General features: G+C 48.4%; 1 long non-coding RNA gene across 1 annotated transcript; it reads right to left on the bottom strand.

The window, feature by feature from the left end:
* Positions 1 to 35,426: 35,426 nt before the first annotated feature.
* LOC121031046 (uncharacterized) lies at positions 35,427 to 39,553 on the bottom strand. Its single transcript, XR_005790531.1, has 2 exons — positions 38,827 to 39,553; positions 35,427 to 36,612 (listed from the first exon to the last, which is right to left on the bottom strand). It is a non-coding gene; the product is annotated as an uncharacterized LOC121031046 (long non-coding RNA).
* Positions 39,554 to 71,833: the final 32,280 nt, after the last annotated feature.

Raw genomic sequence — 71,833 nt, 5'->3', positions numbered from 1 at the left:
GAATGAGCCTTCCTATTTCTCCACACCCCCACCAGCATTTGGTGTTGTCAGTGTTCTGGATTTGGGCCATTCTCGTAGGTGTGGAGTGCTGTCCTATTGTTGTTTTAGTTTGCATTTCCCTGATAACATATGATGTGGAACATCTTTTCATATATTTATTTGCAATCTGTATCTCTTTTTTGGTGAGGTATACCTCTATTAAAGTTGTGGGCCCATTTTTTAATCAAGTTGTTTGTTTTCCTCTTGTTGAGCTGGAAGTGTTCTTTGCATATTTTGGGTGATGATCTTTTATCAGATGTGCCCTTTGCAAATATTTTCTCCCAGTCTATGGCTTGTCTTCGTTGTCTTTTATAGAGCAGAAGTTTTTAATTTTAATACAATCAGATTATAATCCAGATTATTGTTATAATTATTAATAATTATTATTTTCTCATGGGCCATGCCTTTGGTGTCGTGTCTAAAAAGTCATCTGCTTTTTAGTCATACCCAAGATCATGTAAGTTTTTTCTTATGCTATCTTATAGGAGTTTCATCGTTTTTTTTTTAATTTTTTAAATATTTATTCAGTTTTGAGAAACAGAGACAGAGCATGAACAGAGGAGGGACAGAGAGAGAAGGAGACGCAGAATCCGAAGCAGGCTCCAGGCTCTGATCTGTCAGCACAGCGCCCCACGTGGGGCTCGAACTCAGGAACCGTAAGATCATGACCTGAACTGAAGTTGGATGCTTAACCAGTTGAGCCACTCAGGAGGCCCAGGAGTTTAATAGTTTTGAGTTTGACATTTAGATCTATGATCGTTTTGATTTATTTTTTATGAAAGGTGTAAAGTCTGTGTCTAGATTCACATTTTTGCATGTGGATATCCCATTTTTCCAGCACCATTTGTTGAAAAAAAACTATCTTTGCTCTCTGGTACTGCCTTTGCTCCTTTGTCAAAGAGCAGTTATCTATATCTGCGCGGGTCTATTTCTGGGCTCTCTTTTTTGTCCCATTGATCTATTTTTCTATGCTTTCACCAATGCAACTGTTTTAATTGCTGTGGTTTTATACCAAGTCTTGAAGTCAGGTATTGTTAATGCAAGGCACTCTAGACTCCAGGGAACCAATGGAATACACCACACTTGACACTTCATAGAGTACCAAATGACCCAAAAGAATATGTAGACAGACACAGCTGGGCTCTCAGGTTTACTTGTCAGTGTCCACAGGTGCATACAAACGCACGGCTTGAAGGTAGAGACCTTGTCTATTTCCTTCCATTTTGCTCTTTTCCACTCATCCTTCTCACGCCCATGCGGCGTCTTACGCACACAAGGCATATCCAAGTTTGATGAATGAATGCAGGAAAGAAAAAAATGTATTAATTGGTTACTTAGTGAGTTCCCAGGCCATGGGTTGGAGCCAAGAGAAACAGGTTGCTCTTGGATACACCAGGAAATCCTTTTGCTAATCTACTCTTCCAAATAGGTGCAAAACACTAGCCTGAGAATCGTAAATCTGTGGGAAAGTCAGAATTTGAACCAAATTGAATTACCTGTGCTGAGAACTGGTTCAGACCCGTCCAAGTTCTTGCCCACAACCCTCCGACACGCTTGTTTCCAGTGCACTTGGGTATGTAAGGACTAAGTGATTCTGTGAGGGTATTTAAACACCTTCATTTGATGAGCTGTTAGGACAGCCTCATCAGTGACTAGACACAGAGCCTGGAGCCAGCCTTTCTGGACTCGGATCCCAGGTGCACCACTCACCACTGGTAGAACTTTAGGTTAAGTGTTTTGACATCGTTCTGCCTTGGTTCCCTCGTCTGTGAAATGGAGGCAATAACAGAACTACTTCATAGGGTTCTTGAGAGGTTTACACCAGACACTATTTTAAAACTGCCTAAAACAGTGGCCGGCCTAGAGGAAGCACTACATAAATATTCACCGCTAATTATGCCTCCTTTTTACATACCTGCTTGATGGGCAAACCCAGAACCCACAGAGCTGGACTCTTGGCCACATAGCACTTTGGCCTCAGATGGACATGAGGACCTGCAGACAGGGACTCAAGCCAGGAAGCCACACCCATTTTCTTGCCCCACTGACAAGAGTTTCTGGCTCGTCCACTGCCTATTGGCCTGGCCCTTCTTTCATCCACAGTAACCTGCCAACAAAGTTTGAGGAACTAAAGGTACGGACTGAGGATAGATGAGAGAGCAGTAGAGGCAGGGGGAGTGCCGTCCAGCCTCCGATATGGACAGGACTATTGCCAGAAACCCTGGAAGCTTTATATCAGACGCCTTCTATGCTTAGCACAGCCCTCAACTCTTTTCCTCTCCTTCTTTTTTGAGCAGAGAACACTGTCATTTTGTGAAAAGAATAACACAGATGCATATATGCCTATAAATGGAAGATGAAGTGGTGACCGAGGGCTTCCTCTTGCCAAGGAAAACAAGTGCAAGGGCAGCTGGAAGAGAGGAGCCAGGGGGCCTGCAGAATCAGAAGCTCTCTATCTCCTTGGGAGCTGGCACTGGCGGGTGCAGGCCGGGCTGTCTGGGAAACCCAGTTCCAGGGTCCTGCGGGAAAGGCCTGCCAGGAAGCTTGGGGCCATGGACCAGGGGTTGCCGGGAGCTGAATGCTGAAATTTGCCATGGGAAAGGGAGAGACAATTGGCGGCTGGTGTCCCAGAGAAACCACTGTTTCATTCAACAGGCATCAACTGAATGACTGCTGTGCTGGAGACAGGGGGTGGTGGGGCAGAAGTAGCAAGGGAGTCATGTTTTCTGCCTACAGAGGCCTACGGTCAGTGGGGAAGGGCTCACGAAAGTGAGGGCCAGACACATATAGTTGTAACTACACCTTCTAATCAGCAAGAACTAGGAAGTTTCCAGGAACGAGGGGTCCCACTCAGTTTGAGGAGGTGATATTGGAGGTTACTTTTAAAGGGAGGGTAGGATTTTGACATTTAGAGATAAGGTCATGAGAGGGTATCATGAGCAAAGTGACTGATATGACCAGGCACGGAGGCAGGGAGACAAAAGTCACCTCTCAGGGGAAACAAGGGATCAGGCTGAGCAAAAATGTGAAAAACATGTGTGACTGCACAACTTGGAGAAGGACCCTGAAAGCCAGGTTGGAAAACCAGTGCCTGTTTCAGGAGGTACTGGGGACTCCTTGAAGGTTTGGGATCCACAGGAGCATATGACCGGTACTGGGCTTTAGGACAACCTAATGGCAGACAGTGGGGGGGGATTAGAAGGAGGAAGAAAAGATACCCCTTATGATCAGCATCCCTTGAAAAGCAGGATACTGAGGCTATCATGACACTTTTTTAAAAATCTAAATTCTTCACCTTAGCTTAGCTATGAGGATCCTGCTCTGCCTTTCACTCTTGCCTCCTCTTGAGTCACCCCTCACTACACTCTCGCAGTACTGGCTGTCTTTCTGGTCCACTAACACATCAAGCCTTTTTTATCTCACAGCCTGAGTTTGTCTCCAAAATGGGCACCATCAATCCCTTCCCTCCTTGAATAAGCCAGCCATTCCGGTTTGTTCTAATCCTCCACATCCTAGAATCTAGGCTGATCTGTGACTGATCAACAGGTTCCTCCAGAAATGACACTAGATCAGACCCCAGTCTAGTCTTTAACAAATGGGCAGTTTCCTCCTTCCTGCTCACTGGAGAAAGCCAGCCTCCACATAAGAAGTCCAACTATCCCAAGCCCTCCATGCCATGAGGAAGCCCATGCCAGCCATATTGGAGAAGTCACATGAAGAGATTGATAATCGACCTCCAGCTGTTCCAGCCAACCCAGCCCAGCCCACGTACCAGACATACAGGTGAAGAAACTGTCTTGAGTATCCAGCCCATTCGAGCCTTCAGATGACTCCAGTCCCAACTGCCATCTGACTACAACTGCAAAGGGGGTCCCCAGGGAGAACTGACCAAAGCAAAGCCCAGTCACCACACAGAGCTGTGACAGATAATAACATATTGTCATTCTGAAGCCACTAGGTTTGGGGGTAATTTTTCACGTAGCAGTAGATACCTGAAAGACCCGTGGTCTTTTCTCTGGACCCCCTTCCTTCTCTGCCACCCTACCCCATGTTCCTCACAGTTGATCATTGTCAAATTTCAGGCCCCACCCTCATGGCAGGGCTTTCCTTGCCCACCCCACCTAAATATGCTGGGTCCCACAGTACTCCAGATGTTATTACATTGTCTCACTCATCTTTGCTCCCGCCCCAGCTTTTCTCATAATTGAGTTATTCTGCTCTTAGGTGTGAGAGGTCTCCTTTCACTAAACATAGGCTCTCTGAAGTCACAGGCCATGAATACTTTTACCATTATTTCATCCCCATATCTAGCAAATAGTATATGCTCAATAAATATTTATCAAATGGATGGATAAGTCATAAACTGCCCATACAATACAGAGCCACTGGGAGGGTGATGATAAGTGGGGAACATATTTCCAGAGCCTCCATAGTCTACCAAGCAAACAAGTGAATAGTTACATATAATGTTGGCATCAGTCTTGATCCCAGAGGCTCACACACTAGCTGAAAAGTCTTGGAAGTATGTTTTTTTTCCCTTATCCCCCAAATCAGCTGATCAAAGAATGGCTGCAGAGAAGTTGTCATTACGTTTTCACTGATTAGTTGATAGAAAATTGAATTTAAAAACTGATGATTTTTTTTTAATTTGTTAACGTTTATTTATTTTTGAGAGACAGACAAAGTGCGAGTGGGGGAGGGCAGAGAGAGAGGGAGAGAGAATCCAAAGAAGGCTTCAGGTTCTGAGCTGTCAGTACAGAGCCCAGCATGGGGTTCGAACTCATAAACCATGAGATCATGACCTGAGCCAAAGTCGGACACTTAACCAACTGAACCACCCAGCTGTCCCCTAAAAACTGATAATTTAATGGATGGATTACTAGTAGAGTCAGTTCTAGAAATGACTCCTGCATTAGAATCCCCAAAAGCCTGGGAGAAGTCAATGAAGAAAGCCTCAGATTTTATCCTTCTCTCTTGCCAACTCTCCTTGATGTAAAGAACTTCATCAGCACAAACAAAATTCCAGGAGCATGTCTGTCACATGCCTGCAGTTCCCAGATCCCATTGGGAGAGGGGTTGGTGGGAAAGAATATGATCAGAAGTCAAAGGTGAAGTTAGGTAGTTCAGCACTTTGGGTCACTGGACCCTTGGAAACCAAATCACAGGCAGGGTTTATAACACCCATGATTATCAGCGGTCCAAGCCACATTGTGTGTGCTCTCTCCTCCCTTACCACAGCACTTGCGTTGATTCATACAAACTATTCCCATTTTTATGTCAGAGATGTCACAATTATTGGTAACATCCATTCTCCCTGATCTGATTCTCCCCATATTATGCCTCTTTCTTCTCCAGTCTCACCAGTACCCTTCACCTCTCTCAGTGAAGGAGAGAGAGAAAGAGAGAAAGACCTCTCGGTCTTTCCTAAATTTTCTTTGCCCCTCCCTTGATGGTCTCTGAGTTACTTCCTCTTCCCTGCATTCTTATAGCACTGGCCATACTGCTGAGATGGCTCAGGCTTTCTTCTCAGTCCTCCTTGACCAGGGGTGGCCAGAGAGCCACAGAGGAGAGAGGGGCGTGAGTGGCTGGTACAGGTGGAAATTTTTGTGTCATGAGTGACTGAGAGTCATAAGACCCAAGTTCTTCCCCTGGCCCTGCCACCTCTAGCCATATTGCCTTTATTCAAATACTTAACCTCCTGAGCCTCAATCTATCCATCTGAAGAAATGAATAACCATGTGTAGGTTATTTATAATGGTATAAATAAAAAATATTATGCCTGCCCCCTCCTGCAGAGAGATGGAGATCAGACATGCTCTGTAAATTTCCAATGCGGAGCAAATGTATAGAAATAGAGTTTCTGCTGTCTGGTTGTAAGAAGACCTGGTCTCACTCAGGTTAAGAGTTTCTGTGTTCTTATCCTGGCTCTGCTCTCGACTCGTTGTGTCACCTTAGATAAGTGATGGTCCCACTTTAAGCCTCAAAATCCTCCACAATAAAAATGAGGGATTCGGAGTAGATTATCTTCTAGAGGAGAAGGTGCATCTGGGACCAGTATTCTGGGTCTACTTCACCCAATCGTCTATGCCCGACACTGTGTATAGTGTGCAGCAGGCACTTAACAAATAATTTCTGAATGAATAAATGCGTGATGTGTAATACATATGGTCAAGCCATGAAGATAACCAACCATCCACATTTAGAATTGCTAAAAAAAAAAAAAAAAATCTGGGGCACAGGGTGGGCAGAACAGTAGATAGAGGAAGATCCTAATGAAAACTCAGCAGGTTAGGGGCCACGTCCCTCCTCTCTCTCCTCATTTCCACATCCTCTGCCCTGATTTCCTGGGAACCTGGTCTGGGATGGCACTCACCAATGAGCATTGGGCAAAGACAGAACACTCATAGGCCAGATCATAGTAGAAGAGGCGGGGGGGGGGGGGGGCGAGGGGGTAGAAGATAGATGGGATGGATGAACGGAAGTTGGACATCCCTGGAGAAGAAGGCAGGAGTTTTCAAACTTTAGACTCTGACAACATGAAAACCCTTTCTGCAATCATGGAATCACGTAATGAAGTTGCTCACTGGCTACTGGAGGAAACTGAGAGACATCAAGGTCACAGGCTTGTTGATGACTAGGCCAGTTTGAGTTTCAGGAGAGAACAAAGGCAGTGCTGTCTGAGATTTTCTGCCTCATGTAAATTCCCCCCTAGCCAGACCATACAGACCTTGGAAGCAGGGACCATAGCACACCCCCTATCTTTTCTGCTGTCTTCTCTTCTCCAGGCTCCCTCCCCCACCCTGTCTTCAAAGCACACAACAAGGGGGCCTGGATGTGGAGCAGGTGACCTGTAAATCATGAGGGCCCACGGGCTAGGAGCCATTTTCTACTCACTGTATAGCTCCTCCCTGTCTTAATGCAGCCATATTGTTTTCCCGCGTCATGGAGAGGATGCCTGGTCTCAGAGAAGGAATTCACAGAGTTTCTCAATCACCTGCCTGGAGATGGATGGCAGCCAGAGGACAAGGGCCATTGCCAGAGCCCATGTGAGCACTGGCCTCGCAGCCCTGGCAGCAGAGGTAGCTGCTGTTGTGATGAGCCTTTGCCATGACCCGGTCCTGGGGGAACATCTGCAGCACAGTGGTTGTCTTGGAATAGGCCATGGGAAAGTCCAAGAGAAGCCACGGCTCTTGAAAACCATCCCAGAATCCCACTGGAATGCTCTGCCAGAGTATGCTGAGCCTGAAAGGTCTTGGGTTTTAAGCTATTTTATTCAATTTTATTTTGGGGCTGGACATTTTAGTTGGAAATTCAGAACACTAAAGCTCTCCCAGGGCATTAGTTCCAAGCTGATCACTGGACCTATGCTCAGTACTACAAATGTGCCTTGTCCCCAAGACTGTGACTAAGAGATCCAAGACTGCGATGCAAGGACTGAGTCCAAAACTCAAATCCTTGCCTCCAGGCTCTAACTTTTCTCCCTATGCCTAGGGAATTGTAAGCTACCTAGAGCAGGCACTTTGCCTCGCTCACTTCTGAAACCCCAGTACCCAGAATAGCCCCGAGCACATAGTAGGTCCTCAATAAGTATTTGACCAAATAAATAGACAAATTGCCAGACTATACAAGGAGACTCTCCAAGCAAAGTGACTTCATCCAGTCTTGGTGCCTCTCGTCTTAGGCTGCGGTAGAAGTGATAGGCTAGCCAACCCCAGCCTGCGGGCCAAATTCGATTTGTGTACAGCCCGTGAGCTGAGTGTCTCTTTTACTTTTTCAAAAGGCTGGAAAAATGCAGAGAAATCTATTTTGTTACTCATGAAACATATGTGAAATCCACATTTCAGTTGTCCGTAGAGAAGGTTTTGTTGGAACACAGTCACATCCCATTCATTTACTGGTATTCTCCATGGCTGCTTTCTCAGAGCAATAGCAAAGCTGAGTAGTTCATCGTAGACCACATGACCCACAAAGCTGAAAATATGTGCTATCTGGATCTTTACGGAAGAAGTTTGCCAACCTCTGAGCCAAAGAATCTATCCAATTAGGTGAATGTTGTGTTGTCTGTATTCTCAACATCCACTGTTTGGATTAAGCATGTCTTTCCCTCTCTTTCTCTCTGACCTTTTTTTAAATAGAAATCATTCTAGAAGTGCTTTAAGTTACCTTTAGTGGTATAATTTATGTGTCTAACAGTTTTTCTCTCTGGAAAAAAGGTCAGGGGTGGGGGGATGTTCAGAGACAAAGGGTCCCAGGGAAGGAATTTCTCAAAGACCTAGAAGGTTCAAAACAGGGGACCACCAAGAAAAAAGTGGCCCCTTTCATGTATTGCCAGGGCCTAGCACTGCCACCAGGGGTCTGAGGAAGTTTACAAAAGGGAAACTTCGTCGCGCTCACACGAGGGCCCGTTGGCTTACCCTGAAACAGCCATGCCCTCTATCCCATCTTGCTTTCCCCGTCTTGCCTCCCTGGACTCCTCATCCATTTTGGGGCAGCATGAATGGCACTATTTTTGGAGGTCTTCCCTGAGCCAGGCCACAGTGCACACAAGGCTCCCTTGAGCAGCAAGATCGTGGCATGGTGTATCCTGAACCAGACACAGCAAATGGCACCCGTCCCTCCCTCCCCACAGACACACACAGCCATGGCAGGCACAGCCAATCACAACAATCTAGTCAGCAAACAAAAGTATAATTCCTTGGCGTCTCTGCTCACATGAGCCTCGAGACAACCAACTCTTTGCATGTATCAAGTCTGTCTTACCGACTTCATTTCCCCGCAGCTAGCACACCCCCGATGTTGAGGTAGGTGTTCAACTGACAAAAATCCTCCCCCCCTTTCCTTCCGTTGCCCTATCATGCCAGGAGAAGGCGCAGAATGGAAGCCACTGTGGCCTTGCTCTCCACCTCCCCAGAACCCCGGTAAGGGAGCTGACTCCTCCCCAGGTGAGAACATCCATCTAGAACTTCAGCCCAGGAGTTCAGATCGGCCTGATGTCAACACCCATCCAGGGTCTCACCACAGCTAGCGTGGCTTTTGTCACCTTAGATAATGCCACCTGTGCTTCAGTTTGCCAAAGAAAGAGCCTTTGTGTGTGTGTGTGTGTGTGTGATGAGCTAGGAAGGCCCCCCATTCTATCTGAGTCCTCTTTATTCACCTTGGGCAAGAGAAAGCAACAGTCCCCACTACACACGCAGTTCAAACCCCAGACTCTTCCCAAGCCAGAGGAACGTTAACATCCAACCTCTTCTTCACTAAGAAAAGAAACGCTCATCTTTCAACAGGTTATTTCAGCTGCCAGCCAGGGGGTTTCAGGAAATTTAAATACAATGGCCTGTCTCCTGCCATCTTCAGTTACCCTGGCAACCTCTAACCCTTACAGACTGCCTTAGATACCGAGGGCCTCAGGGCCTCGGTGACAGACTTTTTAAGCACTCAGATTCCTCAGAACGGACTCCTCCAGGGACTTAGACTACTCTTGGAGAGCAGAACCTTCCTAAACTTCTATTGAAAGAGAAAACTTGAAATCCTCATTTGTAAAAAAAAAAAAAACCAAAAAGCCCACTAGGTGCTTTTACGATGCCAACCCACAATGCCATAGACAGGGATAATTTAGAATGTAAGTGTCACAGTTAAAAAATCATGACCAAGTGAGAAAATGAGAACGGAAGCTGGAAATCAAGTGGACCAGCAAATGGAAGGAACATGTTTGGGGCAGCAGTTCACAAACCCAGACTGGAATGGACTCACCTGGGGAATGCGCTCCAGTCCCTGGCCTCAGTGAGAGATTCTGATTCTGTTGGTCTGGAATGAAACCTGGACGATATTTAAGAGCCCTCCCGGTGATTCTGATAAACATTCAAATATGGGAGCCAAGAATCTGGAGAATATTCTTCCCCCCTCCCTATCATTTTCCAAGGGTCTCCCTGACCCCAGTTCCCTCAGTTGCTGCCGGCCCAAATTCCTAGAGGGATGGGAATTCATTTTTTTAAATGAATTTGAAGAATTTCGTTCTCTAAAATGAAAGGGAGAAGCAGCAGACACTGGGTGCTGTGTTCAGCCCCATGCCAGGGGAACCTGGGAGCGTGAACCTGCATCTGGCCCTGGGCTGTTGCAAGGCTGTGTGGCTTCTTTGGGGCTTGCTGCCTGGTTTATTTTAGGTGCTGGGTCTGCAGACCAGTAAGCTGACCTTCCTTGGCTGTTCCCCAGGGAGCAGGCTAGCAGGCTTCTGCTGTCCCAGCAGCTACAAGGTACCATTTCCACGGCATCCCGGGAACAGGAGCTGTTGAGCAGCAGTGGCTGGGACCAGTTTTAAACCTGGAGAGGCAGCCTGCTGGGGAGAAAAGGCTCCCGTGTTAAGGCTTTACAGACGGTGTTAGCGCTGCTAGTCACAAGCTGTGTGATTTGGTGCCAGTCGCTTCCCTTCTCTGGACCTCACTTCTCCCAGCTGTGAAACAAGGGATTGAACTAGGTACAGGCAGAATGGAGTTGTGGAAGGAATGTGGGCTTTGTGGCCAGGCTTCCTCACTGAATCGTTTTGTGACTTTCGACAAGTGACTGAACCTCACTGTGCACCAATTTCTTCACCTACAGACTGTGTTCCTTCAATAGTACTTCCTTCCAAAGGTTGATGCGCCAATTTAAGGAGTTGGTATGCGCCAAGTGCTCGACTTGAACTTCGCTTGAGATCCCAGACATGCACACACCTGCTCACAACCATCTAACAAAATGGGGTGCAGTATTCCAGTAGAGATGGCAGGTTCGAAGAGAGTAGGAGAGAGACAGATCTCTACACATATGGTGGGTGGGGAGGAAGGGACATATGACCTTCTGAAGAAAGCAGGGTTTCAGTTGGGATTTTGACAAATGCTCAGAATTTGAATAAGCAACAGAAGGAAGAAACCCTGAAGTATAGAAGGAATATCAGTGAGTTGGGATTTTAACATCAGCCCTCCCACTACCCAGGCTTGTGGTCTTGCTGATTCTCTGCTTCTGTATCTATAAAACAGGGTGGTGGTGAGAGTAGATAAGAGAAGATGACATAGGAGAAAACACCTTGTATGGTGCGTGGAACACGGTAGGTATCAGATGGATGGATGGATATTGGGAAGGAAGGAAGGAAGGAAGGAAGGAAGGAAGGAAGGAAGGAAGGGACAGAAGAATGCCCGAGCACTTTTACAGGTCAACGAGTATATTAGTAGAGCTCAGCAATTTCCAGAGTATTCATGAACACTAGAATCCCGAGATACTCCTGGGGGAGAGGGGTTGTTCCCTGGTCCATTACATTTAAGAATGGCAGCATGATCTACCCCACTCTTAAAGACTTACAATCAATGTCAACACATTAATGCTTCTTCAAAGTCTTTCCTAACTCGGGGCGCCTGGGTGGCGCAGTCGGTTAAGCATCCGACTTCAGCCAGGTCACGATCTCGCGGCCCGTGAGTTCGAGCCCCGCGTCGGGCTCTGGGCTGATGGCTCAGAGCCTGGAGCCTGTTTCCGAATCTGTGTCTCCCTCTCTCTCTGCCCCTCCCCCGTTCATGCTCTGTCTCTCTCTGTCCCAAAAATAAATAAACGTTGAAAAAAAAATTAAAAAAAAAAAAAGTCTTTCCTAACTTTACTTATGCCCAGTAGTTCCCAAATTTAGTTTGCTTCTAGGCCAATTTTCCACTTAAGCCTGTTAGCCTCCCACTGAACTTGACAGGGGTCTTTCTAGCATGAACTAACTAGATGGTGGCAGAGAAAATCAGAAAAATCACTTTTCCTTTTCCTCTGATTTCCTTTGTGTTCCCACTGTGTGCAGCTCTAGGGATGATCTGTGCCGGGGTGTGGAAGAGCACAGCCCTGAGGAACAAGCACACATGTGTGGAACCAGAAGAGGCTGTGCCTAGATGCATCCCTCCATGTATGAGCCATGTTGCCTTGTTCCTTAGCCTCTCTTTACTTTGCCTATAAAGTTGTAGCACTCAGCTCCCAAGATCATTGTCAGGCTCAAATGAACTAACGTGCCTGAAGAGGTTAGCATCGTGCTCGGTACAGAACAAGTGCTCAGGATGCAGAAAATGGTGTCATTAACGTGCCACCATCTGAACATTCTCGACCAGTCTGTTTGCAACAACCAGCATGACTTGGACGGTGAGCCCGGGGAGTGGGAATCACATGAATCTCTGTCTTCCTCTCTTGTGTAGGAGTCAAGCTATAGCCCCACCCAGAGGAGATAAGCGGGGCCATTTTAAAGAAGACGGTGACGGTGGTGTCCATTTTGTCCTTTTTCTGAATGCAAGCAAAGGAAGGGGGCTCTTCCAGAAGGAAGACGTGTCCACTCAAACCAGTCTGAGCTGCCAGCGTCAACTCACAGGCTGGCAGCTGGCCACTGGGAGACGGAGAATCTGCTTAGTCACTTCTCAACATCAAGAGCAAGTGGCTTAAAGAAGAAGCCAAACATGCCCCTTGGGAGGCCAGCCAAGTGCCTCCTAAAAAGAGAAAAGGAGGGGCAGTACAGAGCTCCCAGCACCAGGATCTGATCAGGGCCACGAGGCAGAGACCTGCGCCCTGCTCAAGTGCCACCACCCTGGGCTGGGGAAGTCTGGCCCGGGTTCACCCCGACCATTAAACCCGAATCCCCACCTCTACTTGCTTTGCTGAAGAATGTTGGCCACTGGCAGCAGTGATCTCTGCAGAGGTCCTATGGACAGTTTCTCCTCATTCACCCATTCACTCAATTAACACTGAATGCTTACTATATAAGCCAAAGGGGGCATAGTTGTACAAAAGATAGAAGAAGTCCCTGCATTTATGGGGTTAGCATTCTAGTGGAAAGAGACAGAAAATACACAAGCAAGTAAGAAAAGAATTTCAGGGAGCATTAAGTACTTTAACGGGAATTGATAAGGATGAGGGGAAATTGATGGATTGGAAGCTGAAGAGGATGGAGGAGGTGGGTGATCAATCCCCCTCAAAGAAGAGACATTTGAGCTAGGACCTCCATGGAGCCAGGGAAAGAGCCAGAGATTTGGAAGGAGGGTGCCCCAAGCAGTAGGGACGGCAAGCGCCCTGGCCTTGGGACAGAAATGAGCCCAGTGTTTTGAAGAAAGGCTAAAATGGTGGCAGCCAAGTTGGGAAGGGGACAGGAAGGAGGAGAGTGGTAGAGATGGAGTCCGGAATCTCAGCAGGCGAGGCAAGGAGTTCAGCTTTTCATTCCCCAAGGTGAGGAGAAATCACTGGAAGATTTTCAATGGAGGGAATAACAGTTCTCCTGACTATTGTGTGAAAAACAGATGGAAGAAGGTAAGGTCAGGAGCAGGGACAGCGGTTGGCCCAGTACACAGGAGAAGCAGCGGTGGCTCCCTAAGGTGTTTGCGGGTCAAGATGAGATTTGGAGTAGATTTTGAAGGCAGAGTGATAGTCCCCACTGGTCAGTGAGAGGCAGGTTGTGACTAAAGATGAGGAGTCAACGACATTTCCAGAACAGCTGCCATTTTACTAAAACGTGGAAGGCCACAGGAAGAAAAGTTGGAAGAGGGAAGATAACCATAATGCCGAGGATGGACACGGAAGGCTCAAGGCATCTATTGGACTTCCATGTTCAAATGTTCACCTGACAACCAGGTGTGGTTCGCACCCACCTGTCAGCACCGCGGTCATCAGCATGGCTGCTTTAGGCCTTTCTGATTCCTGCACTCCAAGATTAACACAGAAGAATAGATTTGGGAATGAGAGTTGAGTAAAGTTGTTTCAATCCCTTTGTTTTACAAGAGGGACACTGAAGCCCAGATGGAGGAAGTAACTCACTCATTCAAAATCAAACAGCAGTTTCCATGTAGAGCCATGACTCACATCCACGTCTCCTCCCTTCCCCCTACAAGCCATTCCCCAAGTCTGAGTTCTTCTGCTGGTTCCAAAATTGTTTCATCAAGTTATTTACACGTTCCCTAAAACCTTCCCTTGTTCCACCATGGGGGAAGTAGTATCTCATCTAACTTAATTTTCTCTACCTGCAATTAAAGCTCATTCCTTGTTTGTTTGTTTTTTGAAGTTTGTTATTACATACATAAAGTTTATTGTCAAATCGGTTTCCATACAATACCCAGTGCTCATCCCAACAGGTGCCTTCCTCAATGCCTATCACCCACTTTCCCCTCTCCCCCACCCCCCATCAACCCTCAGTTTGTTCTCTGTATTTAAGACTCTCTCATAGTTTGCCTCCTTCCCTCTCTGTAACTTCCCCCCTCCTTCCCTCCCACCCTGGTCTTCTGTTAAGTTTCTCAGGATCCACATATGAGTGAAAACATACGGTATCTGTCTTTCTCTGCCTGACTTATTGCACTTAGCATAACACTCTCCAGTTCCACCCATGTTGCTACAAATGGCCAGATTTCATTCTTTCTCATTGCCAAGTAGTATTCCATTGTACATATAAACCACATCTTTATCCATTCTTCAGTTGAAGGATATTTAGTTTCTTTCCATAATTTGGCTATAGTTGAAAGTGCTGCTATAAATATTGGGGCACAAGTGCCCCTATGCATCAGCACTCCTGTATCCCTTGGGTCAATTCCTAGCAGTGCTATTGCTGGGTCATAGGGTAGGTCTATTTTTAATTTTTTGAGGAACCTCCACACTAGAACTTGGGGCCAACATGGTGGAGAAGTAGGGGGATCCATACTTCCCGCATCTCTCAAACAAAGAAGTGCAGAAGCCAAAGGACTTTGAGCACCAGGGTCTGAGAGGAAAAGAGACTGAATCTACTAGGAAGAAAATGGGAAAGCTGGAATAAAGCTCATTCCTTGTTGTAATCCTTCTTGTATTTTTTCTCACAATGTGCATGATGTTGCTACACATGACTCCTAAGACCATCGTGTCAAATAATTAGGTTAAGTGTTTCGGTTGCCATTTACATATGAATAAACTGAGGTATAATAGTCAACTAAATTCTATTCGGGTCAAGATATAGCCAAAACTATGGGCGCTTGGGTGGTTCAGTTGGTTAAGCACCCAGCTTTGGCTCAGGTCATGATCTCGCAGTTCGTGGGTTCAAGACCCACATCAGGCTCTGTGCTGACAGTTCAGAGCCTGGAGTCTGCTTTAGATTCAATGTCTCCCTTTCTCTCTCTCTCTCTCTCTCTGCCCCTCCCCTGCTTGTGCTCTGTCTCTCTTTCTCACAAAAATAAATAAAAACATTAAAATTAAATATATATATATAGCCAAACTAGAACCTATGTTGAGTTTTACTCAGGGCTCTTCTCTATGGGCCAGGAAATCTTTTTAAGTCCAGGCTCTGCCATTCTTCATCAGATTGTTCCAAGTCCTTTATAAACAGGAAGATAATTGACATCTCTTCCAACTCACTCTCTTCCACTCCACACAACCCTTTCTCTTTTTAAGCTTTCCTCTCTGTGGCACAGACTGGTTCCTACTGAAAACCCACTCCCTCTTTTTCCTAGGCACACAGTTAAACTGTTTCCCAGTCTTCCTTATAGTTTAGCATTTCCATGTGATGTCTAGTCAATAGAATTTGAGCAGAATTAATGCATACCTTCTCAATCTGGCCCATAAAAATATCCCAAGTTCAGTTGTCTATACTCTTCCCCCTTCTATCTGCTTGGTATAGATGAGCATGGCCAACTTGGAACCACATATTCAACATGGTAGAACTTCAAGGTGGAAAGATCTGGATCCCTGATCACTACTTGGGGGAGAGTGGACTGCCAATCAGGAAAACACATTTTACACTTTTTATGAACAACAAACTTCTGCCACGTATGAACCATGGTATGTTTTCGGATTTGTTGGCTACAGCAGCTAGTATATTGACCTGGGTTAGAAACAACTTGCTCTGACCCAGGAGAAAACATTTTCTGACTTAGACTCCTAGCATGAGACTAAAGGTTGAAGAAGGAAGAAGTTCAAGAGACCATGAACCACGCCCTTCCTCTTTGTCCAAGAGATGAAATGAGATCCAGACAAGGACAAATCTGGCATTGTCTAAGGTCATGGAGACCAAAATGTCTCTGCAGGACTGGAGCACTCATTTCCTGGCTCCTTTTCAGGACACGATGTTGCCACTATACTGACAGATGTCAAGTACAGTGTCCAAGGCAGGCTTTAGAACAGGACTCAGACAAAGCTCACTGTCAGAAATGTCTTCTGTACTTGTAACTTGAATCTCCCTATTAGCAGTTTACATCTCCCTGTTTGTGTTCTGTCCTCAGGGAAGTTGACGAGTGTCTGATCACCTGTCTGTCTATAATAACCTTCCTGGCACTGAAGGGTGAGCATCAAATTACCCCTCAGTCTCTGCTTCTCCAATACAGCTATAGTCCCCCAAACATGTCTCCTTTTCTGAGTAAAAACAGTCATGACCACAACAGCCCCCTATCTCTGGCTGGGATGGCTAAAACGCTGGTCTAGTCTGAATTGGCCCCATCGTGCAGTTGTTTCTTCCATCACTCAGTGGTGCCCACAGTTGTCATTCACAAGATGGTGCTCTCACAGAAGGAACAGAGGAGGGTTCGAGCTGAGTCAATCCCCGAAGCCCTCAGAGCAGTAAGCTAGAGATTATATAGTTTGGGCCCTATTTTAGGCAGGGGGAGTACAAATACCTACTTTTTAAGGACTATCCTGGTGGTCTTGAACCTTTTCTGGTCCACATTCCTATCAATAAAATACTTTGATCACGAATCCCCAATATACACAAATAATATCTATTTAAATATTCATGAGGATATGTATGTGCTATATATGAGTCAGCTATGTATATACAACAGCATTCACAAAAATGGGAATTTTGAAAGGACAAGATAACAAAACAACATGAATAAAAGTGCTGAGAGTTTTCTCCCTGGCCCTAGTCGGCCCGACTGCCCAGTCCCCTCTTTGGAGACCACTTGGTCCCATCAAAGTCTTTGAACTGAAGTCACACACTGACAGCCAACAGGCCCAATATAGCCCACAGATGTGGTGTTTTTTGTTTTGGTTTTTTTGGGGTTTTTTTTTGGCCTGGACAACATTTTCTAAATTTTCTATCAGTCCCCAACACTTAAAAACTGGACAAGTTCACATAAAAAGCCAGAGAATTTTATCCGTTTTATTCACTACTTTTATCCCTAGTACCTGATGCATAGTTGGCACCCAAATATCTAATTAAATTTTCAGCTTCTCTCAAAAAGTCAGGCTGGAATTCTTCCTGGTAATAATCACCTGGAGCTGAGCAGTGATTCCCCCCCTTTACTGGGCATGGACTCACCAGTCCTGAACCACAGTCCCCACCACTCCCTATTGTCCTATATCCAACCAGCTTCAATCATGCCTGTTACCTGCCTGGCCCCCATCAGTATCTGGACACTTGCTTCTACCTTAGGAGTTTCTGGTTTATGAGATGGCCTCAGTTACCCTCCAAGTGATCAAACAAAGCCAGTAGTTTATCGGGAGTCCAAAGATACAGATTTGAGCCTGATTCTGCCAGTTACCATCCCTGGGGAATTTTCTTTCTGAGCCATGATCTCCTAATCTGGAAAATTGGAATACAATACCTTCCTCACAGGATGCTTGAAAAAAAGCATCAGATTAATATCTGTGAAGTATGTTGTAAATTTTCAAGTATCATGGAAACTAGAAAACATCATTATTACAGATATATTCATTCTCCAAAAAGACTCGTTGAGGTAATGGGGATGGAGACTTCCAGTACAATTCCCCAAAGCTGATCACATTCCCCTTCATTAACCATGTCTTTCTACACACCCCCCAACTCAGGCCTACACTACGATCCAACACTTTGGATCCGGGCAGACAAATGTAGAAACAGGCCAGAGGTTGGGTTTAATTTCTCCTGATAATATTAACTCCTCCATTTTGCTCTTTCTCGTGTCTCAGTCACTCAATGCTTATGACTTAATTCACTCTCTGACCTAGGTCTCAACGCCCCTCACCCAGAGACCAAAGGTGTGCTCAATCTTTGCATACGTAATCCTCCTTCTTTGTCTTCTTGGGTCTAGACCTGTCATGGACTTCTAATCTGTTATTCACCCTTTGGAGATACGCCCAAGAGAGTGTTCCTTTTCCATCTATTTATCAGCAGGGAGATTATTGATTGTTTCTGCTACATATAAGATTAGCTTCCCAGCAATAGCCCCCCCCCCCCCCCCCCCCCACACACACACACACTTCTCCTTTCTGGCTTTCCTGTAAATATTTGTCAGCTACAGTCTGAAATATACAAATCTGCCAATGTTCAACCATTTCTGACCTAGGAAAAGGGGAAATTTTAAACAGCTCAACTTAATACATGTCATTCACAGGCCCGGGCTTAGGGGGTTTCTGCGATCTCTGAATCTTGTTATTTTTTTAAGGCAAATCGAGTTGTTCTTGTCCATTTCTCACGGTGATCACACTGAAAACACTGAGAAAAATACTCTAGCCTCTCAGATATGTTGGGGAGCTTCCTTCCTCACAGACCTGAGCTACAGTTGCTAGACAATTCCTTGAATTAGAAACCCTGGTAAAAATATATATTCTAGATGCAACAGATTCTTGCCCCTTCTGTCTCTCTTCTACTCCCAGAGGGGGAGCGGGGGAATGATAAAATATGCATGCTGGCTTGGGGCTGGCAAAGTGAAAGGCTCTTTAAGGAAGAAGAACATCACCTCAAGATCTTCCAAGGCCCCCCATCTCAGAAGTCCTACATTTCCCTTCCCCTTGTCCTTCCAGCCCGTTATGAAAGAGGTTCTTGAATCCCTATCGCTGGCTTTTTTTGTTCTGTCTCTCAGCGAGCACTCGCCCCACCCACTCTCCCCTCCCTCAACCTCACTCACTCTTCAGCCCAGGAGAGGAAAGAGGAGACCCCAGGAATGCTGAAGAATTTTCCCAACTGCCCCGTGACACCTAAAATGTTACATATCAGCAGAAATCCTATAGCATTAAACATTGTTTTCTCTCTCACGGGGTCCCCTTTTAAAATGCAAATTCACCATGTATTAAGCATTTCTGAAACTACTCCTCAGAATGTTAATGTTTCAAAAGATAACCTTGGGTATTCATTAAAAAGGGATTCTTTGGTCAAATAAGTTTGGGAATCGCTGTATGCCCAACCTAACCCTGTGCAAGAACTTCATAATACAGCATCATCTGAAAGACTTCGAGATCTTGTAGCAAGGAACCCTATCTAACTTTGTTTAATCTAATGTATCCTCGATTTATTCAGCCAAGAAACCCTTTTATCATCACTCCCTGGGCCTTTATGTCCCACAGAAATACTTCGTGAAAGCCTGCTCTAACCCTTGAAGGAGAACGGAGGGGATTAACGCTCCACTTTCTCCCTGGACGTTGAAGGAGGTGGACCTCTCACTTATCTACCCACCACCCCTGAAATGGCACACCATGCACACAGGCTTGCAAGTGGCTTTCCTCCTCTGCCCCAGACACACACCATATCTGTAAAGAGCAGAGAATTCCCAAATGCCTCTTCTAACCTATTACTCTTTATCAGCCTTGGCCCAGGAAGACCTACATGAGCTCGCAACACGGTGAAGACAAGGAAATCCAAGAAGACTCTACCCAAAAGGGAGGGAACGGAAAGTCCAAATAGGACACGTTCTGTTTAGTCCCATTGCCCCGTTTTGATTAGGCACACCCTGGTCCCCAAATGCATGTGTGAGGGCTTGAACCTAGTCCCACCCAGGTGGGAGCCCCTTGAGCAGAAACCACCGACTTGGATGTGGTGCCCCCTTAGTCAAATTCCTTGTGATTCCTCTGGATTCCCCCCCACCCCCTTTAGCATTTCAATTCTTTCTACTTTCCATTCCTCTGTTTCATCTATGGAACTTCTTTCTCCACCTAGAATGCAAATTCCAGGAGGCTTGAGGTCACCTCTCCCCCTTCCTCTGTTTCTCCCCACAGCATCCAGTTCTCAGTAACAGGTGCAGAGGAAGGACTTAGTAAACTATACTAAATTGTATCTGCAGAGCCTCTTCTGCTTCTTACCCACCCCAGGAAGGAAGGTGGGTGAAATAGGAAAGCTCCCTTAACCCACCTTCTCACAGACACACAGACTCAACCAATGCCCTCCATTTCTGAACAAACCAGAAAAGCCCACAGCACGCTGATTGCTCACAGCCCCTGAGCCACCCTCTCATGCCCTAATGCACTTCCGTTCTCAGCAATTGAGTTATTTGCTTGTCAAGAAGAGTCCGCTGTGTGCCCAAGTGGTCCGTGCCGGTTGCTTGCGTTCCTATAGCTATGTATTTTAAGTAAAGCTACTGAGATAGATGCCTGTTTTCCGCTAGACTAGATACTCTCCACTTGCCCCCTCAGGTCCATTCTCCATCCTCCTCCAACCACCTCTGTGCCCCAGGAGGCTGCCTGTGTGGACTGGATCAGTCAGGCCTCCTTGTCCTCTGGCCTATGCAAGCTCTCGGCGAGAGAGATGAAGGGCGGGAGGAAAGAAAGGTCAGGCTGTCTGTCCCCCTGATGCCTTCTTTGTGGGTTTTGAGCTTGGTAGTGGCTGAATCCCTCTGCCAAAACCATAGCACCTGCTGGCACCTGTCTCCTGTAGCTAGGTGACAGCAACAGGCTGGGGGGGGGGGACAACCCCCACTGTTTCTGTCTCTGTGCACTCCCCCACCCCTTCTTGGTTTCCCTCAACCCTGTCTACACTGTATCGTTCCTCTGCGGAACTCTTCAACCTAATTCCTTCTGGTGTGCCGTCTCTTTCCTACTCCCAGGACCCTGATGGAGCCACCTACCGGCAACCATCTCTCCCTCTCTTCCTTTCTAACAGAGCCCCACTTCGTTCTAATTCTAGGATTCTAAGTGCTTCAGGGAGCATCTCCCTCACGCTTGGGAGAAGGAGGAAGATAAGACTTAAAGAGATTAAGTAAATAACATAAAACCTCACAGCTCCAAAGTAGCAAACCTGGGAATCTGCCTTAGCCTGGGTTGTCTAGAGGAAGCAGAGCCCCAGACGGAGAGTTAGGTATGAGGAGTTTATTCAGCAATGTGGTCCCAGGATGAGGAGTAAGGGATAGGGGACCTGAAACAGGGAAGAGGAGAGAGCCAATGCTAGGATGTGTTATCAAATTGGCCACTGTTAAGGGAACTGCTTCTTGCTCCTGTATCCAGTTGAAAACCTTGTAAATCACACCTCAGAATTGTCTGTCTGAAGGAAGAAAAGGGAGAAGTATTTATTCATCAGGTCCCAGCCTCCCTTGGTCGCCCTCAGCCCAGGGTGCTAATTGCCCTGCACTTCCAGGTTGCATAAAGGAGACTGCCTAGTAGATCCCCATGTGTGTCCTATATGGTGCCACCAGAAAACCTAGGGCAGACAGCAAGAGGCACACAATAGGGACAAGCGGTAAGGCACTGACAGAACACATCTTTGTGAAGTGGGTCAAAGTCTCGGTGGGAGCGGTCACCGTGCAGAGGACAAAAAGTGATGCTCGGGGTGCCTGGGTGGCTCAGTCGGTTGGGCGTCCGACCTCGGCTCAGGTCATGATCTCACAGTCCGTGAGTTCGAGCCCCGCATCGGGCTCTGTGCTGACAGCTCAGAGCGTGGAGCCTGCTTCGGATTCTGTGTCTCCCTCTCTCTCTCTGCCCCTCCCCTGCTCATGCTCTGTCTCTCTCTGTCTCAAAAATAAATAAAAACATTAAAAAAAAAAGTGATGCTCAACATATGACAGATACAATCCACCCCTTGTACCCCTCAGATCTGCTCATATCCTCTCTCCCTTAAGTCTCATCTAACACAGAGTCTCCTGCAGGGTAGTGTCCAGCCACAGTCTCCCCAGAGACTTAATGAAATAAGGTTAGTGAAATCAGCTATGGTGCCTACAGCTACAGCTGTCCTGAGTCAAAATCAATATTTCTCATCCCCTTCCCCCACCATCCTTTCCAGAGTCCCTCCTTCTCCATCTGCACTTTGATTGGTCCGGGTTGCTTTCCTGGTGGGACATCACAAGCCCCTCAGAGAAGGGCCTGCTCCTTTAACTGCCTTGCTCTTTTGGGGCCCTGGGTGGGGTGGTTGGTCGTTCACCCAGAGCATGAAGTGATGCCCAGTGAGTCCCATGAATTTCAGATACACTCCTGCCTGTCCTTCATTGTGCAGAAGCCACCATGGCTCCTCATGTTGGTCAGGGTCTGGTACCCCCACCAGTATAGTAACTCGTGTCTTCACCTGGCAGTCTATTGGCGTGAGCGCCCCAAGGGAGGTAGCAATGATGGCTAAGTGCACAGGGCCCAAGGTTTTCCTTTGGGGGGGAGGGGGGTGCGTTTAGGTACGCTCCAAACCGTCGAACCTCTGAAAATATCCTCGATGTGGTAGATCTTTGAATCTTGGTGGCACTTACCTTCCCACTCTCTGGTATGCATGCGTCTTAGGAAGGCCACTTCCAATTAACAGGTCCAATTAACATGAGTTTATCATATGCCATGCAGAGAGATTGCTCTGGGGATTAAACTCTGGTCACGGGGAAAGCAGTTAATATGGCCCTTCTTCCTCCTCTCGTGTCATTTAGATTTTGTTTTCCCCGGTGCGGGTGCTTCTTTTTTTGTTGTTGTTGTTGTTGTTTTGTTTGTTTTTTTGTTTTTGTTTTCCATAGTTCTTTTTTTTTTCAATATATGAAGTTTATTGTCAAATTGGTTTCCATACAACACCCAGTGCTCATCCCAAAAGGTGCCCTCCTCAATACCCATCGCCCGGGTGCTTCTTAAAGGTTATAGGCACCCACCTCAAGAATTTGGCATGCTTAATTTGCTCCATGCCTTCCTTCTCAGGAGGCCTGCCTTTATGACCCACAGGACCATGAGCGAGTTCCCTGGGGCGTAGACCAGTCTTATGAATTATTGTGAATTCTTCCAAACTAGGCAGTTCTTGGCACAAAAATCTGTGGAGCTGAACTAAATTATTTGAGTTGAGGGGACCCACGGAGGCTCCAAGCAACTCCTAGGGGGCACTGGCTTCCTGTGTCCAAATTCTCCGGCCCTGGTGCAGAAAAATGAAGGACAAGGGTTTCCATTAAGGTTTTCCCTAAGCACTGCCCTTCGACGTCTACTCTTATTGAGTTCCCTTGACATTATCTGTGCAAATCAGAGCCCAGAGGAGCAGCAGCAGGTGGAGAGAGATAGGCTCCCAGAGGCAGGGACTTGCCACAGAGACATATGGAAACACTTTATACACTCACAACACACTTTCATCCCCTCCTTGCCCCGTGTTATGTTTACCATGCACCTGCTGTGTGTTAAGCACTGTGCTTTTATATAGATTAGTTCGCCTCAGGAAGAGCAGAAATTCCAGATTATCCCTGGGCTAATAGGGCTGGAGGATAGTCTTGGATAGTAAGTCTCTGGCTTATTTCCAGCTCTGTAAATGGGCTGGGTGTGCTACATGATCTCCCAAGAGTTTTCCAGTCCAAATTTGCTAAAATTCTATGTAGCTCTGAGATCTAATTTCTCCTTCCAGCAGACACCCCATTAGAGCTCGTAAGCCTCTCTTAACCTGAGCTTCCTCTCCAAGAGTTGAGACAGCCAAGGGCTTGAGTGCAGGGACTTAGTTTTTGAAGGGATCCCAGGAAACAAGGGTGTGGCAAAGGGAGGCAGGAAGGGAGGGAGGGAGGAAAGATGGAAGGAAGGCAGGCAGGCAGGTAGGCAGGCTAACCCAAGGGTGCATTGTGGAGCTGGTCATCATTGCAGCAAACTGAGGCTCCTTTCCACCGGCACCCTCTGAAGAGCCATATGGAATGTACCTCATAATTCCATGCACCAGCAGGATGGAAAAAGAGGAACGTTTATCTACAGGCTTCCATCCATCACGGGTGAAAGGTTGTCCCATGGGGCCAACTCCCTCACCCTTCCTGGTTTATAGCCATGCCAGTGCCCGGAAGGTTTACACAGTCACATCAGAAAAGCCCCAGGGAGAAGCAAGAGATACAAGACGCAGCTTAAACAAGTATTGTCAGGGGCTCTGAGTTGGTTGCCACGGCAGTGGCGTAAAAGGCGGGCCAAGAGAATCTACAATGAGGGTTCTCCGGATTTAACAAAACAATATTATGCACAGTTAAATTTGAATTTGTAGATAAACACTGAACAAGCGTATGCCCCACGCCATATTGGGGACACGCTTATAGTAAATAAATTATTCATTGTTTATCTGAAATTCAAATTTGACTGGGCATCCTGTGTTTTCCTTGGCGACCCTCTGTGCAGTGCATGATGGGACACAGTAAGTATGCTGTACTAAGACCCAGCACCCCTTCCGCAGTCTCCTTTAAGATTATATCTCTCTGCCTGAAGGATCTTGGGTACAGAAGTAGCTCAGTTATGAACAATGACCTGTGACGACTCTGTGAGGACAAGAGAGGCAAGCTGGGGACAATGCAGCAGGGTGAAATGAAATGGGACACAGAATGTCCATTTCTTCAGGGACACAAAGCCCAGGGAAGGTCTCCCGTGCCCAACACTGGCACGACCCCACACCGAGCAAATCCGTGCTGAGGCTGGTCCCCACCACACCCCTCCATGGGGTGAGCATCTACAACAACACCAAAAGTGCAGGCCTACAGAAAATGCGAGAACAGAAATACCAATTTTCATTAAAATTGAGGATGCTAATGTCCAAGGCCAGTGTGTTTGTTGTTGTTGTGTCCTACAAACCTGTTTGCTGTTTTCAGGTAGACTCTTCGTCTCAAAATATACCAGATGTGATTGTTTTAAGGGAGCTTGTGTTAGTAAATGTTCCCTATTTTAAGTTTAAGAATAAAAATGTTAAAGGCGCTTAACAAACAATACTGTCTGTATTTATTTTCCTTGCAGCTTCAACATTTCCAGGATTCCAACATCTGTCTGTCAGCGAGGCCTCCTCAGCCCCTGCACCATCAGAAGCTTCTCTCCTGCACGGGTCCTTAGCCTAGACAGAGTGACAATCCCACCAGAATCCCTGGAGTTCATCCCCCATCCCTGGGGAGGACAAAGCTAATTGAACAAAACTTCGTTTGCCATGCCGGAACCTTGAATCTGTCTCCCAGCCTGCGCCTCCGGACAAGACGCAGAAGTTACGCATGACCTTCGCCTGGGCACCTGCCTGAGCTGTAAGGTTTCCAGAACACGGCTCCTACTGAGTCCTAGTTCCCAACAGTGGGGCAGAAAGGACCTTTGTGTTACCTTGTCCAGCCTCCTGGTTCCATCGATGAAGATGCTTAGTTCCACAGGTGGGAAGTGACAGGTCCAAGGTCCACGCCGGATTTTGCCATTTGACAAAGTCAAGAGAAAACTCCATCACCCCCGCAGTGGCCTCACCCCACTCCCTCATCCTCTGGTTGTGTTACCTCCTTCATATTTGTACTGCTCCGTCGTGGAAGGAGCTTAGATGTGGTCACAAACAGAACTCGCACACACGACCCGTAGGGACCAGTCTTCAAAGGCTACTGCCATGAACATCTATTCTTAGAAAGGGGGACATGCAAGCTGTTATTGTGATAGAAGCGTGTGGTGGGCAAGTGCTGGTTTAGGAAACTTCCTGACTACATTCTGTATGAATGATCTGCTACACCGTACGAGACCAATTACTGGTTATATGCTTTCTGCATGTCAACCACCCTCCTGTACCGGTTCCTGTTCACCCCATCTCAACTGCTCTGCATCGCTGAGAGATACATTGTCCCATACAGTAGCCACAAGCTACATGTGGCTATTTAAGCTGAAAATGTAAATAAGGTAGGATAAAGATATAATTCCTTAGCCACGCAAGCCACATTTCAAGAGATCAATAGCCACGTGGGGCTCGCAGCTCCCGTATGGACAGCGCAGATATAGAACATTTATACCATCACAGAAACTTCTATTGCCCAGTGCTATGAGAGCGTAGTCAAAACTCACATAAGCCACCGGATCCTTCGTGGTTTAGCCCCAACCTACCTGTCCAGGTTCATGTCCCGCCTCACCCACCCTCCTGCGCCCTTACACTCTGCACCAAACCTCGTGTTCTCGCTGGCCTATACTTCGACAGGTCTGTGACCGTCTTCATGTGATTTCTTTTGTCCACGATGCCCTCTCTACTCTACACCACAGCCCTCCACTGATCCTCGCTCCTGCCTGCCTAACAAACCCTGCTCACCATCCCTGGCCCAGTTCAAAAAGTTCTTTTCAGGGCCGTGCTCCATAATGCTCCCGGAAGGAATCAGTCAGTCCTTTCTCTCTGGTCCCACCACTGGCATCCCAATGACATCTACACCCCGATGGTCTCAGGGGGGTTGCACATGCTCTCTGAAGCCTGGGGGCAGGGACTGGGTCTCATTCATCTTTGCATCCACAGAGCTCTGCCCAGGGCTGGCCAGGGTGTAGACCTTGACCAATGTCAAGGCCATGGGTCTTATCTCTTCTCGTCCCAGCGGTTCCCAGCTCTGGCTCGGTCACAGTTGTTTGCCCTTAAGGGAAGGGCTCACCCCCCAGACTGCTGGCTCTCCCGAGCCAACAAAGATGTAGAGAGAACCCCACTTTGGAAGCAGGAACTCGGGTCTTGTCAGTGACCCTGGGGAAGAGGTCAGCTGAAGAAAGCAGGCCCTGAGGGCGACAGCCTGCTTCTGGGAGGGAGGGAATGCGGAAGGGCAGTCTCAGAACATACACACACTGACCATTCTTTCCCAGAGGAATACTCCCTGCCTGACCTCTCGGGCACCCAGGCTGGCAGCGATCCCGGCCTCCCACCAGGGCATTGTCCTCAGGGCACCGCCCCACGTGCCTGCCCAACGGGCCCCAGGGCCGGCACAGCCTCCTGTGGCTGAGTGTCCCCCGCGCCTGCTCCCCAAATGCACCCCTCCAAATGAGCACACCCGTGCCATGCCCCTCACTGTCTTCCCCACCCATGACCTCTGTGTTCTTGGAACCATCACCGGCCCCACAGCCTTCCAGCTTGCTGGCTAGAAACTTCCCTCTCCTTTCCTTCTCCCCCAAGGCCACCTCCCGCATCAGTCAGAAAGCCCTGCTTCATTCACCCCTGCAGGGGCCTGAACTCTCTGACACTGGATTCATCCGATTCCCTTCTTCCTCGCGTGGGCCATCTCCCTGTAGTAGCTTCCTCTTTTTTTTTTTTAAGTTTGTTTCTTTATTTTGAGAGAAAGTGAAAGATTGGGGAAGGGGCAGAGAGAGAGGGAGAGAATCACAAGAAGGGTCCATGCTGTCAGCGCAGAGCCTGACGTGGGCCTCGAATCCACGAACTGTGAGATCATGACTTGAGCCGAAATCGAGAGTCGGACGCCTGATGAACTGAGGCACCCAGGTGCCCACCGCCCCCCTGTAAGAGCTTCCAAACCAGGCTTTCCTTCTCTCATCTCTGACCGTTTCTATCCATCGTGTCAGAATCATCTGCCTAAAATCCACATCATCCTTCTTCAGAGCTCCGCTCCTTCCATTGCCCATGGGGGCAAAGGGAAAGCCAAACTCCTTAAACAAATACTCAAGCCTCTCCCAGATCTCACCCCCACTTCCCTTGGCTGCCTTCCCTTCTCTGGAACATCCACTCTCCCACGGGCGTGCCCCTTCTCTGCCTCCCGTGTCCCCGCCCCCCACACACGGGCCTCAGACAGAGGCTCAGACGCCACTCCCACCACAACCCTGGGGAGGCTGCCTGGGTTCACGCCCCACTGAGGGACCTGGAGAAAGTGATTGAACCTCACTGTGCCTCAGTTTCTTCATCTGCAGAATGGGATCGTAGCGTCACCCACCAGTCGTTGAGCAGCGTGAAGAGATGCCTGGTTAAAGCACATAGCCTGGCACCTTCACACAGCTCTCTCTTTCTACCCCTGCTGGTGGTGGTGCAGTCTCATGGGCCAACACCATCCACCCAGCCTCCCCGCCCCAACCACAGTCTGCCCGAATCTCGAGCGGGGGGGGGCTTAATTCTCTGTCTCTGTAACGGGATCGGTTTTGCCCGTGGCCACCTTACTCAGAAAACACGGGAATCCAGTCTGCCTTACCCGTCACCTCCCCAGCCTGGCACAGAGTAGCCCCATGAAAGTTCTTTGCATGCCTCCTGCCCCTCCCTCCCCAGCCCCTGCCACCCCCACCCAGTCCCAACCCACACCTCTTTAATGTTGACTCCACAGAAGCATGTGTGAGAGGGTACTTGTGAGTGAGTGTGCAAATGTGTGAGCATATCTACATGAGTCCGTGAGAATGTGTGTGTGAGGGGGGTGTGAAAGTGAGCCTGTGTGGATGTGCGTGGGCATGTCTGGGTGAGTGTGTTGGACAAGGCTGCCTTCCACACAAATCAGCACTCCCTCTGCCCCCTTGGCTTTCCTTACAGTCCACGCTGCCGCATGGCTGTCCACAGTCCAACCTAATCATGCAAGGCTACGGAACGTTTGTTCAGCTTGCTTCCCACCCCTCCCTCCACCCGGTGCCGCACTGCTAGCCCCCAGAGAGCGCCCAAGGCTCAAGAGAAATGAGCCAGCCTCGCAAGGACCTGGGAGCCATGCGGCCCCACTGCACCGAAGGGACAAAGCACATGCCGTCGGGTCCACGTGGCTTGTCCTGCTGGGAATCGGGAGCCTGCTCGGCGCGTGCAATGAGATCAGCTAATGCTCCACGAGCAATCGCCGTGTACCAGGCATTTCGCTGATCGGCAACAAGTAAACTCTCAGAGGTGGTCGCTCTTATTTCCATTTTATGGAAAAACAAAAAAACAACAAACGAAGGCCCAGAGAGGTTCAATAGTTTGCCCGAAGTCACATAACGGCTAAGTGATGGAGCCCAGAGCCAACCTAGGGAATGTGACAATAATGCTTGTGTGCATAACTGCTGTATTTACTGCCAGAAGGGACTGTTTCAGAGTTCTGTACCACCCCGTGCCCCTGAGACCTGAGATAAAGTGTGTGTGTGTGTGTGTGTGTGTGTGTGTGTGTGTGTGTGACTGAGTAACCAGGAAGTGAAAACCGGGCAACTCGAGCAGGTGCCCAAAAGAACAGGACAATGGGAGCCAAGGAGAGGTCTCATGGTTCTCCAGTGTTCGACCACACAGGTCTCTGAAAAGTGCCCCCACCGGCCTGGAGCTGTGTAACTGACCCAGGCCCGGAGGATAAGCCTGACACCAGGGGACTGCAAGTTGGAGTGTCGGCGACAACAATTTGTTCCTGGTTGAAGCCAAGCCATTTGGAGTTGTGGGATCAGCAGACGTCAGGACAGGGTGGGGCTGCAGAAGTCAAGCTAGCAGTCAACCCATTATTGGAGTAACTAGTGCTTCTAGAAGGGCTGCAGCCATGGTCCTCAAAATGAAGGCCAATGGCCACAAACAGCAGGCTCTCCCAGAGAGGTGGCTAGATTGCAGATTCCTGGGCCCCAGCCTACCGAACTACAGTCTCTGGGACTAGGCCTTGAAATCTGCATTGTTCACAAGCTCCTGGAGATTCAGATTTGCTCTTCGAAATGCACAGCCCTCTGTCTTAGATCGGATTCCCCAGAGTCAGACCCTGAAAGGAGGGCTGTTAACGTAAGGATTTATAATAGAAGTGCCCCCCCAGAAAGGCCAGTAAGAAAAGGGGGGAGCAGGAGAGGAAGGAAGGAACCAGGCAAAAGTGTGGGCTCAGAGGAGGTCCTGCAGAGGGTGGCTTCTGCCTGATCCTACGGGGGCTCCAGAGTCATCCAAGGGACTCCAGCCACTCCAAGTTCGTCCAGGATCAAGATCTTGAGCACATCTAAGACTTTGTTTATTTGTAGGCCCAAACTGGGTTTTACTGGTGAAATTAGTGACTTGTTTATTAGCATGAGGAATAATGAAAATGGGTTCTTTTGTGAAATGAAAGCTATTCACAATACACAGATTGGCTAATGTAGCTTAGAAACAGTCCCCACTTGGCCTAAGGACCCAAGGAAACCTTGGCCTGTTCTTAGGATGCCTTCTGGGACCTACCCCTCAGCAATTTGGTGTCCAGCCTTTGGCCAAGGGGATTTCGAACGGTCTAATGCTGATTATCAGTGTAACAGGAGCCTGCCTTTGGGACTGTGAGTTTCAACCTCGAGTAAACTTTCCGTGGGAGAACAGACCATCTGTGGGACTCATGTTAGCTGACAAAGCAAATGTGCAATCGTGCCTTTTTGATTATGAACACTTATTTGAGGACTGTAGGAATGAATCCTGCTTAGGAACAGCTAACATCACCCAACTCAAGCTTCCTTGGCTGCACCATTAACCACTGCAAAGTTCTAAGGACCCTGCTTAAGCAGATCAACCCAGGTCAGATGTGACAGGGAAGACAACTAGGAATAACACACTTACCGTGGGGTGAGCAAAAGACATTTTCAGGTGTTCACGATTGTGCATGGGGTTCCCTAGACTGCTTCCCTCAGACCATTCTAGGAGCTTCTCAAAGAGTTCATTCCAGGGCTCCTCCCAACACCTACTGAATTATAAATTTTTTTAAGGTTTATTTATTTTTGAGAGAGACAGAGAGAGAGAGAGAGAGAGAGAGAGACAGAGCTCGATAGGGGAAGGGCTAGAGAGAGAGGGAGACACAGAATCCAAAGCAAGATCCAGGCTCTGAGCTGTTAGCACAGAGCCCGATGCGGGGCCCGAACTCAGAAACCGTGAGATCATGACCTGAGCCGAAGTCAGACGCTCAACCGACTGAGCCACCCAGACTCCCCAACACCTACTGAATTATAATCAGTGGGGGTGAGGGAGCTGGGAAATCGGCATTTTTTTAGAAAGCACTCCAGTGATTTTCTGCACACTAAAATCTTGAGAACCACTGCTAAGGAAATCTCTTTTCACTTCCCCACTCCCACCCCCAAAGTCAAAGCCAATAGCTGGTATGGTGAAAGAACAAATATCACCCATTTATTGTTCTTCCTTGATTGAATCTGCGGGTCTACTTAATAAGGACAGAGCCATCCAGGAGGAGAAGTTGTCAGAAACAGGGCGGGGGGTGGGAGGTGGGGCTGGACTTTTGTGAACTCCCATATTGAGAACTCAAACAGGAGGGCACAGCTCCCATTGGCCTCTGGTACTACTCCCCCAGCCAGACCCTGCTCTGCTCACCCTGAAAGCCCGGCCATGCCCACCAGGGCCACCTGTCCACAACTGGGAGGAAGATGATGCTGGGGGCACAGTGTAGACTTTGATGAATATGTGAAGGCAGTAGGAGTGGGAAGTGCTCCGTGAAAAGTGGGAGCAATGGCCAAGCCCGACTGTGCCGTCTCTGCTGACAAGAGCTTCACCGTGAAAACCAAAAGCCCTTTGAAAACAACTCAGCTTTCTTATAAACTGGGAGAGAACGTGGAAGAAACTGCAGCTGACGGCAGAGACACCCCAGTCGGCAACTTTGCAAATGGCGCGTTGGCGCCAGGAAAGGGGGTGGGAAAGGAAACACTACAACAAGACCAGTGGAAGGGGGAGAATCCGGGGTGGAAGGGCCCACGAGCGATGTCACCTGGGCTCCGATCTGCGAAAAGGCAGACTAAAGATTTCATCACCTCTTTCGACAGGATTCAGCTGCGAAGATAAAGAAGCCGTTCAATTATCTTTATCACGAGCATTCTGCAGGCAACTCTTGCCAAGTGTCTGTGTAATTAGGATCAAGCCCTTGGTTAGTAAACAAATGTATTTTTGCTTCAAAAAAAAAAAATGTTAAGAATTTAAGCAGGAGTCAAGCAACGGTAGCCTTTTGGCTACTGGCCCCACAGGGATGTCGTTATGCGGGTGTATGCTTGTAGGACCTCGTAAAGTTCAAAACTCTGTATACCTTCTTGGACATTTAGTAAAGCAGAGACGTGGGCAGGTAAGGCGGGAGATGATGGGCTTGTCTTTGGTGACAGCAAGGAAATTAGCTAAAGCTTTCCCTTTCCCGATCCCAGTTAGCTCCCCGGAAGGAGCCAGAGGTTGCGTCTAGTCTTTCCTTTTACAGAGGAGGAAGCTGACGCCCAGATGGGTTCAGGGACTACCCAGGTCACTCAGATGGGAACCAGCAGAGTCCTGGAGGTGAGCGGCATCAGAAAATGCTCCAGGCGCAGGGGAGACGCGGCAAAGGCCTTCAAGAGGGAGACGGCACGGGAGGCTTGGGAACCGAGCTGAGAGCAATGAGGATCCACACAGGGAGCGAGAGGGTTGCAGGGGAGGGTAAGACCTGGCGGGTGAGATACCCCACCGGTGCCCAGGAGGCCCCAAGAACACAAACCAGCAGTCAGTCCTAAAACAAGTGCTACCTGCCGGGTCAATAGGTTCTGTCCTGCAGCCTTAGACTCTAATCAAGAAGAAGGAAAAGGCCGGGTGGGGGGGACCCTTGTCAGTGAGTACCCAGTTACAAAGCTGACCTACAGCCAATCGGTGGAGCCGGAACCTGAAGACTCAGCGGCCACAAAGTCCACCTTGTTTCAGATTTCACTCCTTGAAAAAGCAGGGGTCTCGGGGAGCTCCTTGCTCCCTTCCTTCCTCCCTCCCTTCCTTCTTTTATTTATCTTTTATTGAGATAGAATTGACACGAAACATTTAGTTGGAGGTGTGCAATGCATGGATTTGAAACACTTATAAATGGCACGACGATCACCACCGTAGCTTCATCAACGCCTCTATCATGTCACTTAATTATCACTTTGTTGTTGTGATGAGAACATTTAGGATGGAGCCTCTTGGCAACTTGGAAGTATATAATCCAGTGTTGTTGACCATAATCACTACGCCGTGCATGAGCGTCCCAGAACTCACTCATCTTCCCGTTGCGTATCTGTTCCCTTTGACCAACATCTTTCCCATCACCCCACCCCCCTCAGCCCCTGGGGACGACCGCTCTCTTTGTCTGTGTGTTCTGCTTGTTTAGACGGCTCATGTAAGTGATATACAATATTGCCTCTGTCTGACATCTCACTAAGCATAAGGCCCTCAACATCCACCCATGTTACCACAAATGGCAGGGATTCCTTCCTTCTCATGGTTGAATAGTATTCTCTTGTATACATTGTGGGTATAGAGAGACATTTCTTCATCCTTGAATCTGTTGACAGCTGTTTTCTCTCCATCCATGAATCTGATACTCCAGCTGTTTTCACACCTTATCTGTACCGTACTGTGAATAATGTTGCAGTGAACAGGGAGGTGCAGGTATCTTTTCGTATCTTGTTACCATTTCCTTTGGATAAATACCCACAGGTGGAATTGCTGGGTCATAGTGTCTTTCTATTTTAATTTTTTGAGGCAGCTGCATACTGTTTTCCATAGTGGCTGCACCAATTTACATTCCCACCATCAGTGCACATCCTCAGCATCATTTATTATCTTTTGTCTTCTTTTTTTTTTTTTTTTTTTTTACAAAAAAGTGTATTTATTTATTTGGAAAAAGGAGAGTGATGGGACAGGGAGAGAGGGAGAGAGGGAATCCCAAGAAGGCTCCACGCTGTCAGTGCAGAGCCTGACATGGGGCTCTGTCCCATGAACTGCAAGGTCATGACCTGAGCCAAAATCAAGAGTCAGATGCTCCACGGACTGAGCCACCCAGGTGCCCCTATCTTTTGTCCTCTTGATGATAGCGATGCTAACAGGTGTGAGGTGATCTGCCGTGGTGGTTTTGATTTGCATTTTCCTGATACTTAGTGATGTTGAGCATCTTTTCGTAAACCTGTTGGCCATTGGGATGTCTTGCTTGGAAAAATGTCTGTTCAGTTCCTCTGCTCCCCTTTTAATCGGGCTGTTTGGGGGTTGTGTTCTTGAGTTGTGTGAGTTCTTTAGAGTTTTGAGATATTAACCCCTTAACCACCATATGGTTCGCAAATATTTTGCCCCATGCTGTGTGTTGTGTGTTCGTTTTGTTGATGGTTTCTTTGGCTGTGCAGAAGCTTTAGAGTTTGATGAAAAGAGTTTCCTCTTTGCCCGGGCATGCAGCAAACATTGCTGACACCCTCTCTGAGCCAGACACAGAGAAAACAATCTCCCCAGCACCTTCCCTTCCAGTATCTTCTCTGATCCTGGCGTCTACTCCAAGAAGTGTAAAGTATCATTTTCATTTAAAATGATGAGAAAATTGGGGCACCTGGGTGGCTCAGTCGGTTAAGCGATCGACTTCAGCTCAGGTCACGATCTCGCGGTTTGTGAGCTCAAGCCCCAAGTTGGGTTCTGCGCTGACCGCTCAGAGCCTGGGGCCCACTTCGGATTCTGTGTCTCGCTCGCTCGCTCTGCCCCTCCCCCGCTCACGCTCTGTCTCTCTCAAAAATAAGTGAACACTAAAAACAAATTTTAAATGATGAGAAAACTGAGGTCCCACAACTGGCCACTGGCCATGTGTGGACCTGAGCTCAGATTTAAGGGTAAAGACCTTGTTTTTTTGCTGTTTTTCCCACCTCCTGTAGCCTGGCCTTCACTTTCCTTTCTGAGGCAGCTGTTGAGCAAACCCAGCCAGCCTCCTCGGGCTCCATCCCCACCCCGGCCACGGATGCCATCAGAGAAGGGGCAGGGAGGAACAGCAAAAGAGCTCTTTGGCAGGCAACCCTGAGTGTCCCAGGTCGTGGGCCATCCCAGGATGAGCTAAATCTGCCCCTCATGTCCCCGCCCAAGTGGGAGAGGAGCAGGAGACCAAAGGAAGGAACACGTTGACCATGTGCAAATCTCTCACTTGAGAGGCATGGATGTGCACCCCAGGACCGGGGGCTGGGTAGTCCGAGGAAGCTGCTAGAAGCATAGGTAATGGAGGAGGGAGGAGGCCTGGAGGCTGGAGAGAGACCGACCCACAAGGGTCAGGACGCACAACTGGCTGAGCCCCGTGTCAAGAACGTGTGGCATCACCAGATCCGGCGGGGACAGCTCACTGACACAGGCTTCCTGCAAGGGAGCCCAGGCTGGGGGGGGGGGGGGGCCCCCCGGGGGGCTGAGGGGACCGAGATGGGGAGGAGGACGAGGCTGGCCTCTGCGGGGACAGTCTGGCGGTGGGCATGGGAAGCAGCACCCCGGCCTGACGGATGCATTTGGCAGCGGTTTCTAGAACTCTGACTGCCCAGAGCTTCACCACGTGTTCTTTTCTGTTTCTGTGATGACAAAGATAAAGAGGGAGGAAAACAAACCAACAAAACACGCAGAACTCCTCTCTCACCTCCTTTGACCCTGTGGAAAGCAACCCCACGGGGAGGCAGGGGGTTCGGAGAGAAAGCCCCGGAGGAAGTTCAATACAGGCCTCCCAGCTCACCCGGATTCGGATTCGGGAGGACCGCCCCCGAGCGGTAGCTGGAAGCCAGCCGCACCTGTTCCCACTCCCACCCCCGGGCTTGGGAAAATGATCGGGATAAGCTGCTCCCGAGATGGACGCCAGTACAGGCCATCCTCTCGAAGCGACAGCCGTCCCCTTATCACTGCAGCTGTCAGGCAGCCTGGGCGGCAACAGGCTCTGGTTACAGGGTATAAACAGGCCACAGAGTTGGCTGGCCCATGCCCTTGGCTCTTCTGTCTTGAAGTGGGGGTGGAGGGAGGTGGGGGAAGGGAGGGAGGGGCGGAGGAGGGATTTGCAAGGTGGGCCTCTCCCTCCCCGTCCCTCTCCTCCTCCTCTCCTTCTGTGCCCCACTGAATTTTCTCCAGAGACTACAGACCTTCCTTTCCCAGGACCGTCAGGGGTACAGGTCCTTGTGACCTCAGCGTGGGCTGAGGTATACGTGAGCAGCCCATCTTACAAGTCTGTCAGGTCAGAGTTGTGTTGCTTTTGGCCAAAGGCCATCCCATCACCCGTGTGTGTACACATAGTCCCTTTCATATGAGCAGCAGATACTCTCAGGTATTTGTCTTTCTCCCAATCCTAACCCATGGGACGGAAGGTTTGTATCTGTTTTGGCCCCGTGAGTCCCCTGTTGCACCCAAAATGGTGTCCTGTATCTTTGGAGGGTTTAACCAAAAACTACAGGTGAGCAACATGTGTGTGCTAACAGGGCTTCTGGGGTCACTTTGTAAACCCAGCAGAGAGGGCCTCTGCCTCTCTCTCTCTCTCTCTCTCTCTCTCTCTCTCTCTCTCTCTCAGAGAAACCAGAAATCCAAGACTGGTCTTCTCACCAAAGGGCCTCCCCTTATCCTTCAGAACCAAGGAGTGCTAGGCCAGAATCTTCTGTCTGGTGTCGCAGAACTGCAGAGAGCAGATGCTCTTCAGCAAGCCCAGCCAGGTCTATGAACTCTGAACACAGGGTGTGTAATCCCAAGTTGAGTAGAAGAAGCCACTGGAAGGTGAACCAATGTTGATCCAAGCAGAGCGTTTGGCTATCAAAAGGGCAGGAAGATCAACTTGACTCCACCCCAGCACCACTTCCGGGTTCCTAATTGGAAAGTTTGTGGCATTTTCTCTGTAACTCTGATTTGACAATTATCGTAGATCGGTCCTCCATAATATAAGTGGCCAGGTTGCTGCTACCTAATAGCCACGTGACCCTGAGTGTCTCTTCACTTCTTCTGTAGTCCGTTTCCTTCCCATAAAATACAGCGGTCTGATCAGTCTCTATGCACTGATCAATCCATATGAGCTGATTGATCTCTATGTGCTGATCAACCTGTGTGTGTCTAACCAGTCCACGTGGCTGACCGACTGTGCATACGAAAGGATGGCAGTCATCTTCTTTATTTTGATAATGTGGAAAAACAGGTAGCTGCAAGAACAGGAACCTTTAGGAACTGTGGTTAGGTGGAAAACAACCCCCAGAAGGAACAGTCAGCAAGAGAACAAGGAACAGGAGACAGACTTCAGAAGACCAAGCTAGGGGTCAGAAGAAAACCCCATGTTCTTACAGAGAGCCCAGGTGAGGCCAGGCCACAATTCTTTGGGTTGAGTTATGCGGCCACCAAGGTGCTCTGCTTTGTATCATTTATGAGGTCAGTTTGTGTAGATGTGGGGTGTGCGTGGATGTGTGTGTGTGTGTGTGTGTGTATGTGTGTTTTAACTTGGCTGACTTGAAACTTCCCTCTTGGAAGGAGACATTTCCTTCTCTTTAAAAGGTATTTATTTATCACACATGAAATTAAGAAAACCTTGCCTATCACAAATATACATCATGTACGGCAAGAAATACCTGCGGCCTGGCCCAGTGCCACGCCTCCTGGATAATAATTTAGCAGTAAATCTGGCACACAGCAGAGGTAGGCACCAAGGCCACTGCCCTGCCCAGAGGTCAGGCCTCTTGACCACACTGAAGGTCACACCCCACACCCAAACACTAGCCCCTCCTCATTTAGATATTTAACAAACCTGTTTGCTCACACACACACATAGAAGCATGCACACACGCACACACACACACACACACACACACACACACACAGTGGCTTCATAAATGCATGTTGAATAAAGACACTTGGTTATGAATTTAAGAATGATTTGTATATGCGACAATTTCTGCATGCCGACAACATGCAGGGACCTGGGTTAAAATTAGGCCAATTGCACCGATCCATCTGCTAACAGCAGAGAAAACTCGATTCAGGACTGTTTAGCAATTTAATCAAAGAGCTAAACTATTTTTGAAATAGCCCGGAATGATGATCTTTTTTTCTGCACTTGGACAGCCAAGCACATGGGCCTTGGCATAAAAATGTTCTTGAGCTCCAAGCTGGGGTGAGGCATGTGGCTGAAAAGACCTTCAAGCACTTCCAGTCCTTTCCACACTCCTGGAAGGTTTTGAAGGAAAAAGGAGAAGAAAAAAAAAAAAAGAAAGAAAGAAAGAAAAAAAAACACCCTTTGGTCTCGATAAGCACCCTCTGTACTTGCATTTGTCTCCTCAGACGTGGTTGGCCGAAGAGTCGGCTAAAAATATAATGAAGGGGAGGGGGGGCAGCGGTGCCGGGCAGGGAGAATTTTTAAACAAACCCAATTCATTTCTGACTGCCTCCCTCCACAAATTCACCTCCATGTTAAAGTCCGTCACCATCTGCCCCTCTCCTCCCTCCGCCCTTTTTTTTTTGGCACTTGACTTGGGTAAATTATTTTTTAAATAAAAAGGAAACGCACTCTCGTTTCGGTTCTTTCTACGGGGCTCAAGGATCTCTGAGTCCAAGAATGACTCCAGCTTGAAGCAGGTCTGTGTTCGGAGCTCGGCCCCCTCCCAGGGGTGGGGCCAATGGCTGGAAGGTGGGCCCAGGCAGGGGGCAGCAGGACCCACCGGATCCCAGAGGTGGACGGGAATCTGTTTCAGAGGCTTGCAAAGAGCCAGCCAGCTGGAAACGCCCACACCTATCCTGTTTCGCAGCTTCCAGGATCTGGTCATCCATATCATCCCTGGAGTTGGCCAGAAAGGAAGAGAAGAGGAGAGCCCCGCAGGAGCCGTCCGGTAGCCGGGTGGTTAGCCCATTGGGCTCCTTGGAGCCCGCTTTAGCTCTTCCCTTTCAGCCAAACCCAAAGGTTACTGGAGCAGGCTGGGCCTGCTTGGGCTAAGAGAGCTGAGTCATCCCCGGGACAGGATCGCAGTGGCTATAAATTATCCTGTGTTTAAGGATGGCTTTCTAAAACCCTGGCTTTGAGCTTGGAGTCTTTATTTATATCTCTCACAGGAATATTTTTCAAACCCATGACAGTGCACTCTGTATTGCTTTGGGGACACTCCAAGCACCTGGTCTCCTCTATAATGAGCCCTGCAGGCGACAGGCCCCCAGAGTCCCTGGGCCTGGACTCTGGGTCGGCTCACACCCACACGTACATGCCCTTGCCTCCAGGCCAGGCCCCATCTCGTGCTTGGAAGTTCACCCACCTCGCTGGCCCAGCATCGCATGCAGGCACAGACACCTTCAGACACACACACACACACACACACACACACACACACACACGCTCCAAATGCAAAGACTACAGGGAACCCACTGGTGTTCTGTACCTTCCAGAGACGGGTCCTGATCACGATGAAACAGACACCACACGAGAACTTCTCCTCAGGCTACAGGGCTTCTAGGGGACACATGCCCACCAGTCTGGCTCAGGAGTACTCGGCAAATGACTGCCAAGTTCCCTTGGCAACTTGGTCCACGGTCGTCGTCGATGATGCCTGTGCCTTGCAAGGTACACGGAGAAGTATCACAAGGTGCCAGCTTCTAACAGTTCACATCTTAGAGAACAATCCCTCAGGCCCATTCCTCCCACATCGGGGTGAAGAAACCGTGTAGACCGCCCTCCCCCCTTGACTATCTAGAAGTCAGAAGCAAACACGGTTGAGAGGAGGGAAAGAGGGGTAAGTTTGTCTCTCCTGCTAATAAATCTTCGTTCCTTCTAGTCCCTCGGCAGCCCACACCTTCATGCTGTCTGTATCTCCACCTCCCTAGGCTTTTCTTTTGCTTCCCTGCTCTGTAATTAGATAATTGTGTGCTGTTTGGTAAATCACTGGTTGTTATTTATTTATTCCCCTCGGTCTGTTTACCATTATTTGTTCTTTTCAAAGTCTCTTCAAGATGGAAGGAGGGAGTCTCATTCTTCCCTTTGTACCGAAGCACAGAACAGACAAAATACATTGCCTAGGGTCACAGAGGGCAGTGGCTGGGATAGATCTGAGGTCAGCCCTGTCCCCAGACCCTGCCTAGCAACTTCCTTCTGGGACAATGAAGCTAGGACATGTTTCAGGTTCCTCTAATTCACCCAACCCAACATCTGCCCTCTGAGCTCTGTGTCTCTACCTCCAAATGACACAGAATCACCCCCCGTGCTTTTCTGGGAATCAGGACCTTCCAAGGTTTCGAGGCTAGGTCTTATGAGGATGTCCTCCCTTGTCAGCAGAAGGAATGGTGAGGGCCTTACAGGGGGCAACCGTGACCCTAGTACTGATTGAACCATAACGTCAGAATTTGCAAAAATGTCGAAGTCTTGCTTGGGTCGCATAGTAGATCCCCAATTCCTCCTCTCCTCACCCTGTTTCCCCACTCCTCTTAAACACCTGCTGTTCACACTCCTTCCATGCCCTTATCCCTCCAGCTTCTTGGTTACCATGCAAGCAGGGATGTGTACAAGGAGTCACTTCCTCCCCTCCAGAGCATCAGACCATCTTCTGCTACTTCAACATCACTGGGATGTCCACTCTCCTGGCCGTCCAGGCAGATTTCATTGTTATTGTTGTCATCGGCGTCGTTGTTGATTAAACTTCCACAAGGCACTAATTCTTGCCACGTTTACGGTATGTAAATGTTTGCACCTTACCCTTCCAAGCCTGTCCAAAGATTCCAATTTGGTTGTGCTTCTCCTGCAATAACGTGCATGCTGGGAGCTTCCACTTGGCCCTCCTGACCCTCTCTCCAACCTTCTCCACGTGCTTGAGTCCCAGGAGGCCAACCCCGCTGGCCCACATCAAGGGGCTACCGCGCCTTGGAGCTTTCGTCCAGATTTGGCCAGTGGAGGCACCCTCTGGAGGTCAGAGAATGAAGGAAGCAGAGTCTGAGTGTTCACCCCGGCTCTCTCCTTGCTGCCCTGTCCCAGGTTGACCGGGATCCTCTACAGGTGTCATGCGGTCCTTGCCGCAGAGCTACTGTGCAAGGCGTTCCTTTCCTGGGACTGTTGTAACAAATCACTACAAACGGAGAGGTTTAAAACAATAGAAATGTACTCTCTCGCCGTTCTGCAGGTCAGAAACCAGTCTGGAACCAAGGTGTCAGGAGGGCCACGCTTCTTCAGGGGGCTCTCAGGGAGACTCTCTCCTCTGGCGGCTGTCAGCATTCCCTGACTTGTGGCCCCATCGCTCCAATCTCTGCCTCTGTGGCCACATTGCCTCCTCCTTTCCTCTGTCTCCTTTTCTGTCTGCCTTAGACTTCCTCTGCCTTTCCTTTATACATGCTTGTCATTGGATTTAGGACCCATGAGGATAATCCAGGATAACCCCTTCATCTTGAGACCCTTAACGTAATTAGACATGTAAAGACTCTTTCCAAATAAAGTAACATTCATAAGGTTCCAGGGATTGGGACATGGATGAATCTTTGGTGGGAAGGGGAGCACCTTCCAACCCACTACAGCTACCCTCTCTGGGGTCCAGTAATTGCTCTCTCTCTCTCTCTCTCTCTCTCACTCTCTTTCTCTCTCTCTCTCTCTCTCTCTCTCTCTCTCTCTCTCTCTCTCTTTGCCTAGGGGTTGTGATACTGTTACCAGCCCTGGGGCCTTGAGCTGTCCCTGGTTGGGTTCCCTTTGTCCTTCCCAGGCCTTAAAAATAGTCCCTTTATTAAACCCTCTTCTAAATGCCTGGTTCCAGGGGCGCTTGGGTGGCTCAGTCAGTACACGTTCGACCTCAGCTCAGGTCATGATCTCATGGTTCGTGGGTTCGAGCCCCATGTAAGGCTCTGTGCTGACAGCTCGGAACCTAGAGCCTGCTTTAAATTCTGTGTCTCCCTCTCTCTCTACCCCTCCCCTGCTTGTGTTCTCTCTCTGTCTCTCAAAAATAAATGAACACTTAAAAATACATGAATAAATGCCTGGCTCCAGTGTGCCACCTGTTTCATGATGGATGCAGGCATATTGAGATTGTAGACACTGGGGAGGGTCCATGTAATTCACCCTATGTGGCCCCCAAAGCAAAGTAAGGGAAAGTCAAGATGTCTTACAATGTAGTACAAGTGACAAGATTAGGGGCTTCACAGCAGGAGTGACCCAGACTTCAGGAACAGCATCAGAGCCAAAAGACTACATGCCTTGCTTATGGGTCCTTTCTTTTTTTTATTTTTTTTAATTTTTTTTATGGGTCCTTTCTAAGCTCAGCCTGAGGTGTGAAATAAGACGGTGCAATGAGACTGACCATAAGTCCTCTCCAGACCCTTGCTGTGAGGAAAATCCCGATTAGAATATTTTGGTGGCAAATAACAGCACCAAATCCCCTTCCAATCCGGCCTCGAATGCTTAAATGGTGGTTCCCAAACTTCAGCCAGCATCAGCATCCCCCAGAGAGCTACTTAAAACCTAAATGCTGGGATTGACTCCAGAGGTTCTGATTCAGTAAGTCTGGGTGAGATTCAACAATTTGCGTTTCTAACAAATTCCCAAGAGGTGCTGATGTTTCTAAGCCAGGGACCATACTTTGAAAACCACTGGCTTAAACAATAAGAAAAAATGTACTCTCTCGTAGCAAAATGCCCTTGGGGAGGGGTGGCTGCAAGGTTAGTTGATTCACTGGCTCAATCAGCTCCTCAAGGACCTGGCTCCACTCTGCTCCATCATCCTTGGCATCTCAGCCTTAACCTTGATGGGGTCCTTACAGCTGCAACCTGGTCCAACAGCTCCAGGGATCCCCTGCAGACCAGTTAGTGGCCTGTAGAAGAGATCATCCTTCCTCAGAACTGAGAACCTTTCTCGGAAGTGGTCCAGTTGATGCCTCCCGTGGGCAAAATTACACGGCAGCCTTGTGCCTAAACCCGCCACTGATGATGGAGGCAGGAATGACAACGGTTGGGTTACACCGATCAGTCCTCACAAAGTAGACGGCCATTGTGGGCTCTGTTGGCAATGACAAAATTAGTACATCACCTACTGTTTTGTGTCTGTGAGAGTACGTATTGGTTGTCTGTTCAGCAAACATTCTCACCCTCTATCTCATGATGACAAAACCTTAAGCCCTACTTAGAAGGGATGAGGACATGCCCAGGAAGAGGGGCTCATGTTCAGGCAACAGTGGTCCCTAAACCAAGTAGGGAAACAGAATCCTTCCCTGGGATTGAACAAAGAATATGGTAGCGGGGAAAAAAATCACCCTCTTCCTGCAGAGGTTGCTAAGCAGGGATCATTGGTGGTCATGTACTTCCCAGGAGGAGAAAGCCCTGGGAATTGGTCACAATTAACCAAAAGTCAGAGAGAAGCACAAAGCAGAGATGGACAAACGGCAACAAGAAGCGGTCCCAATGCCTACAATTCTTCCTTCATCTCTAGGGGCACCTTGGCATCCTGCCCAATTCTGGAATAAATGTCTCATTTGTCTATGCTAATTAAAGATTTTTTTTATGTTTATTATTTTGGGGAGAAGGAGAGACAGAGAGCAAGCAGGGGAGGGGCAGAGAGAGAGGGAGGCACGGAATCCGAAATAAGCTTCAGGCTCTGAGCTGTCAGCACAGAACCCGACATGGGGCTCGAACTCACAGACCGCGAGATTGTGACCTGAGCCCAAGTCGGCCGCCTAACCGACTGAGCCACCCAGGTGTCCTGTATGCTAATTAAAATTACTTTTCTGCTTTTTGCAACCATAAGATTTCAGATTTAGGTCTATGGCCACACCACCCTGAACGTGCCCAATCTCGTCTGATCTCGGAAGCTAAGCAGGGTCGGGCCTGGTTAGTACCTGGATGGGAGATTTCAGATTTAGACACTACATGCGATGTAAAAGGAAATGACAGCCTTATAAGAACGGAGGTCGCCAGAGCTGCCTCGGCTTCCCGTCTCACATCCTACTCTTGGCCATGTCTTCCAGACTGGGAACAAACTGAACAGAAGCCCCACCAAAGACCCCAGCCCACCCCAAGATCAGTACCCAAGAAGAGCACAAGGCCACTGGAAACGCCGAAGGCAGAGAAATGACAGAGCAGGATGGGAGGGCACCACCCCTTTCTTTGCAGAGGAACAGTCCTGGTCTCAAAAAAGGCTTCACCCTCATCTGCCCTCCCCCCTTCTCCAGCTGGCTCGAAGATGGCTCAGATCACTCGCCTACAGAAGGAGGGGAGACCCAAGGATTTCTCCAAGGGTAGATTTCACCCTAGGAGTACAACCCCAGACTGACTTTCCTTTGGAGATTTTTTTTTTTCTTTATCTCAAGGGACAGGAGTTTCCCAAGCATGCGCCAAAACAGAAAGTTGTTTATTTGTGTCTTTGTTTTTACCGATCATACTGGTAGAGCCTGCCAGAAAATTCTAAGGCAGTAGAGGTCTGCTCAAAAGTTTCCATCTCCAAAGACATTAGCCACAATAGTTGCCATTGCTTCTGCTTCTTAGGCCCCCCCACCCCTGTACTGAGCCACCTACTCCACCCTGGGCACTGAGCTAAGCAATTTATCGAGTACCCATGCCAGGACATGGGACAGTGCGCATGACCACGATCCCAGCCCCAAATGAGAGAAATGGACTTCTTTCTTTTCCAGTGGCTATCTAATGAAAGCAGTGTTGGCTTATCTTTTTGCTTGCTGACGTCCAGTGATCTGTACCTGTTAGAAGTCACCATGGGAGAAAGAGAGAGAAATAAGGAGGGACGTTAAGAAGAGGACAGAGAGAGGAGAGCAAAGTCGCAATTTGACTAAAACATGAGTAAAAGAACCTCCCTTCTTCTAATCACTGGCTGGCTAGGGCTTTTCTTGTCTCCAGTCGCAGGAGGCAGAGATGATACTCCCACAGGGTCACTGACAGGATCCCTGCGAACAGATCAGGGGGCAACTGGTGGCAACCCCAGGCCGGATTTCGGCTAGAAGAATAGAATAGAAAAGGAAGAGAGGAATGGGCGTGGGGTTTTGCTACTGTTGAAATACTATTCATCCTTCAAGTCTCCCTTCCCTGTGAAGTTTTCTCTAAGCTCCCTCCCAGCTCACCCTCGGCTGTCAGAATCCACTCTTCCCCCCTCCACCCTGCAGGAGCAGGGAAGCTCTGTGATAAGAGCAGTAATCAAGCACCATCAGTCTTTGGTGCATAATAAGAGCGCCTGTATCTAGAGCAGAGTACAAAAACGTCTGTAATTCTCTGCCCTTCCTCCCATCAAGAGGCGGGGCCCCATCCCTCACCCCTTGAATCCGGCCTGGACTTATAACTGGCTTTAGCCATTTAGGAGAATGTGACCAGAAGCAGCGTTATGTGTGTTCCAAACCTGGGCCTCAAGAGGCTTTGCCTTCTGCCCCTCACTTTTTTGGAAGCCTGCCCCTGCACATGACTAAGCCTGAGTTAGGCCGGGAGAGAATGAGACAGCATGTGGAGAAGGGCCCCCGTTGTGCACGGCATCACCAACCGGCCCGCTGACACACCAGCCGGCCCACGGACACAGGAGCAAGCCCAGGGGAGACGCACAGAGCCCCGGCCGAGTCAGCAGGCCGGCCCAGCTGCTGCGCAGACTCAGAAGCAGCAACAAAGGAGCGATGCCGTGACCCGCGGACTGCGGGCTGGTTTATCATGCGGCAAAAGCTAACTGATGCACAGCTCCGAGCCTCGCCAGGAAATGGGGTGCCTACGGGGCTGGTAGTCCTGGATCTCTCTCTGTCATTCCTCCAGCCGTATGTCCCGGAGGCATTCGGGATTCTCAACCAAGGCTGGTAGGATGGAGTGGCGCGGAGTGGAACCGTCTGGAACTGAAATCTGGGTGAAGGGCAGAGCAGCTGGGGAGCACCCCACGCAGGCACTGATGTGACTCCTTGGCTCCCCTCCACCTCCCCGAGGCCTGTGCTTGGGAAAAGGGTTACCTGATCACCACCGCCTTTGTCTATCCATTCACTCAGGGCTGGATTAATCCCTGCTCAGTTTCTCCCTCCTCCCCCAGCCCCAGCCCCAGTCTGGCTGCCTAGATGATGTCAGCAGTAACCAATCCTGCAGCAGGAGCAGTCAGCCGGCTGGCTCACTTCCGTGTCCATTAAGGGAAGGCAGACACTTTAGAAAGAACTGGAAAATATTACCAGCCACCCACTCCACTCGACTGCCCCCTCCCTTGCCCCGGTCTCCACTTCCCAGCCACATACACCCTAACCCCCAGAGACCAGAGCTGGGAGGTGCTGAAGCCAAAGAAAGAAGAAACTGGAACTGTAACCCTGCGGGCCTCAGGGGCCGAGCCACGAGACGCTTTTGGGCATGGGAACTGGTCCTGGAAGAGACAGACCGGAGGCACGTGGAGAGCCCTGGCAGCCACCCTCCCCCTCACACCCGGCACGGCTGTGCCCGCCTGGGACTTTGCCGTTTGGTGACAATGAACCGGGTGTGGAGGGGTCAGAGCGTCTGCATCCCTGGTGGGGAGGGGGCCACATGGGAGACCCCCATCACTTAATTGAATTGCCAAACTCGCTCCCAGGGACACCATGGAGACACAAGTTTGAGGACTTGCCCAGACTCGGACAGACAGAAGCTGGGCTGTTTGCTGAGTTCAGGGAGGTCCTCAAAGCCCTTTGAAGACCTCCACTATCTCTCCCAACGTCTAACAGGGCTGAGGAGAATTCTGCCATTAAAGGGGCAGACCTTCCCACCTTGGAACCTTCTGCTCTTTGAAAGCACCCCACCGGAGCACACAGCAACACCCCGGATTGGCCGCACAAGAGCTGCGAGGCCTTGACCAAGCCCCTTTGGCTTTCTAAGCCCCGTCCCCCCGCACCGCCTATGGAAAAGTGCAGGTGACACCGAGTCCCTACCACGCAGCGCCGTTGGGAAGAAAAATAAGAGAACGCCAATAAACACTGGTTGCACAACAGCTTGTGAAACATTAAGTGCCGAATGCGAGCTCCGGACTCTCCACCGAATTTTGCTGTAAGCTTAAATCTGCTCTTCAGAAAGTCACTTTATTATTATTTTTTGAAGCGTCAGACATACGTGTGCTGAGTGGCTGGTGGACGGCTGGGACCCGCTTATTTCATGCTTAGACATGAGAAAAGGAGGAGCAAAGTTGATGGCAGTGTTTCTATCCTGCAAAGTCTGTGAAAAAGGAGGGTCCTTATTCCATCAAGGTGAGGGGATGCATTTACTCTGGAAAAGGGTTTTGACAGTCCCAGGCTGGAGATAAATTTTGGACAAGAGATCAGAGGAAGAAAAATGGCTCCCATCCGTCCACAAGTGTTTCTGCCCGGCTGGGGCCCAAGCACGGAGGAAGGGAAGAAACTGAAGAGGTGTCTCTTATTCTATCTGCCTGGCACACCTCCTTCCCACTTGCAAGAAATGCATCCGCCTTCCTTCGGAGGTATCTTGCTCCCACCTCATGACAGTTACATTCTACCAAGAGCTACCAATTATGAAAAACTGCTCCCCAGTCAGAGGTTAGGCACATCATCCAAGGTGCACCGATGCCTCCCTAAGACTTTTTGAATCAGACCTCAGGAAAAAAAGGCAGTTCTTCCTTGGGGTAAAGATGGCAGGTGTGAAGGTTGGCACATGGGCAGAAACCAAGATAAGGGACAGTGAGTCCTGCTCTCTTCTCTTTTTCCCATTCCCAGTTGTCCCTCAGGCCGGCTTCACACTTCCTCCCCCCCACCCCGCCACCCCGCTTTGCTTTGGTTACAGGAACCAACAAATCTCCCTTCTGTCCTGGACTAGTTATGGAAATTCTACCATTTATGACTATCCCCCTGCAATATACTACATACAATATACACTTGTAGACTGCACACTACAATGCTGTCCCCTTATTCAAAAACAGTATCACTTCCTGGGGTGAAAAAAGAGGGGGGGGGGGTGGCATCGTGAACAAAGCAATCGGAAGGCCATGCAGGATAGCAGTGGACCGAATAGGGTTTTTTATTTAAGATATTGTATTTATTGGGGGCAAGAGTGAAAGAATGTAAACATTTGAACACTGTAGGTCCAAATGATAAGCGGATTTCACAGTATGTATCAAAGTCTGGATGGAGTAGTTTGGAATTAACTGCATCTTACACCTGTTTTCTTTCCTTTTTTTCTTTCTCTTATTTTTCCTTTCCTTCTCTCTCTCTTTCTTTCTCTGACAAGCGTTTTCCCCCCACCTATCCACTGTAACTGTAAAGATAAGTAGAATACGCACACAGAAAGCTCATAAGGAAGCAGTGAGGAAGCCATACACATAACTTGCACTGTCATGGGATTTGGAGCTGGTAGAGGTACATACCAGGACCAGAGAAGCAAAGAGAAGGGCTGGTTCATTCTGAATGTCAAGAGTCTCAGAAGGTATCACGGAGCCAGGGCTATTGTAGCAGAGTTTTGAAGGATTTTGCGAGAGCAGAGACTGGGGATTAACGTGAAGGATGCAGACAGGATAAAAGACACAGAAATCCCAGGAGACTTCAGGGATGGCCAAAAAGGACAGGAACCATAGCAGAAGTGAGCCTTGTGGAGGCTGGAAGAGGGAGGTGGCTTAGGATCGTAGACAGAGAGAGGAACCAGATACCTTCCTCCCTCCCCGCTCCAGCGTCAGCAACTGTATTCAGATGCTCTGCCACACCAGGGACCTAGCTCCTCCCTGCCCGGCTCTTCCTCTTCCTTCTGCTTGGCTCCTCCTCTTCCTTCTGTTTGGCTCCTCCTCTTCCTTCTGCTGGCAATCGCCACCTCACCTGCACTCTAGATATCCTTCTCCTCTTCTCATTTCTGCCTACTCCTAACTAGCTCACGTTAGGCCCCTTAAGGGCTCCTCCTGCTGTTATCCCACTGACTTATTCTCTGTGCCTTCTAACAGGAAGCTTCCAAGAGGAAAAAGCAGAAAGTGCTAATAAAAAGCAGCTAAAACTCCATACCAGGGGTCAGCAAACTAAAGCCGTGGCCAAATCTGGGGCACCACCTGTTTTTCTAAATAAAGTTTTACTGGCGTGCAGCCATGATCCTTCATTTACATACCATCTATGACCGCCTTTGTACAACAGCAGAGTCGAAGAATTACGGCACGGATCCTATGCCCACAAGCCTACACTATTTCCGTAAAAAGTTAGCCCATCCCTGCCCCAAACTGCTTCTTCTAAACTTTCGTTCTACACTTCTCAATACCAGATTTTGTAAGTATGTTTAAACAGTTTCATACCTTTAACATTGAGGAGGGCACCTGTTGGGATGAGCACTGGGTGTTGTATGGAAACCAATTTGACAATAAATTATATTAAAAAAATTTTTAAGAAGTTTTTTATTAAAAAAAACATTAAAAAAATAAAAAATTGGCACTTCGGAATCATGGAGTCTCTTGGGCTCTCATCAGATGGGACTAGGTAGACAATATGGTCTCAAAACGGGCTCAAGTCAGCAATATTTATACAGAACTGAAACATGTAAAGAAAAACAAATCTTCCCATGGAATCTTTTTCCCTCAAAATTTTTAAGGAACATTCTTTAGTATCCTTACTTTGTCTAAAGCACTCAGGTCCATCATAGAACATTTTTCAGAACCTCACAAGACTGGGGTGTCACCTGTCACCCCCCCCACCCCGAGTCCCGCAAAGATTCTGTGCCAGCTCTCTCCAGAATAGTGAAGCTGATCCTGTGTCTAAAGATCTCCCCCAAAGAGCATTCCACAGCCTTCCTCCTCTTGCCCCTTCCGTTCCGGTGTTTAAAGCAGGCCTCCCCCTCGCCCACCCCCACCGGCTTCCTGAGCACCTGTTGCTGCAACAAAGAGAAGCTAAGGTGGAAGTTTCTGGGCTCCTCCAGGTGATAAACGGAGATCATTCAGAGGAGATAATACCATTTGTTGGTTCAGCCCTTTTCAATCATCAGGGAAAGCCCCAGGTGGGGAGACGCATTCAGAAAGCTACATGAGTATAAAAAGGTGATTATATCTAAATGGAAGACCTGTCACCAGGCAAACCCTCCACCAGCTGACGTGGGGCAACCTCAGTGGCTCAAATGCAACAGGCAGGATGGGGTATGTGGGGCTCTGGACCAGGCACCTGCACGTCTCCCAAGGGGCAAGCCTTCCTCCTCAGCCCTCGGGTCTGGAGGGAGAGGTCGTAGGCCACCCTGCACCCAGGCTCTCCTGCGCAGTTTGTCAACCCTGCCCAGGCCAGGAGCCATCCTTGGGAGGCAGGTCTATATGAGCGACCCAGAGACCCAAAGACTTGAGGACTGCAAAAGGACACCACAGATTTGAATGTTAAAAGATTGGGCTCTAGCTCAGAATTTTTATTTGCTTTGCTTCGTTGTGCTATGGAAGGGGTCAGCAAACTCTTGTGAAACACCAGGTAGTAAATACTTTGGGCTTTTGCATGCCACACGGCCCCCGAGGAAGCTGCTCACCTCTGCTGCTGTGGTGCAAAAGCAGACACATTCATAAATGAATAGGCAGGGCCGTATTCTGATAAAGCTTTATCGATGGACATGGAAGTTCAAACTTCATAAAACGTTCAAATGTTCTTCTTCTTTGGATTTTTCCCCCAACTATTTGTGAATGTGAAAATCATTCTCAGCTCATGGGCTGTACAAAAACAAGAGACAGGACAGCCGTGGCACATGGACCATAGTTTGTAGACCTCTGTTCTGAGGGTCCTATTTGAGAGAAAAAGAATGGCAGAGGGAGATTATCTGATTTAGTTCCATGAAGAATCCGAAATGTATTAACTACAATGAATAACTTGCATGTACACGGCATTTTAACATTAGCAAAGCATTTGTGATCTTATTCAAAACCCACTACACCCTTGTCAGTTAGGTATTGTTATGCCAACGTCTAGATAGGGAAACTGAGGGCCAGACCTGGCTTGAGGACCCAAGTTCAAACACAGTATTCCACCTCCAAAGGCTGAGACCTTCCCACTAGCTCTTTGGGGAGCTTGGATTGTTCAGTGCAACTCAGTGAGTATTTATTAGGACTTTAGACGCAGCAGGTGGGAGTGAGCACCTGGGCAAGACACAGAGGCAGGAGATTCAGAGCTTCCTGGTTGCTTCACGTTTTACTTAAGGCCTTGGACACACGGAAAATGATAGGAGCAGGGCTTGCCCCACCCAAGGATATAGACTGAGCCGAGTTCTGCTATTGGGCATGATCACTCAGCCCCATTTCCATGACTATTGCCTGGATCCATAAGCCTCCAGGAGGCCAGCTGCTTTCCCTGGAGATTCAGACATCAGCCCAAGGCCTTCCTGTGATGCTGGCCCAGGAGCAGTTTCCCAGTGGACTCGGCTCCCACCTGAAAGCAATGATATCAGGCACTCCTGAGAAAATGCACTGTCCCCAAACATTCTTCCATCTGTGGGTCATGGCCTGAGGGCTCTCTCCGGCTTTGTGCTATTAGTAAGCCACTGGACATACGGTGCAAAGCAAGGGTTCTTGTCTCCACTATAGCATCACACATAGTATCACACTATAATCTGACTCTTGACCAGTCATTCCTGTCTCCACACATCAGCTTTCTGTCAGTTGGGATAATAATGGCAATGCGGTCAGAATTCAATGGAGTGACGGTATCTATACTTGAACACAGCAGGATCCCAAGAGGTATCACTTCTTTCTTGCCCTGAATCCCGAGTTTTTATTTTGATGTCTCCTTGCCTGTGCTGTTCTGCCCACCTAGGATGCCTTCTTCTACGTTCATCTCTCTGGGAACCCTTCGCTAAGTTTCCACCCATCGTGTACCCAACACGTTGTGGTAGCCACTCCCTCCTTGGGTAATGTTATGGATTGAATTATGCCCCCACAACAAACATATGCTGAAGTCCTCACCCCCAGTACTCAGAATGTGACCTTTTGGACAAGAGGGTCTTTGCAGAGGTAACTGAGTCAAGATGAGGTCATTCAGTTGGGTCATGACCCAGTACAACTGGTGTCCTTATAAAGAGGGGAAATTTGGAATGGAGACAGACGCATACTGAGGAAAGACAAGGTGGAGACACAGAGAGAAGATGGCCATGTGACTGGGGTGGTGCATCTAGAAGCCAAAGGGTGCCAGGGATTGTCGGTGAACACCAAAAGCTAGAATAAGCAAGGAAAGGTTCTCCTCTGGAGCCCTCAGAGAGCATAGTCCTGCCGATACCTTGATTTCAGACTTCTAGACTCCAGAACTGTGAGAGAATACACCTCTGTCCTATAACCCATCCAGATTTTGGTGCTTAGTTAACAGCAGCTGTAGGAAACTAGTTCAAGCCACCTCTGTATCGCATTCGACACTTTCCCTGTTGTGCTGAAGGAAGTGTTATTACATGCTTCGGCTAGATCACCAGCTCGTCTCTGTATCCCAGGGTCTAGTCTCTGCTGGAAGGTGATCGATAATTGCTTCTTGAACTGAATCGAGGTTCCTTTGCCCTGCACGCTGGGTCTGTGCCTGTGTGATTGTACAAGTATGACTGCTCTGTTGATCCAGTGACATTACATCAGCAGGAGGCCATGGATGTGCTATTTTTTTCTGCTGCTGTATCCTGTGAATTAGAGCCTCAAATAGGAAAGGCTCCGTGGTCAGCCCACCAGGCCTGCCCCCTCCCGAGTCTATGACTGTTTGCTCCCAGCTCCTTCTTCTGTCAAGCTGCGCTGGCTGCTGCCTAGCCACGTGGAGCCTCCGACCTCCCCTCCCCCATTGGCCTCAGCAATCCCCTTTCTCCGTAGGTCAGCCAAGAAAAAGTTGGAATGAGCAAAAGTAACTTTTGTCAAGAGAAAACAGAAGCCAAGGGAAAAGAAAACAATATGTCGAAGCAGAGAAGCAGGCAGGTCACATGGAGAGTTCTGCTATTGAGTCACATAAGAGCACACACAGGGTACTCAGCTCCCGGTTCCCAGGCTCACCTGTGACCCAGGTAGGACATTCTACCAGGCTGCTCATCCATCCAGCTCAGGAGAAGTTTGGGCCCTTCCTTCTGCCAATGTTGACGGGATCCTGGAACCCTTCCAGAACATGCCTTCTTGTTCTCCATCTGGGCGTCTCTCCCCGGCCATCCACTCTGATGTCAGACACCCCCTGCTTGCAGAGCACTCTGGTGCTGTACCCTCCAAATCCCTCCGAGCCTTGGTCTGCTCTCTGCTTTGCTGAGTGTGGAGGGCATCCCACCCTGGTTTGACTACAGACAGCCCCTGCCTTTCCCTGCTCAGCTATCTGTCACACAGCTCTGGGAGCCACCCTTCCATTGTCCCTTGCCCACCAGTAGATTCTTGTCACACATCTACCAAGGTATATTGAGATCGGCTCTACCCTCAAAAGGTCAATTTTCTTCCTAAGTAAAGGAAGTAACCTCATTTATTTATTCAACAAATATTGGTTGATACTATTATGGATTGGATTGTGTCCCCCAAAAAGATATTATTGAAGTCCCAACCCCCAGTACTTGTGACTGTGACCTTATTTGGAAATCAGTCTTAGCAGATGATCAAGCTAGGATGAGGTCATAAGGGTGAGCCCTAATCCAGTATGACAAGTGTCCTTAGAAAAAGGAGAAATTTGAGGACACCTGGGTGGCTTAGTTGGTTGAGTGTCTGACTTTTGATCTTGGCTCAGGTCATGACCTCACAGTTAGTGAGTTTGAGCCTCACGCCTGGCTCTATGCTGGCAACCCAAAGCCTGCTTGGGGTTCTCTCTCTCCCCCCCTTCTCTCTGCCTCTCCCCTACTCATACTGCCTCTGTCTCTCTCAAAATAAATAAATAAACTTAAAAAAAAAAAACAAGAAAAATATGGACACACACATACAGAAGAAAAGCAATGTGAAGAGACGGAACGCCTGAGGCCACCAGACGCTGGGGGAGAAGCCAGGAGCACATTCTCTCTCACAGCCTCAGCAGGAACCCACCCTGCTCATACCTTGATTTCAGACTTCTGCCTCAGAAACGGTAAGACAATATATTTCTGTTGTGTAAGCCACCCAGTTTGTGGTCCTTTGCTGTACTGGCCCCAGGAAACTCACACAAGTATGGGACATTAAACCAAGTACCTTCATTCTGGAGATCACATTCTGGAAGGAGGTAACAGATGGCAAACAAATAAATGAGCAAAGTACAGAGAATGTTGGGGGACGGTAAGTGCGATGGAGAAAAATAAAGCTGAGAAGGAGTTAGGGAGTGTAGGGGCATGGAGAGAGCTGTAGTTTAAAACTGAATGGTCACTGGGGCTCTGGAGTGGCTCACTTGGTTAAGGGTCGGACTTCAGGTTTGTGATTTTGAGCCCCGCATCAGGCTCTCTGCTATCCCTGCAGAGCCCGCCTCGGATCCTCTGTTTCCCTCTCTCTCTCTTTCTCTGCCCCTTCCCCGCTCCCTCTCTCCTTGCACGTGTGTGTGTGTGTGTGTGTGTGTGTGTGTGTGTGTGTGTATGTGTCTCGAAAATAAACATTTAAAAAATAAAAATAAAACTGAATGGTCAGGGTAGGCCACCTCAAAGAGCAAACAGTGGCACAAAGACCTGAAAGACATGAAGGGGGGCCTCAAAGACACATTCACAGACATTGTGGTTCAAATAGAGGAAACGGCACAAATACTGAGCGCCTTTTGTATGCCACGGTCCCCAGCAGGGGGCCAGGCAGGATTGGGGCAATGGCTGGGCAATCTGTTGTGCAGGAAGTTCATCATCCTTTGCCTCGCGGCCTAAGATCCTCAAATATGGCTCCCAAGGAAATTATGCACACAGCCAACAAGATGGCCTGGCAGAATTGAAAGCTTCTTCACTAAGAGTAATTTTTTAATAGACCTGTGACTATCTTGTGAATAGCATGGGACATGTTTATTTTGGGGCACACGTGGGGGAAGTGCTGACTCCTTCCACTTGTCCATTGAAGCAGATGATGACTTTTAGAACCTTGTTTTGTCGTTCATTCGGGTTTCAATCGGTGTCAGGGTCCTCAGAAATGGAAAAGACCCTCTCGACCTTCCGAGAGACCCTGATTCACCAGGTACCGGGCAAGGTCCCGGCAATCCAAGAAAAGTAAGACACGACCCCTGCCCTGGAGGGACAGGAGCTAACCAGGAGAGAGTAGTATGCAAACAAACTATTTCAAAATAATATAAATGCTCTCATTGGGATATGAGATTTCGAGGGCTTTTAAACATTCAAATTCTTTTTTTCTTTGTTACCAGGGAATTTTGAGGCAAAATTTTACATAGACTAGTTGTTTCTGGTATCTTACTTCAGTGGTTTGGTGAGGTGTGGATTTAAAACACCAACCAATCCCTCCTGGATTCACTCCTCTCTAAGAGGGTCTTCTCTGACCACGGCCTTTGGAGGTCATCATCCTAAAAATAAGTAGGAATCTTTAGACAAAGGGGGATCCCAAGTCTATTTTCCTACCTCCTTCTCTATCATTTTCCAGCTCCTTCTCATGCTCTTTCATGGCAGCAGGTCTCCCCAGTCTTGTCCAGCCTCCCCTTGACCTTCCTGCATCTGCTTTCTCTCCAAGGCTTGGTTGCTCCTTCTGCCGACAAAATCCTCAAGCCACTTGCCTCTGCTTCCTTCCTACCCTCTCTACCCTGATTTATGCTTCTTGCTCCTTCTGTCTCCAGACCCTTGCGGAAACTCTGCACCAAGCTGGGCTTCTGTTCGCGGCTACCTCTTCTTGCCCTGGGGCTGCATATGCATCACAGACCACCTCCTCCTCTTGAAAGGTTCGCCTCCTTTGGCTTTCCAGATGACGGCCTGCCCTAGCCCTCCCATCTCAGACCATTCTCCCTGTCTTCTTTCTGGCCATTCTGCCTCTTCCTTCTCCCTAGATACGGGCGTTCTCCAACGTTCAGGTCCTCCTTCATCTACAACTCTCTGTGTGTTGATCGTCTAAGTCATTCCCCCAGTTTCTTATCCATTGCTCCAAAACCCATAGCTCCTTCCCCTTACTGAACCAGACAAACCAACTCTCTACCTACATTTCTGTTATTTCCTATCACTAATACCTCCAATTCAACACCTCTCCACCCGAACACAATTTTCTTACTCTCCAAACTGTCCCCACTTCATGATTCATGATGGCGTCCTCCTCCTCCTCACCTTGACCTGAAACTTCATAGAAACCTTGGACCCTTCACTTCACCCAAGTTTCCCTTGTTCTGCTAGCTGTTTCTTTGTTCCAAATTTCTCTTTCAAAGAATAAATGCCTATTTATTCTCATTGCCACTATGCTCTCTCACCAGGCCTTTGTAAACAGTCATCACACGCACCTTCTCCCACCTGCATTGGGGTCTTCACTCACAGAGAACCCTCTTCCTTCTATCACCCTTCACTTGTCAGGCCTGACATCACCTCCTCCGGGAAACCTATCGGGCCCTCTCTGACTCTGTAAACTCCATGCCCTGTTATATGAGCTCTTAGCCCCATGTTTCCCTGTAGGTCTTACTATAGTTGAAATTTTACATGTTTTTGTGCTATGACTTGATTCATGTCTGCCTCCTCCGCTAGGCTGTCAGCTCTAGGAGGCTGGAATCATACCTGTTTCGGCTCATCACTCCATCGCTAGCCTCTAGCAGAGTACCTAAGACATAACAGATATTCGACAAATACATATTTTGAATGAATGGCTTTTCCCATGTCACTCTCTGCAGCAGACTGTTCTTTGCAAAAAAATGGCCCCAACAAGCAGTCCGGTAGGCTGTTTCCATCGAGAGGTAGACTCAACTTCCCCTCCCCTTGTACTTGGGCAAGACTTTGTGACTACCTTGATCAACAGAATCCAGGGAGAGATACTGCATGACTTTTGAAGCTATGGTAGAAAAGGCATTATAAGCTCCTGGTTCTCCTAGGACACTAGTCCTTGGAACCCAGCCTCCATGTTACAAGGAAGCCCAGCCTACATAGAGAGACTTTGACTATGCGTTCTGGCAGACAGACCCAGCTAAGCTGACAGCCAGCATCAATTTCAGACACATGAGTAAACAAGCCTTCAGATGATTCAAGACCCGGCAATCAAGTCATCACCAACTTTCAGTCTTCCAGCTGAGGCCCCCGGGAATTAAGGAGCAGAGACCAACTGTTCCTATTGTCCAAATCCCTGACACATTGACTCTGTGAGCATAACAAATGGTTGCTTTATCCACTGTGTTTGGGGATACTTTATTACACTGCGATACGTAACCCGACCACTCCCTTATCCAATGTCCGTGATGCCTCCTGCTGCCTCTAGGACAGTGTGATGTCCTTGGCTTGGCCTTCCAGGCCCCCAACAATCTGGCTCCAATGTCTTTGCCTCCACAGATCACCCTCTAGAGGAAACTTCTGCTCCTGCCACATTGATTCACTCACTGTTTCACCGACATCTTCTATCCTTTCTTCAGAACCTTTGACTTACCCATAACTGAAATGGCCTCTCCACGCATCCTGCAAGGCTCGGCTGTGTGCACCTCCTCCCTGAAGCCTCCAGCAATGCTCCCACTGTCCTTGGACTTGAGAAGCTGTATTATCTAGCACTATCATTTTCTAAATAGACTATCAAGATCCCTGGCCTTAATGATTTTATTTTTTATGATTTGCGTGTTTACTTTCATGGAAACTTTATAAAGCAATCGAAACTTAAATCCACTCAGGCATATACTTAACCAACAGCCTTTCCTGAAAACTATAAGATTTAAAACCTAATAAAGTAGATACTATCATTATCCCCATTTTGCAAATGAGGGAACAAAGATTTAGAAAGATTGAGGAAATGGCCTATGGTTAAGCACTTCATATTTGGTGGAACCAAGATTCAAACCTGGATCCTCTCTGCCAGATCTGAATCACTGCTTCACCTGGTAACTAAGTATATAGTGTCTTAAATTATGTTTTTACCTTTTGTGCTTTCCTTCTATAAATCAATTCTTTATTGCAAAAAGTAATGCGTGCACATGATAATAAAAAAGACCAAATCACACAAAAAGTTATACAATATAAGTAAGAGCAGACCCCTCCCCATATCTGGGCTCCAGTCCCTTCCCTGGAAATAACCACTGTTCATGGTTCTTTTGCGTATTTGCAGAAATATTATGTGCACACACAAGCCTTCCTTTGTTATACAAAGGGAGCATACTATTTAGAACACTTTTTTTCTTTACAGCTCTTCTTCATAAGCATTCCAAGCCAACATATATTGAGTTCTTCATTCTTTTTCCTGGCTTCATAACATTCCATGGCAAGACCGAATCATGGCTCATTCAACAAGTTCTCTGTTGATGATCCTGGAGTAGCCAGAAGCAATGGAGAAGGGGGTGTGTTGGATGGAAAACTACAGTGAAATGAGAGGAGACAGGGGAGACACGTAGAACAGAAGGAGGAAATGACTGGTTCCCAGGTATACACAGACAGAAAGAAAGCCTGGCTGGGGGACAGAGGTGAAAACAGAGTAGGCACTGAATACCCTGTGTACAATTGGGTCCAAGAAGAAGCTGGGGGCGGGAAGAGTCACCGCTGCAGGTTCGGTGGGGTGAGAACTCACTCGCCTTCTTTCCTGATGATTTCATCATCACTCCTGTACCCTCTCTTTTCTGCCAACCCCATCATTAAAAAAAAAAAAAAAAAGCCCCACCCGAAAGAAAACAAACATGTTACTATTTATTCATGCAGGAAGGCCCATTGGACACAATAGGCAGCAGCATCAGCCCTAATTAAATGAAATGGGGCAGGTGTAATTCAAACCACCTCAAGAAAATATAATCTGCCACCAAAAAAAAAAAAAAAAAAAAAAAATTCCCACCGTTCAGAGCATAGGGAAATCAGACCAGCCTCCCTCCCCGGTTCCCAAGCAGAATGGTTGGACTCAAGACAGCAAACAAGAGAAGGTGGATTTCTCGCCAACGTTCCCCTCCCTCCCCTCTTAGTTGCGTGCACCCCCCCACCCCCACCCCTCCCCTCTAAGCTTGTTAACTGACACATCAGAGCTGCTCCCTTTGTGGGCTGGATTGTTCAGCTAATTTGCCCATGGAAAATGGTTCGGTTCAGATTCCAGGCTGGGGGAACCAGACACCCAAGCTTGGGGATTGTATCTCTTTCACTGCTTCCAGACACACCGACCACATCCCTCCTCTGCTCCACACAACCTCTCTCTCATCCTGGGGAGTGAGGGGGGTGGGGAATCCCAGGGATGCTCCATGTTGGACCCTCCACTTACATCAGATCCCAAGCTAAGAGCTGGGGACGGGTGCCAGATAACTTTTCTACTGGCCTGCTCTTAACTTAGACGTAAACTCTTTGAGAGTCAGAAGTGAGCCTGTCCTAGATGTTCCCCCGGGGTACCCACGATGAACACTGGAGGTGACAAAAACTCTCCAGAGCCCTCACCAACGGTAGACAGGTTCTGGAATTGGACCTGCTCTGGTTCAAACCCCAGTGGAACAACTCTTTCCCCAAGTTTGGGTAAATTGTTTAATCTCTGCCTTCACCTCCTAATCTATAAAATGGAAGAAAAACTGTCCTTCTCCTACCCCCACAGGATTATTAAAAACTTAAACGGGAAACCCATGTAAAGTTCTTGGCACATCCTAGGGGCTCCATATGTACGAATTTGTTCCCTTCCCCCGGGGAAAGAATCTTTACATCCCCATTTGGCCTCACTCCTGTCTTCCTGTCCAAGGTCCAGTGTGCAAGTGGGTGACCTCATGCGGAAGGCGATCGATGGCTACCACGTAGGCTCCCCACCTGTTCGTGACTGTCCCAGCACCCCCGTGCCAGCTTTTGGAAACACACCACGGAGGAGTCATTTTTCTCAGCTGGAGGCCTTTTGGGATTTGTGAGCTGTGATGGCTGGAAGTCCTAATGTCTGCCATTTAGAGAAGGAGACAATTGTGCCGATGACCTGAAAATGCGGCTCTGCCTTGCTGTGGGGCTCCCAGTGCTCCAGGAACTCACAGCCCATCCCCAGGAGCAAAGCCATGCTCTGATTCTTGCCTCACGCTGCAGGGGAAGAGCCAAGGCCTGACCATTCCAGGGGCCCAGAACGGCCCTTGCCCAGCCCATGCTTCCAGCCCACTCCTGTCCAAGTGAAACCAGTCCCACTGCCTTGACCTTGCCACTGAGCTCTAGTTTGCAGCCATGTCACCACTTCTGGCCCCCCTTCTGAGCCCTCTGTGGGCTCCCTGTGTCCCTCTGAAGCCACCCATCAGTCAACACTCGCTCTTGAGCTCCAGCTCCATTCAAATGACTGCCCTCAGAGCTGGACAAGCGACTGGAACCAGAGTCCAGCCAAGGTGGGCAGAGTGTCCTGGGGGGTGACCTCATGGGCCATTCCTCCATGGAGTATTTTTAGGTGCCCCTTCTCCCCTCCCACTCAGCTTCCACAGACTTCCAGCGCGGTCCCAAACACCCCCAATCTCTGAAGCTGTTGTGATGTCATTATTCTCAAAAGCTTACGGGTGGGAGCTCGAACAGCCCCTCCGAACACTCACCTCCTGGGCTGGCTCCTTTTCATCGCTATCCTGCTTCTTTTCAGAAAGTAAGGACTGACGCTTGTTCTCAAATATCAAGGAACACCAGCCCTCTCCCCGAAGGCAGACAGTCTCACCTCCACGGCCTCTTTATAAGGCTGTGATGTGGTTTCCTTTGTTGCTAACCTAGTTACAAGTCACAGAACCTATAGTCCTGTGAGGAGGAGGGAGCCAGCTTCTGCTGGAGAATTCCAAGTGAGCAGCATCTAGAAATCTCAGTCTCTATGAAGCAGCAGCATGTGGTGATGAGAACTTGCGCGTGGGTCCCCGAATATCAGGGTCCCTGATGAGTCCCACCTTCCCTTTGCCTGCCTTTTTAGAGGTGCCGTGTAACTGTTCTGATTCCTCTGCTGTACTTGTCTGAGAGTATTCTCTCCTCTTTCTTTTCCTTTCTTTTTTTTTTTTTTTTTTTTTTACCCCCAAAGAACTTGGCCAATAATTCGCAAGTGTCCCCACAAGAGTCCAAACATCACTCAGGAGCTTGCAGTAGAAGAGCTTCCGAGGCTGCCACAGCCAGGGACCCGTCTTCCACTCCCCTCCATGCCCCGTCTCATCACTTTCGAGCACCCAATCCAAATGCGGCTCCAGGAAACCCAGCTCCAGGCCACGTATTGTCGTGATGCCAACCACGCAATGGATGCTGAATAATGAGAAAAGCTTTACAACAGGGGAGAGGAGACTCAAGAGGTTAGAGGTCCTGACTCATTTCCACCCCACCCAACTCCAGTGAGGCAAGGGGGCGGGGAGAGCGCTTCTCCACAGATGCCAGATGGAAAGCAGAGTGAGGCAAGCAGCGGGCTGTCAATATAATGCTTGCTGACTGCCCCCGATGATAAATGCTACGAAAGTCCAAGATGCGCTGGGGTGGGAGGAGACAGCGCTTTGCCTGGGCTCTGCGCAATCAGGTAGGATTTGAATTCATGACAAATTCAGGGCAGCTCCAGCTGACTTCAGGGCTCTGCGCAGAACACAACTCTGTAGTCTCAGACGACAGCCTTGTGTGTGTCGTCCGTGATGTTCTCCTTGCCCAGAATAGCCTCTGCACACAGCCACTGGCACTGTCTCCAAATCAGTGGCACCCGTTGGTGAGCAGTCCCCAGATTCAAAGGGCTGTCTGCCCCCTCTGAGTGCCCTCTCCTGGAACTGTGCTCAGAGCTCTTAGAGGACACTTAATCTCCTCCCCACTGCAGGGCACTCAGGCACCAGCCCCTGTTGGCAGCCTCCTGCGGCATTTGCAAAGTCGAAGGTGCCCTGCCAGGGAGCTGGGGCAGGTGACTTCAAGATGATGGCGTCCAGGGGAGAAGGTGCAGAGGACTGATGTGTGCCGGATATATGAGGCATTCTTCAAGGGTCCCAAAATCTCTCTGTGAGAACTTAGAGGGAGGACTGGATAGAGTTCTCGAAACACATCAGCAGAGCAGAGAAGTCACATCTGGGGACTTGCGGTGACCTGATTTTTCCCCAGTCAGGTGTGACCGTGGAAGGCGGGATTCCAGATACATGTTGGAGGTCCTTACAGGAGCGAGCGCCACTCCACAACCCCAGCGTGACTGGCCACAGAACCTGTCTGAATCTCCTCACCCGTGAGCAGGGCGGAAACCGGAGCTCAGCCCCAAAGAAGGAGCTTCTCTTCTGAGGATGTAGGAAACACTGAAATCAAGAAAGCACAAGGTCAAGGCCCCTATACCGTCGAGGCTGGTTGGGTGAACTTCGGAGCCAGACTGCCTCTTGCAAACCCCAGCTCTACTGCTAACTTCCCCTGCTCTAACTCCTCTGATCCCCAACCCACCCTCGCCTCTAGCTGGAGAGACCGTCTAAATTAACGCGTGTAGCAGATGAAGAGGCAAATGACCCAGAACCCCCCCCCCCCGCCCGCCAAAAGCCAGGTATTTATACTTGTGATTTCCCTGGAGGTCAGCAGGAACCAAGAGACACGTGAGAACCAGAGCAGAAGTCAACCGTTGTGACGTCGCCTTCATGGCACTCACTAGACGGTGTCAAATGAGTAGATGCCAACCACCGGAACTATAAGAACTTTAAGAAGTTGGCCAGAGTGTTCTCAAAGCCCTTAACTTTCCTCCTGAAAGCTTTGAGGAAGGTTGGGGAGGGGTGCAGATTGGAAAGACCGAAGATGTGTCTGCTGAGCACAAGCAGTGTGTTAGGCAGGATACGGGATTGGGCAGAACCACAGAAGAGTAAAACACCAGGGTCACCAGCTTCCAGGAGTCTATGGTCTTGTCGAAGGGACGAGAAATGGGCAAGTGCTAACACCACACTCGAATGGGTGGTGGAACAGAGGTACATGCGAAGAGGAGGAAGTGACTGGATCTCTTGAAAGGAGAGCCCAGGGACACGACATTTTGTTCAGCTCAGCTTGGCTCCTGCATAGCACCCACTTCCCGGACACAGGCACTGCAAAGCCATTTCTGGACTAGGCTGGGGAACCCCGACCCTGAGCCTCGCCCTCAGCTCTCCTCCTCACACGTTCTCCACGGATTCTGTCCACGACGTCTCCAGCCCCGCGTGTGCCCTGCCCTCTGCCTTCGATGCACGTCCCGGCGCGGCCTCAGGAAGACGGCCATCGAGCTGTCCATCACACAAGGACTCCTCAGGGCAGCACCCTGGCTGCCCTGCCCCAGGCCCTGGTTCTCATCCCCCACCAGGATGGAATATGCACACGTTCAAGCTGCTCATCCAAGCTGAATAGAAGTTGACGAATCGGAGAAGGGACCTGGCATTCCAGGTAAGAGGAAGGTACGTGGAGAAGACCAGGGCGGCAAGAGTTCTCTAAAGTACCGCTTTCATCGGATGCTTCCAGGAACTTCAGTGTCGCCCTCCCTGTGGAGTCAGGTGCCCTACCTTGGATTCCAGGGCCCTCGGATTGCATCCCCTCCGTCCATTGTCCTCCTGCAGAAGATCCTGCACTCTCGCCTTTAGCCGGAGAGACCATCTCACTGCCCCCACACCTGCAAGGCCACCCCTGTCTCCAGGCCTTGGCTGACAATTCCCACCCCCCCACCCCCCTGCCCACCAAGTCAGGAAAGACCTCAAGCCGCTTCTCCATGGTCAATGCAGCTCTTTCTCGTGACTCAGTGCAAATCCCACCTCCTCTGCAAAGCTGCACTTGATTATTCCAATGCCCATTTCTTACCAAGATTGCAGGAAGCTCAGCACTGAATTGTTGTTGTTGTTGTTGTTGTTTTAACAGCTTTATCAAAATTTAAATCACAATCCATACAATTCATCCATTTAAAATGTACAATTCATCGCTTCCCAGCCTTTTGGCTAAGATCAAGTGTAAAATGTACAATTCAATGGTTCTTAGTATATGCACAGGGTCACTAATTAGCCAGAATGCAACCACCATCATGATCAATTTTAAAACCTTTTTTTTTTTATCACCCCCAAAGAAACCGTTTAGCATTGCCTCCTCTCCTACCCATTCCTTCCCAGCCCTCCAACCTAGGCGATCTCTTTCTGTTCTTCTTTCTATGCTTATAGACTTAACCTGTTCTGGACCTTTCTTATAAATGGAATCATACAACATGCGGTCTTTTCTGTCTGCTGCTTTCACTCAGCATAGCGTCTGCAAGGTTCTGCCATGTTGTAGCGTGAGTCGGTTCTTCATGCCTTCTTATTGCCAAATACTATTCCATGGTAAGGATAGACCACATTTGGTTTATCCATTCATCCCTTGATGGACATCTGGGTTGTTTCCACTCTTGGACTGTTACAATAATGCTACTGTCAACATTCATGTAGAAGTCTTTGCATGGACATGTTTCCAGTTCTCCTGGGTACATACTAGGATTGGAATTGCAGGGTTTCCTTTTTTCATAATTCTATATGTAATTGCCTTTACTATATCCTGAAATAAGTACTTTTTTATTTTATCATTTTTTTCCATCATCGTAAGTGTACTGTTCGATCCCCTCTCCCCTTCCCCTCTGGTAACCACCATCAGTTAAGAGTCTGATTCTTGGTTTCTTTCCTCTCTCTCTCTCCCTCTTTCTCTCTCTCTCTCTCTCTCTTTCTTTTCTTTGCTCATTTGTTTTGCTTCTTAAATTCCACATATGAGTGAGATCATATGGTATTTGTCTCTCTCTGACTGACTTATTTCACTTGGCATTATACTCTCTAGCTCCATCCACATCTTTGCAAATGGCAAGATTTCATTCATTTTTATGGCTGAATAATATCCCATTGTGTATATATATATATATATATATATATATATATGTGTGTGTTTATTTATTCATTCATCAATTGATGGACATTTGGGCTCTTTCCATATCTTGGCTGTTCCATATCTTGGCTGTTGTAAATAATGCTGCTATAAAAATAAGGGTGCATGTATCCCTTTGAATTTGTGTTTTTGTATTTTTTTGAGCAAATACCCAGTAGTGGAATTACAAGATGATATGGTATTTTTAATTTTTTGAGGAACCTCCATACTATTTTCCACAGTGGCTACACTAGTTGGCATTCCACCAACAGTGCACGAAGATTCCTTTTCTTCCACATCCTTGCCAACACCTGTTGTTCCCTGTGTTGTTGATTTTAGCCATTCTGACAGGTGCGAGGTGATCTCTCATTGTGGTTTTGAGTTGCATTTCCCCAATGATGAGTGATGTTGAACATCTTTTCATGTGTCTGTTGGCCATCTAGATGCCTTCGTTGGAGAAATGTCTTTTCATGTCTTCTGCCCATTTTTTAATTGGGTTATTTGTACTGGGGTGTTGAGTTGTATCAGTTCTTTATATATTTTGGATACTAACCCTTTATCCTCTATGTCATTTGCAAATATCTTCTCCCATTCAGTAGGTTGGCTTTTAGGTTTATTGGTTGTTTCCATTTGCTGTACAGAAACTTTTTTATTTTCATGTAGTCTGAATAGTGTATTTTTGCTTTCATTTCCCTTGCCTCAAAAGATTTCTAGCCAAATGTTATGGCCAACATCAGAGAAATTACTGCCTGTGTTTTCTTCAAGGATTTTTATGGTTTCAGGTCTCACATTTAGCTCTTTAATTCATTTCTGTATGGTGACAGACAATGGTCCAGTTTCATACTTTTGCACATCACTGTCCAATTTTCCCAAAACCATTCGTTAAAGAGACTGCCTTTTTCCCATTGTATATTCATTCCTCCTTTGTCAAAGATTAATTGGCCATACAGTTGTGGGTTTATTTCTGGGTTTTCTATTCTGTTCCATCGATCTATGTGTCTGTTTTTGTGACCGCTCCATACTGTCTTGATGACTACAGTTTTGTAATATAACTTGAAGTCTGGAATTGTGATACCTCCTGTTTTGTTTTTCTTTTTCAAGATTGCTTTGGCTATTTGAGCTCCTTTGTGGTTCCATGCAAATTTTAGGATTGTTTGTTCTAGTTCTGCCAAAAATGTTGTCTGTATTTTGATAGAGATTGCATTAAATCTGTAGATTGCTTTGGGGTAATATAGACATTTTAACAATAATTGTTCTTCTAACCCATGAGCATGGAATGTCCACCTATTTCTTTGCATCATCTTGTATTTCTTTCATCAGTGTTTTATAGTTTTCAGAATATGGGTCCTTCACCTCTTTGGTTAAGTTTATTCCTAGAATTTCTGGGTCTTATGGTAACTCTACATTTAAATTTTTGAGGATCCACCAGACTAATCTGCACATAGGCTGCACCAGTCCACACTCTCGCCAACAGCGTATGAGGGGTCCAATTTCTCCACATCCTCACCAATACTCATTATTACCTGCCATTTTGATCATAACATCCTCATGACGTTGAAGTGATATCTCACTGCTGGTTTTGATTTGCATTTCCCTGATGGCTAATGATAATGAGAGTATTTTCATGTGCTTATTGACCATTTATATATCTTCTTTGGAGAAATGTGTGTCCTTTGCCCATTTTTTAATTGGGTTGTCTTTTTTTTTAATGTTTATTTATTTTTGGTTTTTTATTTTTTTTAATTAAATATAATTTCTTGTCAAATTGGCTTCCATACAACAGCCAGTGCTCATCCCAACAGGTGCCCTCCTCAATGCCCATCACCCACTTTATTGTTAAGCTGTAAGAATTCTTTATATATTTTTAGATAGAAGACCCTTATCAGTTACATGATTTGTAAACTATTTCCTCGCATTCTGTGAATTGTCTCTTCACTTTCTTGAGGGTGTCCTTGGGAGCACAAGAGTGTTTAGGGTCGCTTATCTCGTAGTCCCAACCAGGTGTCTGATAAAGGTTCATGAGCTATGTTCTGGATGTTGAAAGGCAGAATAGGAACTGAACCTGAAAGAAAGCCAACAACCTAAATGGAATGGCAGCAATATTTTATGTTTGGGCTGTTAGGCAGTATTGATGAAAGAAAAGAAGGCGGGTCTTGGATTAAAATAGATGTGGGTTCAAATGCCAACTACACTACTTTCTACCAATTGTGTGTCCTTGGGCAAGTTCTAAGACTGAGCGTCAAATGAATAAATACTAAAATTGGTGTCATAGGTATGACACCTTATGAAAAGGTAACATAATCATATCTGCCTTGAGGAGTTTTGATGAGGATACAGGAGATCAAGCATGTGGAGCATAGGAAAGGATCTGGAACTTAACAGAGTAACTGCAGGGTTTTGTGTTTTTTTTTTTTTTTTTTTTTTACTGCAATTAAATAAATAGCAACTGTGCATTAACTGGCAGCGATGGTTTTGATTTTCAAGATTTGGGATCTAGAACATTATCCTTAAAGATCCTAACTGCATATATTCCACAATATGGAGTTCACACAACAAGGAAAGAAATCCTGGGATCCTCAGGGGTGAAAGACCTCTCCTTTAACCCAATACCTTCTTTTTTCAGAGTAGAGGAGCCAATGTCTTTCCCAACTCACTAGAGGACGGGTAAGGCACAGATCCTACCCCTCCTCCAGTCCCTTGCTAAGGTAGGGGGTGGATCTGATCACACCTTCAGGGTGTGAGAATATTCTTCCAGATGGGTTATGAATCTGGTCATGGGGGGGGTGATTCCCAAGTTGTTTCAGTTTGATTTGGGGGATTTTTTTTTTCATCATTTTATTAGACAAATTGGCTTACGTTGAAAATGTGTAGCATATATTTTTTATTTTTATTTTTAAAATCTGATTTTGGGGGCGCCTGGGTGGCGCAGTCGGTTAAGCGTCCGACTTCAGCCAGGTCACGATCTCGCGGTCCGGGAGTTCGAGCCCCGCGTCAGGCTCTGGGCTGATGGCTCGGAGCCTGGAGCCTGCTTCCGATTCTGTGTCTCCCTCTCTCTCTGCCCCTCCCCCGTTCATGCTCTGTCTCTCTCTGTCCCAAAAGTAAATAAACGTTGAAAAAAAAATTTTTTTTTAAATAAATAAATAAAATCTGATTTTGATGTCAAGCAAAACAACCAGGTAAAATATTGTGGGTCTGGGGCACCTGAGTGGCTCTGTTGGTTATGCGTGCTGACAGCTCAGAGCCTGGAGCCTGCTTGGATGTTGTGTCTCCCTTTCTCTCTGCACCTGCCCCACTCACTCTCTCTCCCTTTCTCTCTCTCTCTCTGCCTCTCTCTCTGTCTCTGTTAAATATTTAAACATTTAACATTTAAATGTTTATGGTTAGGGGCGCCTGGGTGGCGCAGTCGGTTGAGCGTCCGACTTCAGCCAGGTCACCATCTCGCGGTCCGGGAGTTCGAGCCCCGCGTCAGGCTCTGGGCTGATGGCTCAGAGCCTGGAGCCTGTTTCCGATTCTGTGTCTCCCTCTCTCTCTGCTCCTTGCCCGTTCATGCTCTGTCTCTCTCTGTCCCAAAAATAAATAAACGTTGAAAAAAAAAATGTTTATGGTTATGTTGGTTATGCGTCCAACTTCGGCTCAGGTCATGATCCAGGGTTTGTGAGTTCGAGCCCTGCGTAGAGCTCTGTGCTGACAGCTCAGAGCCTGGAGCCTGCTTGGATGTTGTGTGTCTCCCTTTCTCTCTGCACCTGCCCCACTCACTCTCTCTCTCTCTTTCTCTCTCTCTGCCTCTCTCTCTCTCTGTGTTAAATATTTAAACATTTAACATTTAAATGTTTAAATGTTAAACATTTTTTAAAACTGTTTAAATATTGTAGGTCTGCCCCAGACTCATCTCTTGATAAGATGCGGGGAGCTACAGTCTTGTAGGCTTCGTGGGGGTGGGAGTGGGCCAGCAAATTCACGAATTGGAAGCCTATTTACACTTCTCCTTTAATGCTACTTATCTGTTCCTTGAAATGCAGCTTTGCGTTCAGCCAAATGTATTCCACTCGTGAGTTCAGGTGGAGTCTGACACCCCAGGGAGAAATCTATCAAATCCTAAAACTGCATCATTTATTCGTAGGCACTAATGATGGCCCAATAAGGCTGAGCCCTTTGAAAGCAATTAGCTTTCAATGTGATCGCTTAAACAAAAGCACATCTCCCTAGATTTACAAATTGTGCTCTGCCATAAACTGCAGCCTTACTGAGCGCCTGGGGTTATAAATGCCAGTCCAAGGTGAATTCACTGAGAGAAAGAGCGCTTGCAGAGACCAAATACAAATGTAACTCTTTTTAAGGTGACCTGGAGGCCTTCCTGTAGGAGGTGTGGTTTGCCAGGAGCTAATTACAAGTCCACACTCTGCCTTATTTGTGAATATAATCATGGAACTAAGAACTCAGAAAGTGTAGGCATTCCTGTGGGAAGAGAACAGTGACTTTTCTGTATTAGACCCGGGAGACCTGAGAAATCTGTTTTCCCCACCTTGGTCATTCTTTCCATCTGCACATTTTCGAGATCAATGCCTAGAATCTGGCATTTGCCTCCTCTTCTCATCTGGCATTTATTTCCTCTTCTCCATTTGGAGCGGTGGGGGCACATTCACGGCTCTCCCCCAAGCTTCTCATCCCCGCTCCTCCAGCCTCTGCGAGTGCCCAGAGTTTCCCTAGATGAGAGCCCAGGACGAAATGTTGCCCCTGGAGCTCAGAGAGCAGAAAGTGAGCAAAATGACCCGCCTACCCCAGGCCCCGTGAGCCCAGAGGATGCCTGCCGTGTGGGTCCTCCCTACCACAGTCCCAGCTCCTTCTCTCCCCCAGAGAAGGGCCCCCAGCCCGCTCCAGCCAGGGGCCTGGGGGAGCTAAAACAAACAGTCCTTTGGAAATTCAGTGAAAGAAAAAGGCTGAGTCAGGCCTTCTGTTTAAATAGTCCCCACCTGTTCTCTCAGCCCGTGCCTCCCCCACTCCCACCCTGGGCTGCCCCCCCACCCCGCCCCTTTCTCTTTTCTTTCCTTTTCCCCTTTGTTGCTCATTTTCAAAAGGACAGAGTTGACAGCTCTGGCCTTGAGCAAAGCCAGCCCCGGAGCCGGCCAGGAGCCGCCTCGTGCGTGGGGCTGAGCCAGCTCTCTCCGGAGTGGCCCTGCCCACCTGCAGCCTGCACATGGCCATGCCTGGTCCACGGGGCAGGGGACCCAACCCACTGCACACACACTCCGCCGGCCCCCTCGGTGTGGCAGGCAGGTCCCGGCCTCAGGCACCCTCTGCCCGGGGCATTTGTGAAGCCTGGAAGGAGAGGATGAGAGAGGACAGAGAGGACAGAGGAAGACAGGCAGGTGGCCCCTTATCAGGGATGTGCCCCCTTGTTGGCTGGGACCCTCAGTGGCCCCACACACTTGATGGCCTGCGTAAAAATAACTTCTCGGGATTGGAGGAAATCAATACGTTGTCCATGTTCCAAACTAAGGAATAGGAAGTTTTCCAAAGTGGCCCACATTTAGTGAGAGATAGGCCCTGAACCCACTAACCGCCCTCCAAGGCACACAGGAAGCCTTTTAATGTTAATTTATTTTTGAGAGAGAGAGAGAGAGAGAGACAGAGTGTGAGCAGGGGAGGGGCAGAGAAAGAGGGAGACAACAGAATCCGAAGCAGGCTCCAGGCTCCGAGCTGTCAGCATGGAGACCGACACGGGGGCTCGAACTCACGAGCTGTGAGATCATGACCTGAGCCGAAGTCGGACGCCCAACCCACTGAGCCCCCCTGGCGCCCCCACAGGAGGCCTTTTAGAACTCCCCTGGGCCGCTGTGGAAGGTAACGAACCACCTCTCTAGAGTCTGTTGCTGGCCTGTGGAAAGCCTTTTTCTTTTTAATTAAAGTTTCTTACAACTTCATGTGAATCTACCGTTTTGAGCAAATTGGAGATTCGCGTGCAGTTGTGAGAAATGGTACAGAGAGCTCTCCTATGTCTCTCTCACTCAATTCCCCCAGGGGAACATTTTTCAAACCCACAGTACAAAATCAGAACGAGGGTTTTGACAGTGGTACAGTCAAGATACAGAACACTTCTGTCACCACAGGGGTCCCTCATCCTGCCCTTCCGCTGCCCAACACACTTCCCTCCCTCCCTCCCCGCTCGGTAGCTCCTGGCGACCACCAATCTGTTCTCGGTTTCTAAAACGTTGTTACTTCTAGAATGTTCTATGATTGGAAGCATACAGTATGCACACTTTCGAAGTTGCCTTTTCTCATGCTGTGTAGGGATGTGTCCGTAATTATATGTATCGATTTTTCATTCCTTTTTTAGTGCTCCGTAGTACTCCGTCATGTGACTGTGCCACAACCTGCATAACCGTTCCCCTGTTGAAGGACATCTGGGTTGTTTCCAGTTTTTGCCTATTACACGTAAAGTTCCCATAAGCATTTATTTTTGTGTGAAGATAAGCCTTCATCGCTCTGGGGGTCACGGCCCTGGAGTTAATTGGCAGGTTCTATGATAATTGCATATGTCACCTTTTAAAACTTTTAAAGTTTTAAACTCTGCTCTAAAATGATTCCTTGCACATGCTTATGGATGGGGAAGCGAGGGGTAAGAGCTGGAAGTAGAAGGAAGGGGTCTTCGAGACCCCAATTCATGGAGCTGAGCTGCTGCCACAATGGACACACCGTGTGCCGGATGCTGAAGGCACAGAAGCAAAAGCAAGATGGCAGGCAGAATAATAGTCCCCCCCAAATGCCACCTGCCCCCATCCCCTGAACCTGTGAATACACCAAGTTACGTGGCACACAATGAATGCCGTGGATGGAATTAAGGTTGCCAATCAGCTGACCTTGAGATAGAAGAATATCCCCGATGACCGTGAAGCTGAGCCAAAGAATGGAGGCTGCTTCTAGAAGCTGGAAAACTGGTTCTCCCCTACAGCCTCCAGGAAGGAAGGCAGTCCTGGTTTCTGCAGGCCAGCATTTTCCTTTGGCAGACCTCTGACTACAGAGCTGTAAAATAATAAATTCATGTTATTTGAAGGCACCAAGTATGGGGTGGCTTGTTACAGAAGCAAAGAGGTAACGAAGAGTGACCTCTCCGTATGTTTCAGACCTCAGGGTTTACCCCTCCTGCTACTGACCAGAGTCCAGCTGCTTGTCTTGCGATGGGGGAAAAAGAGAAGGTGGCACTTCTCTCCTGCTTGCTTTAAAAGCCCAGCTCTTTTTCTGTGCATCGGCACAGTTTTTGAGTGGCCATAGGCTTGGGCCTCTCCCTTCCCACACCAGACCTGCTGCTTGCTGGCCCTTTCCAATGGACCTGCCCCCAACCTCTCTGAGCCTTGTCCTGTCCCTTCCCGAACAGCATCTTTAGTATCAAAGACCTTGAGAGCCTCCATCTAGCAAACTCAAACCTCCCCCCAGCTTTCACCCATGAAAAAGACTTCAGGATGTTTCCATACTTGGAAGGAACTTGTCTGTCCGCTGGGATTCAGCACTTAATTAATAGAACCCCACAGGGGCCCGCCTCTCTTGCAGAGTGAGATCAGGCAACTGGTGTTTCATTAGCACATCAATGAACCTGGCTTCTTTTCCTCTGATCCTAACCCTAGAAAGCTAGGAGCCCAGGGTGTGGGTGAGGGGCGATCCAGAGAAATGACGTCCAAATGACATCATTTATGAGGAAGCAAAAGTGAGGTGACAATTCCCCCCAAATGAGTAGCTCTCAGGCAAGGA

Source organism: Herpailurus yagouaroundi, unplaced genomic scaffold (genome assembly GCF_014898765.1).
Source record: "Herpailurus yagouaroundi ecotype Mexico unplaced genomic scaffold, PumYag 140, whole genome shotgun sequence".
Lineage (NCBI taxonomy): Eukaryota > Metazoa > Chordata > Mammalia > Carnivora > Felidae > Herpailurus > Herpailurus yagouaroundi.
Note: the sequence above shows the minus strand (reverse complement) of the source record. Positions and strands in the feature narration are given on the sequence as shown.